Source organism: Protopterus annectens, chromosome 3.part0 (genome assembly GCF_019279795.1).
Source record: "Protopterus annectens isolate FY-2018-M chromosome 3.part0, PAN1.0, whole genome shotgun sequence".
NCBI lineage: Eukaryota > Metazoa > Chordata > Ceratodontiformes > Protopteridae > Protopterus > Protopterus annectens.
The window spans coordinates 292,299,792-292,371,880 of NC_056731.1; the positions used below are offsets into that span (position 1 = coordinate 292,299,792).

A 72,089-nucleotide genomic window follows, 5' to 3' on the forward strand; every position below is an offset into this window, starting at 1 on the left:
CTATTATGACTAGATGTTTGGGTTGATTTGAAGTTTGCTTAACAGTATCTCTGCATTGTCAAAAGTTAGTGGAGTTAGATTTAGCTGTTGTAATATAAGATTGGTTTTGAACATTATGGCTACTCTTCCACCTCTTTTTCCTTTTCTGTCTACCATAAGAAAATTGTACCCTGGCGGTGTTATCTCATTATTGTTAATATGTGGTTTAAGCCAGATTTTAGTTAAGATGGTGATGTCTGGTGAGTAAAGTGAAAAGGTGATGTGGAGTTCCTGAACCTTGTTAATAATGCTTCAGAGGTTTAAGTTAAGGAGTAGTAGGTCTAAGTCTTTATGAGATATATTCATTTTATTCTGAAACTAAGGAGAAGAATTTTTTATTGGTGAGGGGGTTGCTTTGGGACCTGGATTTGGATGAACATCTCCACTTATCATGAGTTTAGATGAGAGTTTTTAGTAGCTTAGAGATGTGCTTGTGATATCTAAGGGAGATATTAATTACACTAGGGTGAGCGGGTATAGTATGAGTGAATTGTTCAATGAATATGTGATTATAAATGGCTAGGGATATCTCAAAGTTTAGGTGTTTCTTGTCATGTGGAAAAGGGGATGTGATTTTATGACCGGGTTGAGGTGGGGATTTGTGTGAGTGATTAGTGGTTAGATTAGTAGCTAGGAAGAGCATTAGAAGAATTGAGGTATATAGTGGTAGCATTTTTTTATAGTTATTTAGAATGTACAGTAAGGAATGAAAATAAAGGGGGCTATATTTAATTGTACTTGGTGAGTAGATTGCATAAGGGATATTTTTATAATGTGCGCATGAGACAGAGGGGAAGCAATGAAGAGAAAGTTGTTAAGGAGTAAGGTTGTTTGAGTGGTAATGGATTGGGTAAAACTGGAACTAGTGACTAGGTATTATTAGGGAGTATTTGATATGAGGACAATTAGGTCTTTAAATGATTGGTAGTTGCTGATTAGTAGGAGTGGCTTGGTGAAAATAAATGTAATTGATGTAGGCGTGGGTGGGAATGGAGGTAGGGTAGGGGAGTGGAGTGAGCTTGAACATAGTGAGGGCAAACGGAGTGGGTTAAACCTGGAACTCTGCTCGCAGCCAGGAAAAAAACACCAGTAATGCGACTGTGAACTTTGGATTTTTACAAACTGAAGGTGGTAAGATTGACAGTTAAAAAGCTTTTCTGTCGGAAATTAAAAAAAGAAAATATTTCAGATGGTTACTAGGTGAGAGACTGAGATATGGGGCATTCGCTGTATTTTAGTGCACTAAGTGAGGCATCTATTTCTTGTAAAATAAGATGCTTTAGGATGTAAGTTGTAGGAAGATATGGAGAGAGAAAACACAAAAATATGGGTGGATACCAGAAGCGTTTTGGTGATGTGATGCAGTTGTATCTGGAAAGCTCAGTTTACTGTTAAAGGTGGAAGTTTTAACTCAAGACATATATTAATTTAGGTAGCTGCTGTTGTTTGAGCCGAGATACTGCAGACTACTGCAAACTCCAATCTGCAATTTCTTTCAGACAGTCGGGCGATTTATAGAAAAAAAAATGTACCAGCTTGTAACCTATGAAAAGGGAAAAATGAGGGAAGATTAATAAGAATAAGCTGGGTATACAGTAAAGCAAATGAAAGGTTTAAGAGAGGCAAGAAAAGCAATGATGGCTTAAGATATGTTGTATGAGTCAGTGAACAGCATAAAAGAGGATTGGAAGGAGAGAAACTATAGTGTTTATAGTGTGGGAAGAGATGAAGTTAGAATGCATGCAGGCAGGAGTGAGATTAAGGTACCACAGTGCTTATCAAACACAGTGTTACCAACTTGGTAAAAAGGCATTTTTAAACATATCTATGTGAACAATAAATTAGAAACACATTTTCAATCTATTTAGTGTTACAGTTGAAATCTTCAAAGACTATCATGCATAGTTACAACAGATAATACACTACCTCGATTAAAAGATTAGACTATAACAGTGGAATAGCAGTACATTCAGAAAGAAAGTACTATGAACAAAAATAAATCCTCATATGACTTGTAAGCCTATAAGCAATTAAGCGACTACTCTCTTATGCATGAAATATGCTGTGCTAACTTCCACAATCAATTATAAGCCTACATAGGTTAGATTTGTTCTGTGATAAGTTTAAATCATTCTACAAGTGAAAAACTTGCATTCCAGAAATCTAGTTTTCTTTCAGGGTAAAGTGAACTACCTGTATAAGTTTAGTTTATGGTGAAACACAGGGAGTCCAAGAGAACAAGCGTCCACACATAACTGATAGAATGCATGGGTATCTACCACAAACAAGGGCTTCAAAGATGGCGCAGAATGCTAGAGTTACCGTTTATACTTGCAAAGCATTGTGGGATATAAGGTAATGTGAGTAAGGAAAATAGGTATTACAATGGCTATCTAACAGGGCAGTAACACCTAGGACTCTGTTCACAGCCAGAAAAGAAAACAAATCAGTAATACTGTGAACTTCAGATTTTTACAAACTGAAGGAGCAAGACTGAGAGTTAAGAAGCTTTTCTGCAGGAAATTAAAAAAAGGAAATACTTCAGATGGTTACTGGGTGAGTGACTGAGATATGGGGTATTCACTGTATTTTAGAGTGCTAAGTGAGGCATTTATTGCTTGTAAAATAAGATGCTTTGGGACGTAAGTTGTAGGAAGATATGGAGAGAGAAAAAACAAATAAAAATATGAGGGGGATACCAGATGCATTTTGGTGATGTGCTGCGGTTGTATATGGGACATTCAGTTTACTGTTAAAGGTGGAAGTTTTAACTCAAGACATACATTAACTTAAGTAGCAACTGTTGTTTGAGCCAAGATACTAAAGACTGCTCCAAGCTCCAACCTGCAATTTCTTTCAGACAGTCAGAGGGATTTATAGAAAAAAATATGTACTACATTGCAACCTATGAAAAGTGAAAGAGAGGGAAAGTTAAGTATGCTTTGCATAAGCTGGGTATACAGTAAAGCAAATGAAAGGTTTTAAAGAGGCGAGAAAAGCAATGATGGCTTAAGATATGTTGTATGAGTCAGGAACAGCAGAAAAGAGCACTGGAAAGAGGGGAACTATAGAGTTTATAGTGTGGGGAAAAAAATTAAGTTAGAAGGTATGCAGGCAGGAGTGAGGTAAGATACCACAATGTTTATTGAACACTCAGTGTTACAGATTTGGGAAAAAGATCAGGTAAAAAGGCATTCTTAAACATATTTATGTGAACAATAAATTAAAAACACATTTTCAATGCATTTAGTGTTATGGTTGAAATCTTCAAAGACTATCGTGCATAGTTACACCAAATACACCGCCTCAATTAAAAGATTAGACTATAATACTGGAATAACAGTACATTCAGAGAGATAGCACTGTGAGCAAAAATAAATCTTCATATGACTTGTAAGTCTATAAACAATTAAGTGACTACTCTCTTATGCATGAAGTATGCGGTACTAACTTCCACAATCAACTATAAGCCAAAATACGTTTGCTTTGTCCTGTGATATGTTTTAATCATTCTACAAGTGAAAAACTTTCATTCCAGATATCTAGTTTTCTATCAGGGTAAAGTGTAGTACCTCTAGCAGTTTAGTTTAAGGTGAAATACAGAGGGTCCAAGAGACCAAGCTCTCGCACCTCACTGATAGAACGCACAGGTATTTACAGCAAACATGGATTTCAAAGATGGCGTGGAACACTACAGTTACCTTTTATACTCACAAAGCATCACAGGAGATAAAGTAATGAGAGTATGGAACATATGTATTACAATGGCTATCTAACAGGATAGTTACACTAGGCTGGGACTGGGTTTGCAGCTAGAAAAGAAAAAAAAACAATCAGTACTACTGACTGTCAACTTCAGAGTTTTACAAACTGAAGGTAGTAAGACTGAGAGTTACAAAGCTTTTCCGTAGGAAATTAAAAAAGGAAATACTTCAGATGGTTACTGGGTAAGATACTGAGATATGATGTATTCACCATATTTTACAGCACTGTGTGGGATCTATTGCTTGTAAAATAAGATGTTTTACGATGTAAGTTGTAGGAAGATATGGAGAGAGAGAAAAAAACAAATAAAAATATAGGTGGGGGGAGTGGGGGATACCAGAGGCATTTCAGTGATGTGCTGTGGTTGTATATGGGATGCTGTTTACTGTTATAGGTGGAAGTTTTAACTCAAGACATACATTAACTTAAGTAGCAGTTGTTGTTTGAGCTGAAATACCACAGACTACTCCAAGATCCAACTTGCAATTTCTTTCAGCCAGTCAGGGGGATTTGTACAAATATTATGCACTGGCTTGAAACATTAACTTAAGCATCAGCTGTTATTTTATCCATGATACTGCAGACCACTTCAACTCTGGCCTGCAATTTCTTTTGGATAGTCAGGGGGATTTGTAGAAAAACTGATGTACTGGCTTTCAATCTGTAGAAGTTTAGTTTAGGGTGAAACACAGAGGGTCTAAGAGATCAACGCTTGCACATTTTTCTTCTTAGTTCACCAAGGTCACAAATGGACTTCCAGAGTATTAAGCAACATATGCTGAATATTTAGCCCTGGCTCCTGGCCATACCTCTCAACTGTCCAGATTTATGCAGAATGCCCAGATTTTCACTCCGTAAAACGTGTGTTTGTCTGTCATATCAGTGAGGACTGAACTCATTAAATAATGACATACATTTGTGTTTCAGACTTCATTTCCTTCAGAAGATGCAAACTAATACAAATCCTGTTATTCTAGAAACTAAGTGTAAACTTTATAAGAACAATGTTTAAAACCTGTGCCTGCTTTTGGGCCTCTTACCCCCATTATTTTAGGCTTTTTCCAGATTTCTTGTGCTAAGAGGTTAAGAGGTATGCGCCCCCCCCCGACACTGCTTTCATGAGAGACAGATACCTGATGTTACTACAAATTTGGACAATATTACAGATTTGGACAGTGTGGGTGGCTCCCCCCCACATTGGGGAGGCAGGGAAGCCTTCCCCCCTAAAAAACACTTCTATTTCAGTCAGCCTGATCATCAAGGGGTTTAATTTTCTGTGAATCATAGTGAAAGGACTTACTACATCCTTGTTTTAAAATCAAGGATAATATACATTAAAATTGTGCAGCACTTCTTCCTGTCAAGTAGTGTAGCTGCATTGTTTGCTTTCCTTCTCTAAATGTTCTGGATCTCTTCAGTAGTTTGTCTGTGTCTGCACAGGCACTTGACTGAGTCCAAAAGGAAACATTTCCCCAAGCGATCCCTTCAATAGTATGTCCAAATATGCACACGCACTTGACTGACAACAAAATGAACATTTCCCCAGGTGACTCTTTCACTACCATGTCCAGGTCAGCACAAGCACCAATATGAAACATTTTTCCACGCGACCCTTTTAGTAGTCTGTCTGTCCAAGTATGCACAACCACTCAGATGACACCAAAATGAAAGATTTCCCCAAGACACCCCTTCAGTAGTATGTCCAACTATGCACACGTGCCAAAATGAAACAGTTCCCAAACAACCTCTTCTATAGTCTGTCCATATATGCACAAGCACTTCACTGACTCCAAAGTGAAACATTTCCCCACTGACCCCTTCAGTAGTCTGTCCAAGTATGCACAAGCAGCAACATGAAACATTTCCCCAAGTGACCCCTTCAGGATTCTGTCCAAAAATGCACAAGCATCAAAATGAAACATTTCCCCAATGACCCCTTCAGCAGTCTGTCTATGCATATACAAGCACTCAAATTACATCAAAATGAAACATGTTTTCCCCAAGTAAAGTCTCCTTCAGTAGTCTGTCCAAGTATGTATGCACAAACACCAAAATGAAACATTTCCAAGTAACAGTTCCTCCAGTAGTCTATCCATATATGCATGAACACTTCAATGACTCTAAAATTACATGTTTTACCAAAGTAATGACCCCGGCAGTAGTTTGTCCACATCTGGACAAGTACATCACTAACTACAAAATTAAACATTCCCCCAAGAATCCCTTCAGTAGTAGGTCCAAGTATGCACAAGTACCAAAATGACACATTTCCCCCGGTCCCATTCCGTAGTATGTCCAAGTCTGCACAAGCACCAAAATGAAACATTTTCCCCAACAACCCTTCACTAGTATGTCCAAAAATGTACAAGATCCCAAAAGAAACATGTACCCAATGACCTTTTCAGCAGTATGTCCAAATACACACAAACTCCAAAATTAAGCATTCCCCCAAATGACCCCTACAGCAGTATGTCTAAGTATGTACAAGCTCCAAAATGAAACATCCCACCCAGTGACCCTTCAGCAGTCTGTCCAAGTATACATAAGCACCAAAATGAAACATTCCCTCTAGTAACCCCTTCAGCAATCTATTAAAGTATGCACAACCACCAAAATTAAACATTTACCCTACTTACCTTGGAGATTCATTGTTTTTTCTCTGACCACTCACTCTGTCTCCCCACACACCAAATGAGCCCACAGTGAGTGATTTCAATACCCAAAACAAGATATCCCTCAACTCACAGTGGGAGCCAAAGATTTAACTAAAGAGACTGCCGTTATTGCATTGTGCCACAGTACCATTATTGCAGTATGGCACCACCCCCCTCTTACTGCTCAGCCAACCACAGGTATTTGGGGGGCAGTGCCCATGCAGGATGACATACGTGGAGGCATGAAGCTTGGAGGAGCATCTCGCATGTCCATTTAGGGAGTACGCTTTACTGTCCCCTTAAAAGAGAAAAAAAATTATATTTAATTAAAACTATTTTTTTTTTAGTTTTACATCTGCGAATAGCTACCCTAACAAGACAGTGCCTGGGGCGATTGCCCTTTTTGCCCTACCCTAGCTATGTTACTGCATCACATAACTTTTTGAATGTTATTTAATGGTGGATTGCAAGTTTCGTGTCAGTTTTGATAAAGTCCTGACTACTTTAAGGATGGAAACACTTAACTGTGATTTCATTAAAGGATTTTGCTTTATTTCTGAGTTGTTATACTTAACTTTAGCACAGTATTTCACTAATTAATGGTGTTTGATGCTGTGCTTTCTGCTTTGAGTTTTTGGTTCTTTGCATGTTCCTCCTACATCTATGTGGGTTTTCTAAGGCATTCCAGCTTCCTCTCACCAGACAACAACATGCTACTTAGTGCCTAATCTAAATTATCCCAGCATCAAATCTTTACTGTTATCCTTGTGGCCTAGGAAAAGGTTGTTAATGATCCTCAAACATTAATCCATTTACTATGTTGTTATTCAGATGCTTACTAATCAGTAATACATTTTTAAAATCCTTTTTCCAGTGCTTCCTTTTGGTGACATCAAATCTAGTGTACAAGTCTGGACATATTACTGAATCAAATCTAACTTAAGACACTGATTATCAGAGGTTCCCTGTACTACAGCTAAAAAATATTTGTCAAAGGAAGGAATAGCATGCAGTAACCATTTGAAATGTTGGGACCCACTAGAACAAGTCCCAAAACACAGAGGCTGAATGGCCAAAAGAGCGGGCTTACATATACTAAGTCCCAGATATAATTTCTTGGAATATTCCCTTTTTTCTGAGGTATGGTGATCTTGGAGTTGGAAGTTGCTCCCCACGTGGGAGGGTGTGGAGAGGGGGGGGGGGTTGTACCTCCCCTGCAAAAAGAAGCCTAAAGAGGGATTTTTGAAATTTGCTGTTCTGCGTTTTCTATCTTTTTTTCAGCTTGTTGACATTTCAATATGGAGCCACAGCATGCACATAAACCTCCAGTCTGTGGATGGCTGTACAAAACTTTAGACTTCAGGCTTACAGTCTATATAAAATCTCATTATACATGCTTTTCAGCCAGTATCCTCATAAGTACCAATATCTATATAGAAATGGGTACTTCAGCAACTCACTGGCTATAGAACAACCAGAGAAATGGAAGACATGAGTGATGTACAGTGGTGGGAGTGGGGGGAGGAAAAACATATGAATGCTAGTAATGCAAAGAGATTACAACAGTCTGCAAGACAGCAACCAGTATGGATTCATGGTCAGAAAGATGTGCCAGTCAAGCCTGATCCAGTTTTCTGATTAGTTTACAGGTCAGCTTGACAAGAGAGTAACAGAAGCTGCAGTCTGCCTGGGAATTTAAAAAGACCTTTAACTCAATCCAACACAGGAGGTTGACTGGAAAACTGGAGCAACTGGGAATAGAACCAAGACTAAGGAACTGCAGGGATGGATGGATGGATGGATGGATGGATGGATGGATGGATGGATGGATATATAAATAGTAGAATAGCAAGACATAGAAGGCTGTGGTGCAAAAAACAATGTCAGGAATTAGGAAACTGACTGGGTAGCACCACAACGGTCTGTCCTGGGTCTAGGACTCATCAGTGTGTGTTGGTCTCGGATATATCTCAAGAAACAGAAAATGGGTTTAACCAGTTGGTTAATGTTACAATGCTAGATGCAGCAGTGGAAGATGAGGAAGAGTATAAGGAAAGAGTTTGAAAGCTAAACAAATGGGTGAAAATGTTACAGTTGAGACTCAGTGCAAACAAACACATACAAAGTATGGCATTTAGGCCACAGCAATTTAAGTGTGAGATATCAGATGGGAAGAGCGCAACTGATGGCAACAGCATGGTAAAAGAATCTGGGGGTATTGAACAAAACTGGACTGAACCATCAGTGGGAAATGAATCTGGGGGTGTTGAACAAACTTGAACTGAACCATCAGAAGTACAGTGAGAGAGCAGTGGCTGCACCAAATAAAATGCTGATGTGTAGCCTCAGGAAGTTAGATTTAAGAACTGAAACAGTAATGGGTCCATTTTTAAGGGCCCTTGTCAGACTATATGTTCAGTACTTTGTGCAGTTTTAGAGACAACACAAGAAAAAAATCAACTTGCTAGAAGGATTCCAGAGGAAAACCACCAGAAAGGATGTCATCCAATAGCAGAGCAGCCACAGTTCTTTTCACTACAGACCAGTAGGTGGGAGAACTGCTATTGGTGCATTTCACAGACAAGTCTGTAGACCCATGAAGTTGACTACTGGAATGGCTGTTATACAGGAAAGCCACAAAAGCATTCAAATGGGATAGGACAGATGGAAAAGGGTTAAGGAAAAAGTCAGAATGGAGGGGAGGGAGATTGTTAAATGCATTTATGAGGCAGATTAGTTAGGTTTACTGTCTCCTTCTGCCATCAAGCAAATGTAATATTCTATCCACTATGACATGTATACTAAAACTACTGAATTAGAAGCATTTAATTGGATAGCTAACAACATAACAAGCATGTATCATTCTGGACATAGATGTCTTCACTACTGGCTACCTTGTAACCTCTCAATTTCAATGATATGTTTGAAGTTGGGACAGTACATGTTCTTGTGATGGGCAAAATGTTACCATGTAATTGGTCTGTATACCATGGCAAAGGATGTAAACAGGAATATACCATGTACATCATGGCCGGACAACTTTGTACAATGAGATGTGCTAGAACTTAAATAAAAAAACTGTCCATGTTTACCGATATATATTTTGTTTTATTTTGAATTTGTTAACTGGGCAAGAGCACTTATCCCAAGTCAGCGAAAACGCAATAGTTATATGACATTATATACAGAGTGAATGACAAAATGCAATATATACATATATTACATGCAAAGTGAATATCATAGCTGGCTTGAGGGAATAACAGAAATATATAAAGGACATTATAAAAAGACTGAGTGAACAAAACACAACATATACATGCATTATATAGAGAGTGGAAATCAGAGTTGGCATAGTGAAAGAATCGCAATCAAAAACAGAGTCAGAGCAAGGTATGTAGATGGAAGAATAAAATGAGGAGGTTACGTTATATGACCACGGAGATAGTAGCTGCATTTTCCTAGAGTTTTGAAATGTGCTTTTATTTGTGAATGGAAAATGGGTAAGAGACATGATCATTAACAAAGGAAGGAAGACATCTGTGCATCAAAGCCTAGTTTGGGAGTTTTGGAGAATAGGACATGAGTGATAAAGATATCTAAGGTTGTATGTTGGTGTATGTCTGAATAGTCTGGAAGTTAGTGGAGAGAAGGGGTCATTCTTGATAAGTTTAAACAGTTGAGAGGCAAGCAGAAAGTCAGCACATTGTTTCACAGGTAGCTAGTTAGCTTCTTCAGTGGTTTTGCAGTGGCGTTCATTTCTTGGGGAGAGATGAATCTGCAAAATGGCATTTGAAATGGACTGAATGGTAGCTATATTTCTTTTAGAAGCTGCTGTGATTAGCGTGAGACAGTATTCTAGGTGAGCCAGTAAGATACCTTTATCTATGGCATTTCTACAGTGTCTGGATAGAAAAGAGGATATCCTGCAGCCTAGAATAGGATAGAGTTGTTTCTTTTTGTGTGTGTAGTCCAGGTGGAGTTACAAATTTAGGAAAAGGATAAAATAATCCCTAGGTATTTGAATGAAGTGCCATTTTCAACAGCATTATTAAGATGGTCAAGGATTTTTTTAGAGCTCTGGAAACAGTACTTTGTTTTAGAAGAGTTTAGAAGTAATCGTTTATCACTGACCCATTGAATAAGGGCATGCAAATCAGCCTGAAGTTTGAGTTCTAGTGAAGAGACAGGATGGCTGGAGCTGAATAGGTCCATGTCATCAGTATAAAAGAGGAAAAGAAGATGAGGTATGTCAAGAGGAAGTTTCTTACTATAGATAGAAAAGAGGAGTTGTGCCAGAATAGATCCTTGAAAGCACCTATATTTATTTTTCCCAGAACGCCTGATTCGTTCAGTGGGATTTTTTTTTTAATCTGTTATTTCAGGAGCCTTTTTTCTGTTTTGTATTGCAAATGTATGCTGATTAGAATTATAGAATATATGCATAATATATACTCTGGGTGGAGAAGGAGGATAGACACATTATTTCCTTGAAAGCTGGTGTATCACACACTGACTTGGCATAGAGTGTGCATGCCAGCTGCATTCATGTCCATTGCCAGCTGTTTTAAGCAAATAACTCTGCTCATCTATAATCAGTTATTTACTATGTTACCCAGTTCTAGTTATTCTTGCATTTCACTCAAAGTTGCTGGACTGTTTTATTTGGTTAAATGGGTTGTGACTGAAAGGGATCCCTAGACCAGTTCACTAACCTGGTTAATAAATACCAAAATGCATAAAATAAATAAGAATATATATGTTGTCAGTAACATTATAAGCCTGTTTAGGGTTACAACATGTCCCTGTTTTCCAAGTATCCTGTTTGGGCAATAGTGTTCTGTGCGGGTAGGGTTGCCACCTTTTCGAATGTCGAAAGTGGGGCATTTTTATGGAAACAAAAGATTTTGCAGGGAAAACCATATCCACAATCAATGTAAAATGTGTCGTAATTTTTTTTTCAGAATAAAGCTCACTGTAGTAATTTTGATTTGTTTCATATAATATTACGGTGTTTCAGATATAACATTTTGAAGCTATTAGTGGAAACTGAAGAAGTACCGTTTATTATCGAAAATTGCAAGATATTTGCCTTTTTCCCGTAGGCAATAACTGCCCAAAAATGAACTGTCCTGAGTAAGGGAGACGGGTGGTGGGAAAGGAGCATGAAAAATAGCTGAAGCTCTGCTGTTTATCTGTTACTTTAAAATATTTTTTTCTAAAATTACGATATTTTGCTCTATTAAGCATGTGAGCGTCGTGCCTGAAACGAGTTAAAAAACACTACCTCGCTAAAGAACTAATAAAATGTCGATGCATTGTGCTAACACTCTCAGCTATATACATTATACGTGAAAAGTAAAGCACTCTACTGTCTTGCTGCAAAAAGTAGCCTTATGCAGTTCACGATTAGAGGTCACTTTAGGGACTGGAGTGCATTCCCACCCTTCCGCAGTTCCAGTTCAACATCCTATACCGCACCCCAAGTACCCCCTTCCCAGCAGCTCTCTTCAGTGCACAGTAATACCTTACAGGTCACACACGTTTAGCTGACACATACACGAGATTCAGCAGCACATATACTTTAATGACGTTGACAGCTAATGTCCTAAAGTTACCCATACAGCAGTAGCACTGGGGCCCGCGCGCGCCAACCCCGCGCAGCTCCTCACGAGCCTTTGTTTGTCGGCTTGGTGAGGCAGTGGTGTGTCTGCTACGTGTTAGAGCCTGCCGCTCTTCTATTGGCTGACGGTTCCTCACCAGACTCGATTGTCTTTAATGGGAAGCTTCTTGTGCTGCGGAGTTGGTATGTGTGGCAGGAAAACCAGGGTTTCCACGCTGTGGATTGGTCTTATAAATTGGCAGCCTTTGCAGTCTGCATTGGTTTCTCTGCGGGCATCTATTTAGCTACAAAGACCTGAAGAGAAGCTGATCGATACAGTATACAGTATCTTTTTACGGTATATCATAGGTATGTTTTCGTGAATAGTGTTATTTTCCTGATTTTTGTGATGCCGGTTGAAATAAGCTTAATTTGTAATTTTTTAATAACAGTACAATTTGATTTTTAGGCAGCAAGGAAGGACTGTCAATCATGTGATTGACGGTTTGTGTCCTACAATGTGAATCTTGTCTTGTACAAGACGGTAGCCAAGTAGTACCCAAATTATTTGGAATCTCGTAAATAATTTGCAGAAAAAGTAAATAATGGTCGCTACTGTAGGTAACCGTATTCATCAGTCATATCTGTCTGTATCATTCTTATTATCGGGTGGTGGAAGAAGTGCTATTGAGCTTGAATTTTGTAATGACTGAGTGTTTCTTAATTTTACATTTTAAATTACTGTAGTGTCCTTGTTGACGTCTTCGAGTCTTTATTTTAAGGCGGATTTTTTTTCGACATGTTTAGAATAACAGCTTGTCATTTAAGTTGTGTGTAAACGGGATAATGTATATACATTATTCTTATTCAAACGTGTGTGTGTATGGGGGGAATGCAGTTAAGGGCACTAGTGTTGATGTAAAAATCCCAAGTTAAAGAGTATTCGCCTTAACAGGAAAGCAAAGGTAAGTCTTGTGTATGGGTCTGTTACCCTTAAAGTTCAAGCCACTGTATATTGAATCTTCTGATTGTAAACCTAACTTTCCTTAAGGGTACTTCACATATACCTTCTAGGTAGAACCACATTATTCGCACTTGTTGTTTTCTGAATGCCTTGGATAATGCAACACAAGTTCTTATTCAGGGCTATTTTTAAGTTTGCATTGCTGCCTATGGTACTACCAGTGACTAATGGAGAATATGTTTATTTTTCAGAATCCTAACATTTATTATCAAGCAAATGCCAGAATTTGGACACTGCTGGAGCTGTTCTTGCACTTGTAGAAGACCAAAATCTACTTTAAGTGCAGTTGGGCTTGTCAGAAGAGCCGGACAAACCATGTCCTTACTAGCTTCTTTTGTAATTACTGTTTATGACTCTCTTGCCAACATTCATACCTTGAACCTGATTAGAAGAGGTTTGGTCCTCTTTTTAGTGGGTGTCTTTCTTGCTTTAGTGCTGAACCTATTGCAGATACAGAGACATGTGACTCTCTTTCCTGAAGAAGTTATGGCAACTATCTTTTCATCTGCATGGTGGGTACCACCTTGTTGTGGCACAGCAGCTGGTAAGTTTATTAACCTGTTTAGTTTATAATATTGTTCTTTAAGTATAGCAGTAGTTAAATGCTCTGTGAGGTATGTAGTTGACAGCATGTCATGGATTTTCCTGAAAAAAATAAAGTAGGTCAGAATAAGATATTTGGCTCTGAAGTAGTTGTTCGGTTTCAGATGTGGATGTCAGAATTTGTAATTGGCCCAGAACACTGCCCATGTAAGGACTAAACTATTTACCTATGAAATTAAAGTTGATGTTTTGCTGTACATGTTCTGGCATTCCTGTATCAAGTTTTTTTTTTTAACAAGATTGGTACATTACAAAAAAGCCGAAGTCTTTGTAGGATCATCTTGAAATCTGATTACTGAATGGTCTGTTTTTTCACATGTTGATACTGAAGCACATGAATTTTATGACTGGAAGCAAAACTATTCTTGTTTGGGATTGGTTCAGTAAGCAGACGTTGTTGTGGCCTTAATAACAGGGCATGTGCTGCAAAGGAGTATAAATATTTCTGAGATGTAGCAAGAGTAACCTGCTTTCCTTGGGATCAGGGTGGTCAATGTTTTGTAGTGTTTAAACCTCCTATGGCATTATATATGAGCACCAGGTAGCAATATTGATTTGGCAGGCTGGAATGGTCCTTGGCTGTCCGGTGCTAACTGTTTAGCAAGATTATTGAACATTTTTTAACAGGAGTGCTTCATGTAAGTAAGGAAGCCAGTGTGCTGAAGAGCAGACTGTGACCAAGATTAAATTTAATTATCTCTACTTTCAGGTGCCTAGACACTTGCTGCAATTCCATTGCGCGGCCTTAATTTTTCTTAAATAATTATAGAATCTAATATATACTGTATTATACTTTTGCTTGTAGTTAAGAAAAACAAAAAAGCCATTGCAGCTGAGAGAGCTGTGCATACCCCTAATGCACATCTGCTAATCTGAGACTGAAATACACATTTCAGATTAGGTGTGGTTTGACCTGATTGGCTGTGAAGTAAACTGGTGAGTTTAGGGTCAGAAGGCTTATTGGCTGTAAGCATGAACATGCCACTGACAAAGAACTGAAACCAAAACAAGGAAGTCATGTGCACTGCAAAACACCAGCACTTTAGAGTTGCTACTTTTTTGTGAAGAAAAAAAAAAAGCTGGCTGTAAATGATTTAAATGGGTTCTACAGAAAAAAAATGTACTTGGACCATCTTTTACCAAAGTAATTTTTTCTTCAGTGTGTTATCACACACTGCTTGTTTGAATAGTTGAAACAGTACTTTACATAGGAATTTAACATTTTTCTGGATGATTTAAGACAACATTTTCCAAATTGTTAGTGCTAATATGCTGTCATCACTTTTTTGAATTTGTGTGACTGTTCCTTATCAGAAAGACTGGATTCTTGTTCCCCATTCCATCTGCAGATGGTGTTCACTGAACAGAATTCTAAAACTTGTTCTAACTGCAGAGGCCAGAGGGTCAGGTAGGGCTACAGTGTCTGCATCCTAAAAACTGAAGCTTCCTTTTGTACATTTCTTGCTAAAAGCACACCATTAGAATCTTCACACTGGTACAGGTATTCATAGTCTCTTTGTAGCAACTTAAAGGAGGGGAAGGGCTGTTAAGCAAGTGGGGAAATAATGTAAGGGAATTATCTTCAACTGTGATGAAGGAAAGTAAGTGAACCTGGAAAATGAAGGAATGATGGGAAATTTGAACTGAATGGGGAATTTAATAAGGTGAAGGTTGAACACTTTAGGACATTGACAAAATATCAGATTTAGTTGGGAGGGGGGCAGATGAGCAAACTCCCTCAGGATTATTTAATGCTGGCTTTGGGGGGAGGGGGAGCAAGACGTCCGATCAGAATCTTGCAGACTAACAAGAGCTATACTCATTGATTGGAAGGAAGCACAGGAGGTGCTTATCAAATAAATTAGGGATTAAGTAAACAACAAGGCATGGGAAGTTGTGCAATGTACAGATATCGTACATGGAAGTGAGTGTCTTAAAGCCTTGCCACTGGGCATCCAATTATACCTGTATAATACATCCCTAATGTGCTTGCAAAATGGTATCTGTTTCTGTGTAAATTAACTACTTTTAAGATAATAATGTTTGATAATATAGTATTGACAGAAATACATCCTCCATCATAGGTTTTGCTTGCTTCTGTGGTATGAACAAAAACACACATTTCTTTCTGGATTTTAAAGACTGCTACTGCATTCATGAGGTTTCCTAAAAATTTTTATCTTGTATGTTTTTCATAAAAATACTAGAAATGGCTTGTGAACTATGTATTCATAAAAATAAGTGAATGTACCTGTGCAAGCTTGACATTTATTCTCTTATAACTGATAAGCTATCATGCTGCCATTGCACCATTCTAACACAAGATCATTTTGCAACTGTTTTGTGGTGATTTTAAAACTGATGTGTGAAATCCAGCTTTCATTATAGAATAATACAGAAACTGATGTAACCCTTCATAAAAGATAGGTCCCATGGATGACATATTGCACATTTGTTCAACATTCATAGGAGTAAAGCTGCAAATAAATGGTTGCAAACATTCTAGCAAGTTTTGTGTAGCACAGAAGAATACGTTCTGGGCTGTTAACAGATTCTAATTTGTAGTTATATTCGATTCTTAGACTGCTCTTGTGTATTGTGCAACTCCCAGTTAAGATTCTTAAACATAATGTGCTCCTGGACTGGCCCTGAAAAGAGGCATTTGTAATGTGTGGGTCTTATTTATAAATAAAGTAAATGCAGGTAGCTTTTGCAGTTGGCAGTTATTCTTTCCTAGACTTTCAGAAAATAGCTTTATGGATGTAAAGTCATTCTTGAAAAGATAAAAATTATCTTAAAGCAGAAAAAAATGCACTGAAAGCAGTTATCTTCTCTTTTTCAAGTCTTATTTTGTTAACTGCACTTCCACTGTTTTTACATAGCTGACAGTGCACTATGAAATGTACAAAGTTCTCATCACCCTCTTTCAGAAACTTCAGTATATTACAGTAAGGTCTGGACATCTTGGTTCCATAAGAATAGATTGAGGATATGTGCACAGTAAACAGAGTTTTTGTAGCTCGTATACCATGTTGATTAACTGTAACTAAACTGTCATAGACTTAAATCATCAAATTGTACTGAAAGCTAAACTTCTGAATATGCTATTTAAATAAAAATCAGTAGAACGATTTTGCATGGGGCTGTGTGCCCCCTACACCTCCTATTGTGGGGGCTTTTCTTCCACACTGTAATCACTGAATATGCTCATTGTTGCCTAATCTTGGCTTTAGTATTTCCATGCAAGTACAGCATTCTCCATAGGCCTGGAGACAAAAAATACTCGGTACATTCTAATTGCAAAAGAAAAACTGGATGAGTTAGAGTCTCAAAAGAGCAAGATCTGATTAACTTCCTTAGGGTACTCTTTAGGATGATTAATGTGCCACAAATGGTCGCTGGTTAAACATCTGTGTAATGATACCAGTGCCAGACGGCCAACAGTCATAACTAGGAAGACTGTGATAAAACCCAGTGGCATGCTGCATATGGCCAGTCTTTCCCCTGACTGGTAGTGCACAATAATCCAGGATTATTTTATTTCCAGCCATTTTAGAGGCCCACCCTTAGAGTTTACATTTCAGACAAACCATATGTTATGCAGACTGAACTTTTCTCCTCTGCCTTTTTCTATTGGTAACGTAATTCAGTTAATAATAAACACCCATTCAGAGATTAAAAAATGTACTTGATCTCTTCCACAGAGTAACTGTTTTTCTGCATTTCTGTAGGCTCATTATGCAGGATTACTGCACAATTTGTAAGTTTTCTCTCTCTTTTTCTGTTGAATACAACACTGAAAATCTGGAATGTTTACCTCCTGAACAGAACAAGTTGTGCTGGCAACAATTACTGTTTCAAAATTCTGTACACAGCAAGTAAAAAAGGTTCTTTGTGACTGTGTCTGATTTGTCAGGGAAAACAAAGAACCTTCCGTTTTTAAAAAGAGGGAAATGCTGGGAGGACTTTCCCATTTCAGCAGTTGTCAAAGTATAAACCAATGCATTTTTTTCTGCATTTGAGAGTTAACATGATTTAGGGCTAATCTTTCAGTAGTCCATAGTATTTCGGTAGTAGTAGTCACTGAAGCTGTTCATTTACCCATATTCTTTGCTACTGTATATAATGGGAGGAAGTATGTTCTTCACTACATGAATGTGAATAGACATCTTTGGTATCCATTAACAGAACTCATTTCATACTGTGAACTTACCCCAAATGAGACTTTAAAGGATGAGGTCATAACCAACGCTGTTTGTCAGGTTTTCATGTGTATATACACAAGGCATATATTCTGAATCAGTGGCACTGGCTGTCAATCATCCATGTAGAATGCTGTCAGACTCCCAAAAGTTAATTACAGTTTGTTTTTGTGTGCTGGCCTTGCCAAGGTAGGTGCAGCCCGTATAATTCAGTGTTCTTTCTTTTTTACATGAGAAGATGGCATTCTTCTTATCATAAAATTGAAAACATTATTAGAGCTTGCGGAAATGTTCTTTCGGCTCCCTATGGGGAAACAAAATTTTTCCCCTTGTGCTTTTTTGGCCAGCCAGTCAGAAAAATAAAGTATTATGAACTATCTCAGACTTTGGAAACTGGGACAGCATCCATGTAGATTCAGAATGGCCATTCGTATGTAACCTGAATGAAAGTGACAGACCATTTTGGGGCCCCTACATTGATGAGTTTCCACATGCTGATGGAAAAATTTTAGGCTAGTAATTCCACTAAAGCAGTTTTGCCCTTCTTTGATGTAACAAACTGGTAACTTCTTTGATGCTTAACAGAAGCAGGTTAGGACTGGTGGATAGCTTCATAGCTGGTCTCTGAAAATTCATCCCTCTCAACTGTACAGATTTTCTGCAGAATGTCCAGAATTTTGCCTTGTATTTTTGGCCCGTTTGTCATAAAATTGTGGGGTTTTTTTCTGGCAAATTACTGCTAAATCATTAAAGAGTGATGTTAGAAAAGCTAAATATGAGTTTCAGATTTCCTGCCCTTCAGAAAATTCATGGTAATACAAAACATGTTCTGTCACCTTTCTAAGTTTGCAAAAGCAATATTTAAAATGTATCCTTATGTTTGGGCCTTTGTCCCACTTTTATTTATGACTTTGTCCAGATTTCTTGCTCAAAGAGATTGAGAGATATGTTGAGACTGTATTAATATGTTTAGTTTTCCTGAGCAGCATCCTAGTTTAAGATTACAGCTCCTAAAGCTTATTGGCAGAATTGATACCCTGGCATTATGCACTTAACAGATCATGAACTCCATTTACAGGAACACAAAACTTAAAAACTGTCTGATCATAGGAGGTTACTAGGCTCAGTGCCAGGGCACTTACAAGCCTAACGAAGTTCAACCAGTGTTCCCAAGAGTGTCTAGTTCAAACATCAGCACTAGTTGCCCAAGTCCAAGAGGGACACAGGTGGAACCCCTGGGGTGAATATTTGTCCAAACTGTGCTTGAATAGGGCCAATGAGGGGCTTTGTTTAACATAGGAAACTTGTTCCAAAGGTGTGGCAGCCTCTGAGACATATCTTTCTCAAGCAAGTTATGTTGATGTCAGATACCAGTTTAAGGTCCTTTGAGTGAGTGACCCATGTGCCATTTGACTTGCAAATGTGCAGCATTTCCATTAAAGCTAGGTCTGATATTGCCCTCTGTGCAAGGCACAAGGTCGCCTCTGATCAAGCAGTCTGACACAGTAAAGTGACAATGATTTCTGTCCGTCTGCATAAGACAGATCTTTAAGACTCTGAATTTTCTTTGTAAGGAACCTTTGTGCTCTCTCCAATTGCTGCAGGTGTTTGGAAAGGAACATACCAAAGGGAGATTTGGACTCTACTATAGGCCTGATGAGGGAAGAGTACAAGTACAGGGGGGTTATAACCTTTTTTTTGTTTTTTTGTTTTGTTTTTTTCTGGAGGCAGTGCCCATAATTATGAGATGAGCAATATAAAATGCCATTCTTACACTGTGGAGACATGGTGATCAAAAGTTAAAGTTGCTGTCAACTTGTGTGCCCAGATCTCTCACCACTTGACTGTGTGCTTAAGGTATTGCTACTGATGTGTAGTTTGCAGGAACATCACCCTTGTCAAAGGGGATGATAATGCACTTTTTTGCATTAAGTTTAAGACCATGACTTTGCCACCAGTCATTAGTCTGTGTAATATCTTCTTGCAGGATGTTGACATCGCTGGGGGTTTTAATGATTGCTCCCAGTTTGCAGTCAACGGCAGACTTTCTTTGGTGAAGTAGATTGTGAACAGTAGTGGTCCCAGAACCAATCCCTCTGGAACACCACTAGTTACGGATCTGCCTAAGGAGGTGGGAGTCCCCTATTTTGACTATCAGTTAGCCAGTTTGCAACCTACCTAACAATATATGGGTTGAGACCCATCAATGTTGCCTGAGTGGGGGATTGTGTCAAAGGCTTGGCTAAGTCTAGGTAGGCTGTCTGCCCCTTGTTTAGGACTTTCGTGACCTGTCTCGAAGTCCACCAAGTTTAACAGGCATGATCTCCACTTGACAAAGCCAGACTGAGATTGAGCATTTGGAGATTTCCTATATCTTTGTTAATAAGGTCTATGATGATTTGTTCCATGGCCTTGCAGATAAAGCTGGTCAGGCTAACGGGTCTGTAGTTCCTGGGGTCTGTGGATGCACCCCCCTTTGTGCAAAGGTAGCAGTTTTCCATTCTATTGGGACGAAGCCAGTGCTTAGGTTGTGATTTTGAAGTGTGCTCAATGGTGATGTTAATTCCTGTTTTAACCCATGTTGAACACAGCCTGGGATGTTTAGTCCCATAGAGGCTGTATTTTTGGCCTTTGAGAGGGCACTTAAGACCTGCTCCTTGGTGATACTAAGCAGGCAGCAGGTGTTAGGGATGGTTTGGGGTATATGTGTCGGGGACAGGGATTGAAATATCAGCCAGCAGATTTGCTTGTTTAAGTTGAGGAGGGAGTGTTTCCAGTTTTGAGACACTTCCTACTCTTGGACAGCAATTTCTTTCTCCTATTGTATAGCTTATTAATGGCAGTTGTCCACCAGGCGGGTTTATTTTTCCTTGAAGATATTGCTTTAGTTCCATCAGGTAGGGCAGAGTCCATACAATTGTACAGGTGCTTGTATAAAGCACTGGTGTGTAACTCTGCATAGGTGTCTGCCGCATCAGTGGGGGAGGGGATGCGAAGCTATTTATGCCCTCACGTAAGAGATTGTAATTGGTCTTGGAGAAGTTTTTTAGTCTAGTTGCTGGGGGGGGGTCTTGGGTTAGGTAGTTCTATCAAGACTGATTTGCGGTCAGATCTCACCAGGGATGGCCAGCAGTGGGTTGATACAGTGGTCCCCCATGTTGGTGAGTACTAGGTCCAGGATGTTTGAGCCCCTTGTGGGTATGTCATTTACTGGTCCAGGACGCTGGAGTTAAAGAAGTCCGGGAACCTTTGGGCAAGTGAGTTAGAACATGTATAATTTACCCAGTCTATGGACGGGTAATTTAAAGTCACCAGAGTGTTTGGTCATATCTTGATTGACTCAAGTAGATCCAAGTAGGCTGAGTGGATGTCCTGATTCATGGAGGGGTCCTCTAGCTGGCAATGACCTGAAGAGGTGTCTTGCCTGCAGTTATTTGCACCTGAAGTAATTTAAGGGAATCATGCTGTTTAACCAATCTAGTGGTGTATTTATCTTTATTGAATATTGATACACCACCTCCTTTAGTTCTCAGATTGTGGTCTGAACGTGTGGAAGGAATGTAACCTGGTATCTTCCAGGGTGAGGACTGCTTCCAGTGAGTGCAGTATCTGGTTTAGATTCCTAACATTTAGCATGCGATGTCACCCCAGGCTGGCAGATACTGGATCACCTTTGACACTAGGTGTGGGTGGGACACTAGAAACTAGGCATGGGTGGGACACTAGAAACTAAGTCAATTGTTGAAGTCAGTCATTTTTTTTGTAGTGAGGTATCATCCTAGGTGAAGGTAAAATGTTGCTTATGGCTAGGAGCATACCTGCCTGAGAGATGCAATTTGAGAGCTCATTCGTGTCTCTTCATATACTCCAGGGAGGTACGTCTCAAGTTGTTCAAACCAACATGGACTAGGAGTCATAACTGTGCCAGTTTGTTGAGAGACTTGAGTATGTGATACAGCAGATCCTGGCACCTAACAGACAGCTGACCATGACCTGTTCCTTATCCAGCCTGGTGAGAGGTACATGTGTGTCTCACAATTGTGTGTGTCTCACAGTTGAGTTGCCTGTGACTAAAATGTTTGTTTTTTGTGTTATGCTTTAGGGGCTTGACTGTTAAGACACTGGTGTGTGAAGTATTGTGTACTATGATCTGCAGAAGATGTATCATGTGAAGCATGCTTATGTTTAGGACATCTCTGTTTAGGTAAGCTTCTTGTAAGGACCTCCACATATGTAGGTTTGTGTTGGTTTGCTAGGTGCAGGAGGTGAGGTGTGCATGCTGATGACCTGCTTAGTATCAGATGGATTGACTGATGAGCGAGAGAGCCTGGTCTAGATTCTTGATATAGATGCATGTCTCACATTATGAATTTGTGTGGACTTGAAGTGGGTTGTCACTGTACATGAGGCAATTACTTCATTGCCTCAGGATGCTCCTGTTGACCAAGCTGGCTGGAGAAACTGTGGGAAATTGTCCGTAATGCTACATAAGTTGATATGGTCAGAAAACTGGGAGAGTTCAGGAAGGAACAAGTAGAGTAGAGGACAGAAGTGGACAGAAATTACAAAGGGCTAGTGAGTAAGATCTGTGTTGGTACCTTTAGGAACTTCACTGAATGTTTCACCTGTGAATGAGGGACAGTCACAAAAACTCACCGATGGAGCACTAAAGGGAAAATTTGCAGGCAACAGTGTTTCCATCTATAACCACCAATGGTGCCCACCTCAGCATGGCTGTGCTCAGTGCAACCTGGTGCTATGTAGCAAACTAGCACTGACTGATCTAAACAAAGTAACCAATAAAAAAGCTCAAAACTGAGCCCTGCTCCAGCAGCCTTCAATCAGATAGGTCCTAACTGCACCCTCGTGCCACTAGTGTGCAGGGGAATCCTCTCCAACAAAAGATGGTCTGGTTTAGTGCTCAAGATATACAAACAGAGCTAGACCCCCCCCCCCCCTTTCATTCCTGACTGTGCACTGGATAGATCCTTGCCACTCATGTCTAATGATTGTATCTTTATTGGTGAGGTCTAAAACAGAATATAGATTCCTTTTTGTACAGGTTTCATTTATTCCACATGAACAGTGCTAAGATTGGGACCTTAAGGCTTTTCTGGCTCATTGGGGATTGTTGCATCTTGTGCAGTCTCTGTTTATGCCTTGCCTAGGTCAGAGAAGGTTAGAGAGAGAAAGTGGTAAAGTGGTACCGTAAAATAAGTGACTACAGGGTAAAAGGTGAGGTCCTTTTTTTTTTTTTTTCTTTACAATCTGTTGTGACTTTGTCCAAGTGCCCTTTTACATAAATATGCTCTTTCCATGCTTTGAAGGCTTCCATCATTTCCAGGCTTCCTCCCAAAATGTAGTTTTGGTGCTACATAATTCTGTCACACGGCATGTGATGAGGAATGATTTCTTCCTCCCCTCTAGTTAATGGTCTCCAGCATCAGATCCTGTTCAACTGGACTATGACTCTCTTTGAAGATGTCAGTCCACCAGCCATTTCAAGGTATACTCTGCCTATTGTTGCTGCGTACTGCTTGAGCCTCTGCTTAATTTTTATGGGTCCCCACCTAGCACCTGGCCAGCTGTCTGAATCCTTCCATAGTGCTGTTGTAACCCTGTTCCAGTAGTGCATGGCTGATTTAATAGCAGAAGCAGCATTGATTCAGGTAATTCAGCAAGTATTCATAGGTTCATAGGTTCATACTAGGCTATCTGCCCTAGGGCATTTATAAGCCTAGTGTGTTTGGCTTTCGCCACCCATTTTAAATTAATTTTGCTATGCCCTTTTTCGAGGTTAGTATACTGTGCCTCTGTCTAACAGTGACACAGAAGTGATTCCTGGGGTAAACCTACTATCTCCCATCCACTCATCAAGATTCCTCTTGAAGAGATTCCATGAGGGACTCTGCCTAACATGGACTGGGATTTTATTCCAGAGTGGAGGGAGCCTCTGGGTTATGAATCTGTCCCTCCAGCATGTCCTATTTATTTCAGTGCTGAGGTTCAAGTCATTCGAGCGTGTAGCTCGATGGGATTTGGATTTTCTGAGGTGCAGCATGTCCATTAATTCCGGGTTGGACATGGCTTTATATGTCGGGCACAGATCGCCTCTGAGCAGGCGGTATGCCACTGAGTAGAGCTGGAGTTTCTTTAACCGGGCAGCATATGGCATCTGTTTGAGCCCTTTGATCCTCTTGGTGAGGTACTTTTGGGGTCTTTCCAGTTGCTGCAGGTGTCTAGTAAGGTACATCCCAAAAGGGGCATTGTACTCAATTATGGGCCTGATGAGGGATGAGTAAAGAGACACGATGACCTCCCCTGATCTAGATGTGAATCCCTTCATGATTAGGTGGGCTATATAAAATGTTTTTCTAACCACGTTGGCCATGTGGTTGTCAAATGAGAGATTGCTATCAACTTGGGTCCCCACGTCCCTAATTACTACTTTCATACTTAATGGATTACCACCTATGTGGTAATTTGTGGGCACTTTGTTTTTGCCAAAGGGGATGACTATACACTTTTTGGCGTTTAGCTTGAGACCATGGCTCTGGCACCAGTTGTCTGTTTCTATGAGGCCCTTTTGTAGGATGCTTGTGTCAGCTGGAGAGTCTATTATGGAGCCCAGTTTGCAGTCATCTGCGAACTTGGTCAGCCACTGTCCTTCCTTGTTAGCCTGTACCTCTGAGAAATATATACCGAACAAGAGAGGTCCCAGGACTGAGCCTTGTGGGACGCCACTTGTAACTGGTTTGGAGTCTGACATGGCTCCAGCAATTCTAACCATGTGGGTTCTGTCCTTGAGCCAGTTTGCAACCCATCTAGTGACATAGGGGTTTATATTTAAGCTGGTGAGCTTATCTATAATGTCTGAGTGGGGTATTGTATCGAAGGCTTTTGCAAGGTCCAAGTAGGCTGTGTGGACCACCTTCCCCTCATCAATGGCCTTGGTTACTGTTTCAAAGAAATCGACCAGGTATAAGAGGCTGGATCTGCCCTTAAAGCCGAACTGGGTAGGATTCAGTGTCTGTAGGTCCCCAATATCTTTATTTATGAGGTCCATGATGATCCTTTCCATAGCTTTGCAGACCAAGCTAGTCAAGCTTATGGGGCAATAGTTTCCAGGATCCGTTGAGGCACCACCTTTGTGGAGAGGGACCACTGTTGCTGTATGCCACTCTTTGGGTACATATCCTGTAGTAAGGCTGAGATTGAACAGTAGTTTTATGTTTGGGTTTAGTTCTTCTTGGAGTTCATGTAGGACGCAGCCTGGGACACCGCCTGGTCCCATTGATGCTGTGTTTTTTGCTTTGGAGAGGGCGGCTCTTAACTGAGCATCTGAGATGACAGGGGGCAGCACTCTGCTGGCATAGATATTTGCCCTTTTGGTGGGGAAGGGGGGGGAGAAGTTTGCGCTGAACCTGTCAGCTAGGATGTTGGCAATGTCTGTGGGTTCGGTGTATTTTTTGTCATTTTGGACTAATTCTGAGCATATTTGGGAATTCCCACCCAGGTTTCTAACATTACTAAAGAAAACCTTGTGATTATCCTTGGTGTCCTGTGCAATTTTTCTCTCAAAGTTGGCCTTGATTTTATGAGTGCCCGTAGTTTTTTGCTAATACTGATGAGAGATGCCTTCCCTTTTTGGGATTTTGCTCTATCATGTAGTAGCTTCCTCCTTTGCTCTATCATGTAGTAGCTTCCTCCTTCTATTGTATAGTTTGTTTATGGATGGGGTCCACCAGACAGGACACCTAACTTTGGAGGATTGGGTCTTGGTTTTATTTGGGATTACATGATCCATGCATTCCTGAAGGTGTTCATAGAATGCGTTTATAAAGGATTCTGCGGTCTGGGCCGTATTTTCCACAGGCCCGGGGGCTTTGAAGGATTCCACCTCGGTTTTGAGGAGTGTGAAATTTGCTTTAAAGAAGTTTTTCACTGTGGTTTTCTGGGCAGGGGCTGGGGTCAGGATGTGAATATCTAGTGAGATTAGTTTATGGTCTGATCTTACCAGTGAGGGATACACTTCTGGTCTGGAGCACAGAGTCCCCATGTTGGTGATGATCAGGTCCAGTATGTTTTCCCCTCTTGTGGGAGTGGCAACAAGTAGTTCCATAGCATTTGAGTTTATAAATTCTAGGAACCTTCGGGCTAGGGTGTTGGAGCTAGAGTAATGCTCCCAGTCTATGTTAGGGTAGTTGAAGTCGCCCAATATAATGGTGTTTGGAGAGACCTTCATATTTTCCAGTGTTCTCAGGAAGGCCGAGTGGGGTTCCTGGGTTTGGGAGGGTGGTCTGTAGCAGGCTATAAACTGGAAGGCAGTTTTACCCACTGTTAGTTGCACATGGATAGTCTCTGATGCTTCGTGCTGTGCCACCAACCTGGAGGTGTGGGTATATTTGACGAATATTGATGCTCCCCCCCTCCTTTTGTGGTTCGGTCCAAGTTTTGGGGCCGAAAAACATGGTATGAGGTATAATCTGGTAGTGCTGTGGTGCTCTCGGGAGCCTTGAACCAGGTTTCTGTTACTGCACAGATATCTCTGTTCTCCATGCTAAGGAGAGTTTCGAGTGCGTGCATCTTGAGGTTTAGACTTCTGGCGTTGAGTAGCATTACTCTTAGTTTCTTATCCCTTGTGATACCTATGGAGGTGGGTTTGTCTTTTGAGACTTGCATAAAAAAGGCACTATGGGGGTGGCAAGAGCCTTTGCCAATATCCAAAAGCCCAGGGGTGACAGGTGCAAGCCGTCCTAGCGAAGCATCGTGGCTTGTCGAGCCCGTCATCCCAGGCAGACGCGCATTGGATCCCCTTTGAATGACACCAATACAAGCCAATTGTTGAAATTGATCATCTTGTCTTCATATTGTGGCATCATTCTTGGTGAGGGTAAGATGCTACTCAAGGTCAGGGTCATACCGGCCAGGGCTACATGCTCAGAGAGCTCCTCTATGTCTCTTCATGTAGTCCAGGGAGGTACGTCTCGGGTCATTCACACCAGCATGGACAATGACTGAGTCATATTTGTACTTGCCTTGGAGTGACCTGAGTGCTTATGTGGTGGATCCTAGCGCCTGACAGGCAGCTCACTGTGATCTTCTTGTTCATCCTGGTGAGTGGGACGTCAGTGTGCCTGACGATAGTCACCTATTACAAGTGTATCGGGTGTGTTGTTTAGCCTTAAGGGCTGTGACTGTTCGGCAAACTGGCTTTGTGAGCTATGTGTTGCACGTGTTTTGTTTTGGGGTAGCGGTTGCTTGGGTGTCTGCTTTGGAGGTCTCTGCTGCTTAGGCAGATTTTTATTTAGAGCCTCCAAGTAGGTTTTTGTGTGTTTGTTTGATTTGCTGTCATGGTAGGTATATGTGAGACTGGAATTGTAGTGAGTGTGGTTTCCTTCTCCTCCTAACTGGTACGCCAATACTGAGTTGAGAGAGCTTAGCCTCCAGTTTGGCTATATGGTTGCATCTCTCACATGTGTTGGAATTTGTTGGGAGGAGGAGAGGGTTGTATGTGTACATGAGGCAATTGTAACATTGCCTCAAGATTCCCAGATTCACTAGCTGGACCGGAGAGGAGAATGACAACTGACCTTTGAACATGCTAAAATAGTATTGGGAATTCCTTTACAATTGAAAAAAGGGCAAATGGGGAACAAAGTACTCATGGGGAGTTTGTGAGGGTGTAGTGCTTTTAATTTTTTAGTGCTGACTTATATAATTGCTTTAGTGAGCAAGTGCCAGGCTTTAGAGTGGGAATAGGGTGTTTATTATGAGAACTAGATCAGTTCTAAAGTGAAGAGTAGACTTTGTGGAGCAGAGAATGGTTTAAACCCAATTAAGCGGCGCTGCCCGATGCTGTGCTATGCGCAAAATCGCGCTAAAGCGGGTTTTATACAGGGGGGACTTGAAAGAGCTAGAAATTGGCCCAAAACGGCCAATAGACTACCAGATTCTTGTGCTGGGAACACTCCTCCAGGGATAGATAGGCTGCTCCAAGCTCCCCACTGCCACTGGTGAACAAAGAAGCCTCCCTTTATCCAAGAAAGGAAAAGGGCAACACAGGAACTTTCCAAAAGTCCAGAATACAGCAAAGCCTGTATTTGGACTACTCTAGGTCAGGAAAGACGGGAAACGAGGATAATTTTTTTTTTTTGCAACAAACAGCAGGAAAATGCAATAAATATGTAACACAGGCTAGCGCTCCCTTTTTGCAGTACCCGATGCTGGGATAGACTGTGCAAAATTACCTGACTTGCATTCGTCTGCCTGGACATCCAACATTTTACAAAAGGCAGCAGACCTGGACTTCTTAAGCTTCAGTGTATGAATCCCCTACCAATAAAGTGCTGCCCCAGTATATTTCTTTTATAACAGCTTGTGTTAAGGGTGGACTACCACAGTTTCTGCTAGGAACTGCCTTAGCCTAGTGTTTCTGTAGCCCAGGTTGACTTAAAACTCCAAGTTTCTGTTTCTGCCCTATAGTAGCAGGCCAGATAATTTTTCAGGCTCAGCCCCTTTGAAGCATCAGTTATCTGTTCTAGCTCCAAACGTCTTTTTAGATGTTGGAAAGGAGGAAGATGCTTCCTCTGCTCTTGAAGATGCCATAATTTTGGGACATCCGCAGGAGTATGAAAGAGGATGGTATGAGTGTGTGATGGTCCATGTTCTCTGCAGTGATGTCTGTAGCAGGCATATAGGGACTTATTCCAGACTAATGCAGTTGACTAGAGAGCAAATCTCTCCATTTTTAAGAGCATCCTGATAAGTTCTCTTTCAAGTTATGTGAAAATAACTATATTTTGGCCACTGAAGGAATTTTGCAGTGTGGACTGAGGATTGCTGTTCTGATTTTAGATGGTGGTAGTAGTGGGTTCTTTAGCATGTTCCTTAGCATATTCTTCAGTTTAAGACAGATCATCTGCCTGACCCGTGAGCCACGATCTCTGGACTACTTAGGAAAAGTAGATGTCTGTATCCCCTAATCTTGCTGTAAGTGTGCTGATCAACTTGACTCACATGTCTTACTTCCAGAAGGAACAAAACCACTAAACCATGCTTTGAACTGAGGAATTGCGCACATACCCATCTTCAGTATAATCTGGCTTGTAGAGCAGGATGTCTAGGATACTTCAGATAATACAGTCTAACAAATGCATTCAAATTGTTCTTTCTGCCAGATTCTGCACTCGTGGCAAAAGGTGGTAGCGTACTGGGAGTTGGACAGCCTTCCACAAAAAAGGCCAACCACCGTGTCCACAGAGTCTACGAGGTGCTCTTCCTGGTCCTTAGGAAAAGTAAAGTAGGGACACAGGATGTAGCTTGGGCCTCAGTGGCCTCAACAGGTCCTTCAATAGTATTTGGCTGATCCTTACTGTATTATTTTGTTACTGCATTAAACTAGAAATCCCTTTTTTAAGGGATCAACCTTTGGTGAATATTTATTGATATTTGGTGACCAGGAAAGTCTGACTGGGTCATGAACCCATTTTCAACAGAGGCCTATGGAGAAAAGCTCCATTAGTACAAGTATAGTCAAAGATTATACAGTTGTAGTATTGTACAAGGTGCTTTCCAGAAAGGAACACTGTCAAATACAGTAATTACTAAAAACATGCATATTAGATCTAATGTAGTTATAAGTAAACTACTGTTTGTGGTCCATTATAACATCAATTAACAGAAAAAGAGAAGCATATTGAAAGAATGAATAGAGGTAGTAGTGTAAGATATAAGGGAGAGGAATTGTTTCTAGGACGAGTAAAACTAGATAAGTGTATTAAGAGTTGACCTAGAAGGGAGGCTATTATGACGTATTAGACAGAAAAAAGGAATTCTGCCATGTATAAGGAAGGATGCATAATGAGGGTTAAGTAACAAAGGAGGAGGTGTAATGAGGCTAGGAAGAAGTTATAGTAACCTGTAGTGCAGCATATCTGTCATGTCTGCATGTTTGGACTTTCAGGGTGTTTGCCTGCACATCAGAATCAGGAGGCAGGAATGGAGTTTACTTCTAGGTAGGATCTACCCATTTTCACTTCTAAAGATTATCATGCTACCTGTCCTGTATACCCAGTATTTAAGTGCACCATGTTTGATGGCTATGTGCCTTTCCGTAGTGCATTCAGATATTCCCTTACCTGAATTATCAGTGTCTCATTGTGCAGACATCACAGTTGGATTCGAGCCAGACATCCACTATTTCCCTGTTACAGTCAGTATTGACATCATGGGCAGTTTAATTTCCCTAGAGCCTAGACTCTATTACTGGGTTAGTATCTGTAATCTGTATTTCATGTAATTTCTTTTTCCACTCCTCAAACATTCTGTCCTGCAGACGAGTGATTTTCAAAATTTTATTACAGTTCCAAGTTGTGCAGTATGTGAAACTGTTGTAGACATTGCATAATTGCAAAGTCATCAATACTGAAGCAGTCAGCCCACAGCATAAACCACTCATGGTCAGTCAGCTACAGGTGATGGTCAGAGAATGCTCTAATGTCAGCAGAGACCAGACTAAAGACCTGGAAGATGACTGGAGTGAAAGCACAGGAGTTCCGTGAATTACTCTGTGCTATCGCACCTCAAAAGGTAGAGGGAAAAGGGTCGAGTGGAAGCATGGTGGTCTCAAAACAGCATATTTTGTGGATTTTAGAGCAAATGCATATCCTAGCCAGATACGGAAATAAGGTACATAGGAAAGGCTGGTGGTGGAATGCGGAAATCCAGGAAGTTATCAAAAAGAAGGAAGGGGTACAGGAAAAAATAGGAGATAGAAAAGACAGACCTTCCTAAGAGGGAATACTGATTGGCTAACAGAGTTGCAATAGCAAAGAACAATGTTTTGGTGTCGGTCCACTGGCTTCTGGAAAGTGATTCAGCAGATGGCACAAAGAAAATATCAGGTTAAAAGGCAAAGACAGAAACCTAAAGAAGATGGTCATCAGGCAAACTTTGTAAGCAATATCTGCAACAGCTTGCTCACCAATCCACAGGACATCAAAGACAGATGGAAGGAGTATGTTCAGTGTATTCTGAATGGAGAAGACTCCAGAGATGTAGTGCTCTGACACTTTCTGCAGTGAAAGAGGAAGGAGAGCTACCCTAGAAGAAAAACGCTAAGGAAAATAAGTCAAGGAAGGCAGCAAGCTCAGATGAGGTCACTGTAAATGACCCCTTTGGGTAGTCAAAAGCAGTATGGAGAGAGATCCATATTCCTTATGACTGGGGAATAACAATTCTAGTTCCAGTGTCCAAGAACAAAGGGGACATTCACAACTGTGGACAGCACAGAGGTATAAAAACTCCTGTCACATTGCATGAACGTTCTGGAGATGATTGATGGAATATGCAGAGTAGCAACAAGTAAATAGTAAATCAAATCAGGATGCAGTACAAGTGACCCGATGTTTGCAGTTAGACAAGTAGTTGAAGAATGTAATGTTCAGAAAGCGTCCAAGAGAGCATTCCTAAACTTGGAGAAAGTATAGAACAGTCCAGAAACCTGATTTGTGCAGTCTGCCGTGGTTCAAAGTCCCAGAAACACTAGCAGAATTAGCATAGGCTATGTACAAGGAATCCCTGACACAGGTACAAACAGTGTTCATACTCAGATGAGTTCCCACTGGGGGTGAGTGTGCATCAGGGTTCAGCTCTGAGCCTACTGCTATTCATACTGGTGATGGACTACGTTAGTAAACGGGTCGAAGGGGACAGATCAACAGTTTGCGTATGTGCTATGCTTGTGAAATAGATATGAAAAAATAATTTGGACATATGAAGACTGATATATGCGCTTAACTGGGCATCTAGCATTTAGTTACTGTTTCCATCTCAATTGTTAAAAGTTGGGGAACCCAGTCCTTCTACCTTTTTGAAAGTCAAGGATACAGTCCCCACCACATTCAGGCATTTGGTTGCAAGGACCCACAATGTGAGGGAGAGATTACCTCCTTTTTATCAAAGTTTTGGTGAGTACCCTTCCACCTGTAGTTTTGAGTTAACATCGTAGCTTACCCAAGTATCTGTATACATTTTGAGTTTTATAGTTTAAATCAGGCTTGTAACACTCCTGCTTTGCTTAGAAGCCTTGCATGCTCCAGTGCTAGCATAGCAGTCACCATGAACCGTTTCTTTTGTGGATTTTTTTTTTTTTGTTAACTATTGCTTCACTGTAAATTATATATTGACCTGTCTCTCCACTTCTTTTACAGCTGTTGTTGGACTTTTGTATCCCTGCATTGATAGTCACCTTGGCGAACCACATAAATTTAAGAGGGAATGGGCAAGTGTCATGCGTTGTATCGCAGTTTTTGTTGGAATCAACCATGCCAGTGCTGTATCCTTTTATACCCAGAGTGCTGCTGGGCTTTTAGTGCCTCTTATTTCCCAAATTTCAGCATTTGTAAAGTGATTTTGTTTGGTTAGTCAGACTGCAGATTGGTAAGCTCTATTTTCATACATGTCTGTCAACTTGCTATGTACAGAATCTGTAACTTATTTGTTTAGATTGCAGCCAGAAACAAAGTGCATCACAGAGCATTATATACCAGTTCAGCTAGTTAGTAGCAGGCCTCACATTAGTTCTGCATTCATGGAGAGTTCATTTGAAGCATGGATTGATGACCAATTTAAGAATGATTGCATGGCGGTTGCTCTTTAATGTGTTTCATGAGGAAATTATAGCAAAAGGAGATGAGACATTTCTCATTTCCCTGGAGTTTTGCAGTGTGAGACAGAAAGAGAACTACAAGAAATCTTTTACAGGTATTAAACTCTCCTACCTTCGCTCAGTTTATTTCACTTTCTGTATGAGCAGAAGACCGAGGATATTAGACCATTTTTTGTGTCTGGAGTTGGAGCAGGTAGGATGGAGTAAGAGTGCTGTTTGAAAAACAATACTCGGAAGCACATTTTGATTAACAGTTGTAAGGTTTGATTTAATACCTCTAGGATATAGGTTCATAGGTGTTTACTAGGCTAATGACCACAAGGTCCCTTTTAAGCCTAGCCTTCCATCCTAAATCTGACCGGTTCTGATACCCTTAAAGTGTAAGCAGGGCCTTGAGAGATGAAACATTTACAAGCTAGCGTCTGGGAGATGAATGATTTACAGGTTGCCTGTGTCCATTAGAGATATAGGTGCTAAACCAGGGATGAATTTCCTGTTCCCCATCCAGTTGTCGAGGTTGCACTTGCATTGGGTTAGGGAGGAGCTCTGCATCACATGGATGGGGAGCCTGTTCCAGAGAAGAGATGATCTCAGGGATACATACCTGTCTGTCCACTAGGTCCTATTTATATCACAGGCCAGGTTTAAGTCTTTAGAACAGGTAATTCTGGTGTTTTGTTTTGTGGATATGCAGGAGGTCCATCAGAGTGAGTCTGACAATGCCCAGTATATCGGGCATATATCTCCCCTCAACAGCCAGTAGGAAACGGAATACAGGCATATACATGGATAGAGCATTGAGCAAGCCCTGTGCTCTTTTTTTAGTGAGGAACCTCTGTGGACATTCCAGTTTTTGGATATGCCTGGTTAGGTGCATACCATAGAGGGCATTGTACTCAATGATAGGTCTGAATTCCAAATACAGAGGAACATTGACTTCCTTGGACCTAGATGCCATACTTTTGTTTATAAGTTGTGCAGCATAGAATGATTTCCTCATTACTGTAGACACATGATGGTCAAAGGCTAGATTACTGTCTGTGTGTGTCCCGGAGTCCCTGACTCCAGGGTCAACTCAAGGTGGTGCGTTGTTAATATTATAGTCACCAGGGGTGGATGACTTCCCGAAGGATACTATTTTGCATTTCTTGGCATTTAGTTTTAGTCCATAACTCTGACACCAGTTGTTTGTGTCAGCCCCTCTTGGAAAACTTTTTGTCAGTGTAGGATTCTGTGACGGCTCCTAATTTGCAATTGTCTGCAAATTTAGTCCACTAGAAACCACTGACACCAAAAAGGAGCGCTCCGAGAACTGATCCCTGAGGGACTCCACTTGTGACTGTCCTCTTTGTAGAGGTGGACTCTCCAAACTTCCCTGGGTCTTGTCTGTCAACCAGTTTGCTATCCACCGGGTGACATACAAGTTTGAACCTAACCTCTTGAGTTTCTCAACCATGCCTGAGTCAGGTATTGTGCCATATGCCTTGGCCAGGTCAAGGTAGGAAGTGTGAACCATTTTGCCCTCATCTGTTGCTTTGGTTACCACCTCAAAGAAGTCTGCCAGGTTGAGTAGGCATAATCTGCCCTTGACTAAACAAACTGGGTTGGGTTCAGTATCTGGAAATTTTACTATATCACTGATGAATTCTTTCTGTGGTTTTACATGTAAGACTTGTGGGTCTGTAGATGGTCCACCTTTGTGCAGAGGGATGACTGTTGCTGTTCTCCATTCATAAGGCACAAAGTCTGTTTGGAGGCTATAGTTGAATAGCCATTCCAGAGATCCTGATAGGTCCTATTTCATGCTATTTAGAAGGCATCCTTGGATATTGTTTGGGCCCATTGATGGTAGTGTTCTTGGCGTTTAGAGCATTAAGGACCTGTTCTCTAGTGATAGCGGGGGAATTGTATTTGATGATATTTCCTGAGGGAAGGTTGAGGCGAAGAGAGGGGTAAAGTTGTAGCTGAATTTATCGGCCAGTAGGTTTGCTATATCTTGCTCTGTGTAGGTGGCTTAAGTTTACATTGATGTCTGCACACAGTTGTTTATTAGCTTTTTGAGGTTGCGGACATAGCTAAAGAATGCCTTATGGTTGTACTTGGCCTGAGAGGCCAAATTCACCTCAGATTTGATTTTGGTAGGCTTTATTTGTCCTCTGATATGTTTGTTTAGTTTGAGATTGCTTTTATCCTGCTGGGTGCTGCACCTCCAGTTTTTGGCATGATTTTCTTTTTTCTGTTATACAGCCTATTGATTTTGTGATTCCACCAGAGTGGCTTGTTTTTTGAGTTAGTTCTGTACTTCTTCCTGATGGGTACAGCTGCCTCTATGCAGCTATTAACGTGCTTGTACAGGGTTTCTATGAACAGTCCTGCATAGGCAGCAGTGTTCTCAGGGTTTATGGGGGCTTGAAATTTTGTCAGGTTCTCACTTTTACTTCAAATGAGACCATTTTGTGGTCTGACCTTACCAGAGCAGACATTACAGTAGGGGATGTGCAACAGTCTCCCATATTAGTGAAGACCAGATCTAGTATGGCTGCACCCCAGGTTGGTGTATTGACTGTCTGGTTCAGGGAGTTTGTTTTTACAAAATCCAGGAATCTCGATGCCTGTACGTTTTGGTGTTCCATAGGAGTCCCAGTTAATAGTGGGGTGATTAATCACCCATGAATATAGTATTGGGCTGGATGGTTAGTGTTTCTAATGAGTTTAAATGCATGGTATGGGTTTCCTGGGTCGTAGAGGGGGACCTATAGCTACAAGGAAGTGATTTTAGATTTTGCCGATGGTGATTTGAACATGGAGCAGCTCAAGTGCATTGTCCTGTTTCACCAGCCTTTATGTATTTATTTTTGATGTAAATAGAGACTCCTCCACCGTTAGTCCCTGTCTTTGTAGTAGCTGGTCTAAATGTGTGGAAGGCATTATAACCTTGCAAGGTTGGTGTGCTCTCTGCAGCTTTAAACCATGTCTCCGTGATTGCACAGGCATCAGCATTCTCTAGGGTGAAGAGAGCTTCCAGGGATTGAAATTTTTTTTATAGAGTCCTAGCATTGAGCAGTAATACCTTTACATTTTCTTGATTTTGATTTGCTTTGTCACAAGTACTTTGTTTGGCATTGCCTAAAAATGCACTATGAGGAAGAGACAATGTTTTAGCTAATATTTCAAAGCCTAGAGGGGAGAGGCAAAACAGCGTTGTCTGACCATGTCCTTCTAAGCTGACAAATATTGCATCCCCTTAGAATGATACAGAAACTCATCTTTTATTCGTATTGTGGCATCACTGGAGAGGGTAAAATGCTACTAAATGCTAGGCTCATACCAGCCTGCGACATACATTGGGCTCATATCAGCCTGAGACATTTCCGAGAGCTCCATGATGTCTGTCTTCATATAGTCTGGGAAGGTACATTTCGGGTCATTTACTCCCACATGGACTGAGTCATACTGGTACTTGTGGTCCAATAACCTGAGTGCATGCATAATGTGGCAGATCCTAGCCCCTGATGAGCAAATGACCGTGACTTTCTCCTTACTTAGCCTGGTGAGAGGGACATCAGTGTTTCTCACAAGTCTCCAATGACCAGAATGTTGGGTTGTGTGGTGGGCTTAGCCACATCTCATGGAGCCTTTACCTCTATGTGTTGATGTGAGTGTTGTTTTGAAAGATTGCATTTGGTACTGCTGAGGGTATTTCTGTACTTCGTCTAGGAGGTCTATGTGATTTAGGAAGGTTACATTTAAGTGCCCCAGCATATCTGGGTCTATATCTCTGCTTTGAATCGTGTGTGATGTGTGCAGAGTGTGTACTACTGACAGTCCTATTGACATCAGGAGTACTTTTATGTGAGAGCTTTGCCTCCAGTGACATTGTATAAATGCATCTCTCACATACCATACCACATGTGTTTTTGAGAATTAACTTGGTTGTCAGTAAACCTGAGACAATTCCTCCATTGCCACAGGATGCCCATATCTGCCAAGCTGGTAACAGATGGTTGGAAAGTTCATATACATGGTAACAGATCCTTTTTTATTAGATAGCTATGTCAGGAGTATTCAGTTTGCAACTCTGGGGACAGTGCTTGTCACTGCAGACTAGTTGTCCTGTGTGCAACTAGGTATTGCAGAAATTTCAAGTCGTGCTTTTTCAGTAAAAGTGTTACTCGATGTCTGGGTCTGTACAGTGCATGGCCAAAGACTTGAGGGGAAACTAATACGTAGACCCTGAAAATGGTAAGGATGACGTCTTTAGGTAGATATTCTAAAGTTGGAAAAAAATCAAGCAGTACTTCCTGAGAACAGATAATTAGCTTGTCCTTTTCACAGCTGGCTTCTACTGTGAATAGCCATTACTGGTTTGGCTTTTTTGGTCTTTGAGCCTAATGGTAAGCTATGCGAAATTTCTGCTGACACCTTTGCAGTTCAGTCCTGTCATAAGAACATCTGGCTTGCTGAACCTTTCATCTGTCATGCAGATTTCTAGCCATCAGAGCTACAAACTTCAGTCTAATTCAAAAGAGCAGACTTCTAGCAACCCGTTTGTCTTCAACCAAAAGGCTTAATGTCTTTCGCCGTGTTCCGGAATAGATTCCGGAAGTGTTCTTCAGTGGACACTTAAGATCAATTGGATCATTATTTATTTCTTCGCTTTTGTTTGCTGCAATAGCCTGGCTGGGCAGTGTCCCCTTTGAGAGGAAGCATAAGGAGAACTCTCCAGGACATAAAGGAATAAAACAGTCTTATTCACTGAAGTAGAGAAGTACAACTTGGAATATTTACACATTTGTAGTAAAACGTGTAAATTATTTGGCATTGAGTAATGTAACCACTTACAGTAATGTTCAAAATGTTGTATAAGTAATCCGTATCATAACAGTTGCAGGTAGGGGGTTGAAGTTTGTTCAGTTAAAGCAGTACTGACATTGAGATTCAACTTGTGGCCAAGTCAACAGCTTTGGTCTAATTTGTGCATCCTGTGTTGTAATGACTGACATAAGCAGCAGGCACAACCATGTATACTTTAATAGTGAGGAAAAGTACAATGAGAGTTCCTTTTAAGGAAGAAGAAACACATATTTACAAGTTTGGTAAATTTGAGTCTTGTAGCTAAGTGAGTCTAGACCATCCTAAATATACACATCTGGATATCCAAGAAATGCAAATAACATCTTGTGTGGATGACTAGAGTCCAATCTCTTTCTGGGTAGACCCTTCAAAGGTGGTGACTGTAACACTGCCTCTATTTTAGGGTGTGGGGACACTGGGGCAGGTTTTCCAGGAGGCACAAGTTCAACCATCAAGGTGAGTTTGCACATCAGGTTAGTCTATTCTTCTCACCCTGGAGGCATTTCAGGACTCTCTTCTAGCAAGTATGATTTGAAAGTCTGCAATGGTTTGGTATTTAAGCAAGCAGGGTGGGACCAATCCCTGTCCTCTTTGTCAGGAAGCCACGAGAGTATAGAGTTGGACCTTTCCTGCTGACTGCCATCTCTATACCTCTTTATTTCCCAGGACAAGCCAATTGTGCAGAGTAACTCTGCTGCTTTCTGCTGATGCCATGTAGATCATCTAGTCTGAGATCTAGTTAGTAGCACGGAGCCTGTTCCATTCACTGGAGGAAGGCTAGGTGTGGCCTCTACACCCTCAACTTACTACAAATTAAACAAATTTCTAGAACAAGAACACTCCTCCATCTGCCTACTTGAATAAAACACTTCTTCAACAAGGCATTTTTATTCATCTCACAGGGAGGGTATCACAAAGAGTCTTGTAGATCTGCTGTCTTTTATCTTGAATAATCCTTTGTACTCCATTTCTTGTTAGTTATGTCATCCTTTTGGACCCAGGGTGAATACCAGACCTGAGTTTTCTGGATTACAGTTTACAAATGCAGCAGCATCTGTTTGCTTATTCCTCTCTCAGGCAGATACCCAGGGGTGCATTTATCTAACACTGGTCCGCTAGTTCTCACTTGTGTCTTTCCAGTGTTTTCCATTATTCCCAAGTTCTTGGAGAAGACAAGGTTTACAAGGCTAGAGTAATCCTTGCAACCTTTTTTTAGTTCTAACTGGCGTGGTTTCCCTTTGTTTGTCCTTTATTTTTCAGACAGACCTCTCCTGCAGCCTTATCCAGATCTTTGCTTCCTCAGACTAACTACTTGGTGTAAACTCATCACAAGAACTGGAAACCAAGAGGGCTGTCTAGATTCTTACCTCAGACGAGACCTAGCACTAGATAAAGAAGCCCATTTGCTACTATGGGCCACTACCAGGGCTCTAGATCCTTTTCAGTTCCTGTACCTAGTGTCTTGTAGTATCCTTAACTCTGAGCTCAGGTTTTCTGTTAAGATACTGCTGGTAGCCACATACATTTTCACATTACCATCTTTCTGAAGAAACCTTACTGCTTCAACCTCCTTTCAGGTCTAAGGTTCCTCCTTGGGACCTGTAGTATATATTGGTAATGCATACTCCTCCCGCCTGCTTCTTCTATCAAATTGAAATACCTCTGATGGAATCTTTGTAAGCATGACTTCAACTAGGGTGATGTCTGAACCCCAAAACTAGAGTGCCAGACTCTACTTCCAAAAGATAAGCTTTCCCTGAAGGTGAATCCTGACACAGCATAGTTAGTTTCATGCTGGTCATTGACACGGCTAGAGAAGTATGAGAAGTGGTTCTGCTGTGCACTCTGAACCTTCATGCAGTGAAACAAGGTGCTGAGGTCTCACATCTGTTCCCTGAACTTGGCACTAAAAGTCTAAATGTAATCATGCTTAAACTAGAATATAGTTCTGCCTGCCATTACTGTGGCTTGGGTAAACCCACAGAGTTGTATGTTTGTGGTGTGTGTGTGTGTGTGTGTGTGTGTGTGTGTGTGTGTGTGTGTGTGTGTGTGTGTGTGTGTGTGTGTGTGTGTGCCATGGCGCGGCGCGTCGTGTGTGTGTGGTGTGTGTGTGTGTGTGTGTGTGTGTGTGCGCGTGTGTGTGTGTGTGTGTGTGTGTGTTTTTTTTTTTTTTCCCAATAGTGCTTTCCTACAACTGAGTTGAACATGTTCATCTTAGACAGCAAAAATAACAGAATACAGTTTTCCTTGACGTCTGTTAATAGAAACTGGATTTTGCCAACAATGTCCAGTTATCTCTTACCTTGGCAGCACTTTCCTTGGGTCTTTGGTGGACATTTGATCGTTCTAGAAGTGGATTTGGTCTTGGAATTACAATAGCTTTTCTGGCTACACTGATTACTCAGCTTCTGGTATATAATGGTGTTTACCAGTAAGTATATTTTTAAAGCTGCGTTTTATTTTTAAGCTTTGGTTTTTAAACATTTCAACAGCAGTGCAGTAGTTTGTGTACCAATTTCATAAATGACTTAAAGTAAAATTCTGCAGTGTGAAAAATGCATAAGCCTTGCAGTAAGAGAGGAAACACTACATTAAGAGATCAGATAGCTTCACCATGTTTTTAAGACCATGTATGTTGCTTTAAGTAGCTCAGCATTTCAACAAGAAGTGTTGTGTACAACTATAAAGAAAAAAAATGTAGCCATTAAAACTCCCACCATATGTGGAAGTCTAATTGAAAGCTACCTTCAGCTGTCCTGTATTAAATGAATGTGCCATCAACACATAATTGGTTTGTATGTAAAATAAGTAATTGGGTGTAATTGTAAGATATAAAGGATCAAAAAACTGCTAATTGATAACCTGTTAAATTAACAGTATGGCAAAAAGACTGACTTGTTTATGTATGTGAAAACACACACACGCACACTCGCTGTGTGTGCATTATGGGATGCCTGTCAAAAGATCGAACACTACATAGAGGCTAAACTAAGCCTTCCAAATATTGGTAGGAAGAATTAAGAGCAAGTAAAATGTAAAAACATTAGGCTATACTGAATGTTTCGCCCTTTGATATCTGTGTGAGTGTTTGCAGGATAGGTTAGTCATTGCTAGGGAAGGGGAAATGTGTTGTGGGTGCACTGTATGTTTGTAATGAGTGTGAATGTCTTGTTTAGTGCAACGGTTAGGGAAAAGGTGTTGTAGGGGCAGGGTTACAGTTAGCGTACACAAGTAAGTGCGGGTATGTTGACCCAAACAGGAGCGCTGCAGAATCCTGAAAGACCAAAGTCCTGAGACCAAAATCCCGAAAGTTCAAAATACTGAAAACTCAAAATACTGAAAACACAGGATACCAACACTTATTATAGTCCAGCACAAGTATAGTAAGTGTTGGTATCCTGTGTGTTTTCAGTATTTTGCTCTTTCGAGATTTTGATCTGAGGATTTTGGGCTTTCAGGATTCTGTAGCGCTCCCGCAGCAACATATATCTGTGCCACCTGCCAGAATTTTGTTCTGCACTATGGTCTGCCATTGACTTCCATTTTCTGTACTGGTTTTATCCACTTCAGGGAGGGCATCTGTCTGCACCATTGGTTGTAGGCAAATACCAGTCCCAGATGTGATGCCAGTGCATCAGAGGGCAAATAGAATCACCCACTCATCATAAACCCCCTTTTTTCCATTTTACTAAATGGGGTGAGGGTGTTGTGTTAACTGTCACCATCTCTTTCTTTAGTGACACACACCTGCCTTAATTCAACACTCAAGCCTCACCCAGTCCATTAAAGGGCATTGTGGCCTTGCCCACCTACACAGTCCATCTAAGGGTACATGGCCCTACCACCATCTAGCTACTGTCAGTTGCCAAGCCACCTGCCAGCATGTCTTTGGAATGTGGGAAGAAACCGACCATGGCAGAAACCAATAGTAAAATTAGGATTGCACACAAAGGCAGTCTGGGAAACATTACTTTTTTCTGTGTGTTTAGGAAAGCTGATTTCTGTGCCACTATTTCCCACTGGTCATTAGGAGAATAAGCGGTTTGTTTTTTTAGACACCTGTAATGCACTGTTTCTGAAGATGAAGCATTTCTTCCCCACTGCCACTGTTAGTTGCCTTCTAAAAATCTAATTGTGCTACCCTTATCAGTACTTCCATCATCTACAAAGGCACTAAAGTCCAGTAGTTACACAAAGTAACCTATTCACTGAGGATACAAGCTGATTTATATAAAGCAATGTAACCTATTTTGTTGGCCTGAAGTGAATACAGGTTACACATGTCTTATGCTATGGAAAGGAAGTTGTGCTATAGTCTGTGACTGCTCCATAATTTAGTTACCACACAAAACTGAAATTTGTATGTTTATAATCTAACTTGAATTGACATAACTTGTGTCTGTTACTGTAGGTATACATCACCAGATTTTCTATATATACGATCTTGGCTCCCTTGTATATTCTTTTCTGGAGGCGTAACAGTTGGAAATATAGGACGACAACTAGCTCTGGTAAGTACAGTGTTTGTGTATGTATGTTAGTAGAATCGGGTAATTTTCTGCAGAACTTCAGATTATTTAGCAAAGAGACTGTGTTTATAGCAAGCCTCTTGTATTGAAGACTGCTCAAAGGACCTGCGTCCTACCTTCTTAATTTTCCTGAGATATGCTGAGTAACCCTTAACAAATCTTCCACCTCAGAGCTCCAAGCTTGTACACCTTGCTGGACACTCGGCTTGCCTCTTCAGTATGGTGATGAGGTGTATAATAATTGTACTCTGGTAATTGCACCTCTTTGGTAAAGTGGTATGGCCAGGTGTGTGTACCGTGCCAGGTACCCTCCTCAATGTCTGGGTCTTCTTGAAGCATGCACAGCATATTATAACCAAAGTCCGTTTTGGTACACCCTACATAAGTACAGAGGGAATTTTCAAGCTGCAAAACTTCAGCAGTTTTGTACTGATTATGCATAAATGCATTCATCCTTTGGGGAGCTGCTAAAAATACATTAGGCCTGAAAAAAAATTATATTTACTGGCACTTCACCTAAATTTTCTTACTCCTTTTATAAAGAAAGCCTTTTGTATCAGTTTCATGCAGTAAATTATATTTGCCTTTTGTGTATACATTTGACTTGGTTTATAATGAGGAATTGTATGGTACGAGAGGTTGGTTGCATCTTAATTCAAATTCACACAAGTGCCCACACACAATACACGTGTGCGCACAATCATTTGCTCATTCTTAACAGTATATGTAATTATAGAATAACAGGCAGACATGCATGAAATGTATTTTTCTGAAACTTTTTATATGCAATTCTGAATTAAAAAAAATGATTTCTTTTCACTTTAGGGTATCCCTGATAAACCACACAGTGACTAAGCAGCTTCTGGTGAGAAGCAGTACTGTACCAAGATGAAGAATGGCTGCGAAGGCAAAACTCTTATGTGAGGTCGATGTACACAGCATTCTGAAACATCATTTTGCCAGCTTACCACCTTCTTTAACAGATAACTGTTTGTCTTCGTTGTTACCCTCAGCTGGATAGGGTAGATAGAGGACAGCACATATGCCAATATTTGTCAGTCACTACACACATGCCAGTATTTGTCAGTCTGATGATATGCCTGTAAGCACAGACGAAAGCATATTTTGGAGGGACAAAACTTTGTTTTGACTTCAGCAGTCAGCACTCTATAAAGTACCTGGGAACACCCACTGTGAGCTAGGTGAAACCTGGGAACACCCACTGTGAGCTAGGTGAATGAAACTGCTGACTTCCAGCCTCCGCTGAAGAGCATTTGTGAAAATAATGTGGTCTTGGAAGATTCAGATGGTGCTAACTTCATATCATTTTCATGTCTGCTGAAACGGGAGCAAAAGTGTGGAGGAACAATACTGGCTTAGTTGAAAGAACACGTAAGAAAGCACCAGTGCACATACGGTAGCCAAAGGGACTAGAGTATTGGCTAATAAAATGGAAACGGCCAAAAGCAGAAATGTCATTTAAAAAGCCAGGCTTCTGTAGCCGCAATTCTGTAAACAGCGCCTGTTGTTGTTTTTGTAAAGTTATATTGCCCAGAAGCCCGGTAAATATTGCACATGTTAAGATGTATATCTAGTCAGTAATCTGGGCTTCGGGATATGATAAAACAATAATAGTTAAAAGCAACATGAATAGTACTATAGTTTTTCATTTAAGGAACATGGGGAACACTGCTTTAATGGGCAAGGCAGACTGGACAACTGGATTATTCCCAAACTATTAACCAGTAGAGTACAGAGTGAGATTCATGCAAGTTTGAATAAGGTCTTTTGAGAAGGAACAGGCAGTTTCTTCGAAAGTGAAGTGGCCCTTAATTCTAATCCATCAATTTATTTTTTATCTTTGCTGTTTTAATTCTGCTAAAATTGTTAGAAGCCCCCGTTTCCAGTCTTTCAGTTTATAGAGGAGTTGCACTTTAAGCTGTTTTCCTCCAATCTGACATTGCAGATGTTGTGAGCATGATCTGCAGGAATGCATTTGTGAAGGAGTCCTGTCCTTTTCACTTACCTTGGTTCTTGGAAGTGCTCCTTGTGCCTTCACACTCTGTCTGTTGTTCTGAATTATTTATTACATTTAGAGATGTGATTTGCTTATTTTGTGGTTTAGTGATTTGTTGCTGGAGATATTCTTGTCATAAGTTGTCTCTGATTTAGGGTATGAGTTTGTACAAGACAAAATGCTGGTATTTATTACAAATGTTATGAAAAAAGATAACCTGTCAGGTGCATGCTTAGGTACTTCCAGCATTGACTGTCTCTTGGAATATGTGTTTAAGTGGCTTGCAGTGGCATCTGTACTGTGGTTCTTAATTGGCTGTGAGATCTTGAAGTTGAGTAGTGATTGCTTTTTGACTTCATTGTCATAGTCTTTGTAAACTCTGCCTACCCTTTAGTAATTACTCCATTTATGTTTTTCATTTTTCTTTATTGAGTCCAGAACCTGTTTCTATGATTTTCATTTATGTTCAGTTAGTCAAGATGATTATTTCACTTATAATCCCCTTGTTTATATTGCTCTTTTAATACCCACGTTGTTCTCATCTTTTCTCTTAGGCAGATGGTTCTTTTAATGTCTTTGTTCAATATTTTACTGCCCAGGGAGACCTTTGACTGTGTATGGGCCATAACTCATTATTGTCAGGAACTAAGTGGCTGAAATCAGGGTACAGGTGTGGGTGTCTGCTTTTGGTCTCCTTTGTTCTCCTCTAAGCAGTGTAGTCAGAAAATTTATGTGCGAGATATGCAGATTTCTTAAACTGCAGTACAACAGAGATTCGTTTATTCTTATCTGGAGACTTCTTTACTTGCATGGCTGGTTATTCTACATAAAATTAAATGCAGTACCAGAGATATGAAGGTCCAGAAGAGAATACTGTTTGGGGGTTGTATAACAATGAGTGAAAATTGAAGAAAATAGCCATCTGTATGGATGGATGGCAGTCACTTGATAAGTCCAATCAAAGGTAGTCACTTTCTTTATAAAACTGTAAAATGTCTATTAGTTAATATTCATAACTGTATGCTTAAATCTTGCCAGTTTATTCCTTCATGAAAGCAGAACATACAGTTTACCAGAATGCATTTCTTTTTCTTTTGAAGGCCGCTTCATTAAGCACTCTTTATCCCATTTCCTTAAGTAGCATTTAGGCTGTTCATAAGGAGAATGTGTGATGTTACTGAACGTATCTTCATGTCAGGCATATCCATGACTACCCAAGCTTTTCTTTACATTTTTGTTGTGTGGTTTTACTTTGTGGTAGTACGAAACCAACTATGGAAGAAAATGGGTCAGTCTAGCATATGAGTAGTGCCCGAATGGCTTGAAATTGTTCTGCATGTCAGAAGGCTGTTTTTAGCAAAACAGACCTTTCACTGCTGGTCAGTCTTGTAACTTTGATCAGGTGAAGCTGGAACAGTAGTTTTACTCCTGGCCTAAGGCCATCATTGCAGATCTTGTAATGTTTTTTAGGATTTCAGAGCAGTTTGATTTGTTGTAGTACTTTTGTCAGCCATGGGCATTAGAATTGTAGGTCATAATGACTTCCACTGAGACCAGAATAGTATACAAGTTGTGTACAGAGGTTTCATAAAAAGTACTGTTTCATGTTTCAGATTTGCTGTTGTCATACACTCCAACGGATTATATCTGTAATTTTGTCATGGGTACTGCCTGAAAGGTACTGAATTAATTGATGGAACTCCTGTCCCGTGAATTTTCATTGTGTTGCTTTTATGTTTGTTCGGTTTTTGTGCTTTTGATGAGTATACTATGTAGTAGTACTTGGCTGTTTGTTTCTAGAACTGGATTCTTGCTGTAATTTTACTTCAGGAGCAGAATGTATGTCCCTCCCTTCAGCAGACGCATGCAATGCAAGTACCTTGTCAGATTTTATTTGATACCCACGAGAGCCATGGGAAAGTAATGGGGAAATCCTGTTGTGTAGTTTCTCTCAGGGTAATGTCAGATTAGGTAATACACATTCCTTTTGGTAATTTCTAGATATAATTGAAATGATATAACCTTCAAAAACATCCAACACTGCTGACATGAATCCCAAAAGTTTGGCTAGTAATCCTATTAAACTTTTCCTGCACTTGTGAATTTACTTACAAGAATAGGGCCAATTGCCAGGTAGCGGCGTTCTTTTCAGAGCACTGGCTATTCATTGCTGTCCTCATTTACTTATTTTTCTCTGTGTCTCATTCTTTCCACTGTTTGTTTTTTTTTCCATATGTGTATGGAAAATGGCAATTTTTAGACAATATTTACGTTAAATATTTCTAAAACATCAGAATGGTGGACAAAAGAAAGTTTAGCAGTTGGGTTATATGTTTTGAAGTTCTTTTCCTTCATTTGCCGACTGTATTCTGCCTGTTCTTTGAGACTTTTCCCGTTATTTAAATTTAAGCAGTGGAGCAGTTTCCTTTGAAAATGTGAAGGCTTCTCTACCCATGCTTCTGCCTCAGGTGAGGTATTCTTGCATCATGTCAGGACACATTGGAGTCTTCTTGCAAAAACTATGCATTTTAATACATTAATGTAGCCAATTTTATATACAGGAAAATAATGGTTTGTTTTATGGAGTGCACACTTTTTTTTCAAAGAACAAAGCCAAATGTCACTTAGCGTATCAAGTGTAGATTGTTGGCTGTCCTTTTAAGCAATAGCGGTACTGAAGGAATGGCAGCTTAATTACAGTGAATATTGTAATCCGTAGGATTTCCATTTATTATTGATCCTTTTGTAGGGTCCTCTCATCCAAAAAGCTTTTGCTTGAATCTAAGTGGTTTAGTGTGGCTTGCCCATATTTGTCATTCTTAGCCATGTTAAATTAGGATGTAAGCAGTTTTTTCCCCAGCCTTGTACTACTTGCAGTCTGTGATTGCCTTTGGGAAAAAAAAGTGAATTTGTCACTGCATTTACGTTTTTGTATCTGTAAATATATAAATTGTGCAAATATGCTTGATTTGTTTCTTGTACAGTTAATGATATTAGTAGAGTCTTTGTTCCATGTGTATTGAAGTACTGCGGACAAAATGCAGAGGTAGGTTGTGAATGGCAATTACTTTCACCTTATTGTTTTATGCCAAAGAAGAAAGTTGTTTAGTCAATTGGATAATATGTGAACATGGTCATGTTATATAAATTTAGACCTGTTTTAGTAGAAATGACTTTTTTATTTTTTCATGCTGAATTTTATACCATGACACCATGCTTGAAATGTGCATTTTGGGGCTGAATTGGGATAACCCTGGAGTCTTGGTGCATTAAATGGAATACTTAAAACAGTTGCGAATGAAACCTTGGCTGGAATTCATAGACTAGTTGCCTAGTTTACGAAGTGTCATAGTAGTGACTTTCATGCTAGGTAAGCTTGTCCAGTTTGCAGAACTCTCCCCTGTTGTCTGGAAACACAGGTTTGTGCTCGTGAGCAGTGAATATTTTGATTTCATACCTAAATGTACTTGTCAGAATCGGGTCAGATCCGGGACAGAGCTAATGAGACCCCATTAGTAGCCTCATGCGCTTCCCCTATAGGGTTCTTGTGTTGTATGAAATGCAACACTCCATGCTACCAAATTACTTGAAAGAGCTATGTAAAAATACTGTAGGTATAAACTGCTAGGCAGTGGTGAGTACCTATCCATTTCAGTAGGGGGAACTCTGCACATTGAGCTGCTAGGCAGTGGTGAGGTAGCTATCCATTTCAGTAGGGGGAAGCTTTGCACATTGAACTTCTAGGCAGTGGTGAGTAGCTGTCCATTTTGGTAGGGGGAGCTCTGCACTTTGAAAAGAGCTTTGCTGTACTCTAACTGATGATCAAGGTAAATAGTGAAGTGTGTAGCTGTCTGTGTCTGTCTATACAGGGACAGCGTGCGAGTGGGTCTGAGTGTTTGTTTATGAATGCTAATTCTGTCTGTGTGGTAGATGACTGCTGATTTAACATGACTAATATCTGGTATGAATGGGGGATCATGATTGCAGGAGCAGGGTCTGCATGTGTCTGTGTTGTGGGGTGTGCTTGTAACCCTCCCTGGCTTCCGGACTGTTACCATTAGATTTTTGGAGTAACGCTTATCCCCCCGTTTGACACTTGTCAATGTACCTGTTAAATCACAACTTGTCAGATACTTTTCTAGCTGGCAAACTAGCTGTCAGACTGCAAGTAGGTATCTGCCAGCATATTGTGTGTGTGTGTGTGTGTGTGTGTGTGTGTGTGTGTGTATGTGGGGAGGGGTCTGTGCTTGTGCCCTGTGTGCAGGACAGATGCTATGTTGGCATATGAGTCACACAAAAGGTGCAGCTGCACAGCTTAACCTGTTAGTGCAGTAGAAGTTGTGTGACTGTTCCAGTGTTCTATGAATCCCGGTCTCTGTTTTGGTAAGTGAGTTAGCCATATTTGTCTCTCAACCTGACAAATTTTATGGACTGATTTCTTAAGTATTTGCATTTCTTATGTTGCATTTTACTGGTACACTTGCCCACTTTTATTATTTTTTTTTCCTTTGCTAAATCTCTGATATTGGAGTTCTCAGAATCCCGAATTTGGATTTCCATTTTTGGTATTTTATTGGGTATGCCTTTGTTGAAGGTTTGGCGTTGGGCTGGCACCTCGGCACCATAAAAATCTACTGCCAATCATTAGCGGACCAGAGTTCTGCTGTGGCGACCCCTAACTGGGAAAAGCTGAAAGAAAAACAACAACTGTACTTGGAGTATCTAAGGTACAAATGGTTCTGCAAACTGTAACCATTCCTTAAATGTTTGAGAACTTTACAGTCATGGCTGTGGAGGCAGCTTTAACTTGAGATTTACGAGGAATGTCCTTTAAACTTGCACTCTGTTACAGTTGCACTCTGATGTAGAAAATGTATAAGCTTCATCTTGATTTTTTGTAAGCTTCTTCTCAAGCTCTCCCCAAGGATGAGAAAGAAGGTGGAGGGGGAGTGACTTTGTAAGGGTGACAAGTTGTATCTTTTGGTTTTTCCCGGTTAGGGGTCACCACAGCGGAACTCCGGTCCGCTAATGATTGGCAGTAGATTTTTACGAACTGAGTTGCCAGCCCTGACGTACAACCTTCAACGAAGGTACACCCATTCACGCATGTCTCCACACAGAAGACACTTTAGCTGAGAATCGAACAGGACAACGTCTTACTGTGAGGCGACAACGCTACTGCAGCATATATGTGTAAATTGAGAGACTATGTATGTAACTGCAGCCTTTGACATGACTAACTACAGTGATTTTAATTTTGTAGCCCATTGATTAACAAAAAAAAAAAACCTTCAGAGACATTATGCTGCATTTAGGCTACGGCTATACCAAACTGCTTAAGAGAAAACAAATTAAATGTGCAATAATGGTTGGCAGCAGTGCAAAATACAAGCTGTGGGCCAGGTACTAATGTCATTTTAGGGTAGGCTTGGTTTACAAGGGTATTACAGCAAGAACATGCATGGATCCTTCATGCGTCTTTAAGATACTGAAAGCTGTATGTTAATGGGAGGTAAACTGATAAAGGAAGAATTGGGGAATGAGTCTCCTCTTCCTTCTTTTGCAGTTAGTGGGGCTGAAACTTCATTCTAACTCGTTAACATCTATGTGGTCTGGACAGTTGCACCTCTAGCAGCCTATGCACAATTTGCATTCTAGAGCATTTTCTGAAAAATAAACTTGAACTTAAAAAGCATAAGATAAAGAAATGTTTTGTGAACAGCAAAAAGGTATTAAAACTGTACAGCTTATCAAGATTATCAGTAAGAAATAGTAAAACAAATTGTCATATCATAGTGTTAGAACATATTTGCTAATTGGACACAAGTTTTCATGTGACAAAATGGCTACAGAAATATTAACCATATCCATAACTGTATTATTAATAACACTAGATATCATTCAAGATGTGCAACTTCCAATGCTAACTTCAAAGATAGACTCTGCTGCATTACATAGCTTGGATCCAAGAGGTGAGCTCCTCCTCCACCCACAATTCCCCACTCCCCACTCCACCATCACTACCTCAGATCTCATTTGCCACCATCGCAAATAGCAGCTTCCAGATGAGTGCCTCCTGGAATTGTTTAAGTTAGTGTGAGAACTATTTTGTTATTTCTCCACCTTTCTTCCATTACTGTTTTTCAGCCCGTTCTTCACTGCAGTGCAAAAAAAAAATCTTAACAGACTGGCTTTACTTTCTTCTTCCTTCTTATAGCTACTATGTCTGAAGCTGCTAAGGCTGGGTTTAAAAAATGCACATGGTGTGGGCACAAAATACCACCCTCCAAGGCCCACACCCTGTGTGCATATTGCTTGGGTGCTAGTCACCCTAGAGTCCTCCTGCTCTATCTGCACGGGCTTCAACCAACACGCATTTATAGACCGGAGGAACAAATGTATTCTGAAGTGTCTGCTTCCCTCTTCTAGATAGGCCTCTCCTGAAGGAGCCCAAACTTCCTCCAAATCTGACCGGGAGTACCAGCTAAGTCTAAAGACTCAGATAAAGCCCCCAAGGAAGACGGGCCCCATAAGAGAGCTACAGATTCCAGGGCTTCTCATTCTCCTTCCCCCAAAAGAAAGCTTTCCTCGCAGTTCTTGCTTGAACCTGCTCCCACCAGCCCTTCCCTGGTCCTAACCTTCCCTAGGCACTACTTCAGACAGGGGTCCATTGCTTCATCTGCCAGGTCCTTCTCTGACATTGAGATGGACAGGAGTTTAATGGGTTTTCTGCATGCACGGATGTAGATGGGGGTTCTGCCTGCTCCTTCTCCCTCTGGAGCCTTGAGCACCCAATCCCAACCTTTACCCTTGGCTCCTCTTCCACTCTGACTCTCGCCTTCGGAATCCCCTGGTATGAAGCTCCTGAGTGTCGAGACCTCTGTGCCGATGGGTATTCTTACCTCAATGCCAATGGTAACTGAGTGCTTTGGCTCCGACCAGTTTGGTGCCAATAGATCGCTGCTACTTCAGCATCAAGTCTAAGGGGCTTTTGGATCTTTCCCTACCTCTTGGCATTTCGGTGTTTGGCTCCGGCCTCCTCTGCGCTAGGGGCTAGTGGGGCCCGGGGATTTTTGACGCAGGTGGCTTCAGCTCAGGTGGAGTTGTCCTCTGCTGCTCACTCTCCTTTGGCGTTTTTGAGGTGGTGCAAAGAGTTCTCTTCACTCCAGTGAGGGCCCCAGCACTCCATGCTTCGGATACCTTGTTGGGTTCCTCTGTGTCTGTGCAGCAGGCATCCTTCCTGTCCTGTCAGGGACTGTCTGTTCCGCAGGCCTCAAGCCTTGCTCCACAGCTGGAACCCTAACAGCCTTCTGATGGCTCCCCAGATCTTCCCACTGAGGAGATCCACAGAAAGCAAGAGGAGGCACTTAGACTCGCCTCCAGAGTCCCTCACTGATGACACAAATTTTGAGGAAAGAGAGGGTTTACCCCAGATCCCCCACCTGACTATCTCCTTTGGAGACATCATGGAAATCCTCGGGCAGAAAGGTGGGTGGTTTACCCAAAACCCTAATCCGGAAGAATGTGTTCCTGGAGGCCTTTGGAACTGGACCTTCTATTTCCTGAGTGTCACCCCCCCCCCTGCGGATCCTGTGATGGACCTTATTTCCCTAAGGGCATGGAAGGAACTGGACAGAGCCAATACCCTGTCATCTTGACAAGGTCCTTAGTGCTCCCCCTGACTGGTCCCATTGGTTTAAGGGTATCCCTGTCAGTGCCATGGTGGTGGCAGCAGCCACCAAAAAGGAACTGCTCAAGAGAGTTCCACTGTCCATCCCCCTAACAGGGAGTCTAGGGCTTTGGACAGATTCAGGAAGTGAGTTTATTCTTAAGCAACCTTTGCTCCGAGGACACTCTACTATTTTGCCGACCTCACCAGGCTTCAGAGGGATCTAATCAAAGAGATCACTCAGCCTCCCACAGGGTCCACACCTGAAGAGGAGAAGAGATCTGTCTCCTCTAAGCTGGTCACCCTCACTGCCCTATCCAACAACTAGGTTACTTTCACTTGCTGTGGCAGGAATCTCTAGGGCAGCCGGTTCCGGCATTGCTATTAGCTGCCATGCCTGGATGCGACTTTGCAATTTTTCTGAACCCTTCAAGGTGTCATTCACCAACGCCCCTTTTGCCGGATCAGCCTTGTTTGGTCTGTCCGTTCGCAACTGTCTCTCCCCAGACTGAGAAAAATGCTTTCTGCCATAGGGATCCGTTTCACTACCCCACAAAGGTCCTTTTCCTGGAATTGGCATGGTGGTAAGATGTTGTGGTTCGAAGTCCTTGAGCTGCTCACTTCAGTCTCTGGGAGAGGTTTCCTCCAGAGGCAGGGGGGGAAACAATGGATGCCGCCCTAGGGGCAGAGGAGGTCTGAGAAACCAGGGTTCCTGAGAACCTTTCTCGCAGAAACCGTTTCCACAACCCTGAGGGGTTGCCCGACTGCTCCACTCGGGATGCAGTTGAAGGCCATCTATCACTTCACCCAACAGCCTGGGAAGTCATCACTACAGACCATTGGGTATTGACCATCCTATCCAGAGGGTACAACATCCCTTTTCTATCCAATCTCAGACCCAGAAAAGTCCTCCTTGATGTTTCTCCCGATCAGAGGGAGGTGGCAGCTGTGGAAATTTCTGGTCTGCTAAGAAAGAGTCATCCAGTCAGTCCATCAGACCAGTCCGGATCAGACATCTACTCAACATTCTTTTTGGTGCCAAAAAAGACTGGGGACTTCATCTATACTGGAACTCACCGATCTGAACAAATCGGTTGCCAAAACAAAGTTCCGGACAGTTGCTATCCAATCCATTCTCCCCATGTTACAGGAGAATGCCTGGATGTGCTCTATACACCTCCAGGATGTGTACTACCATATAAAGATGGACAGGCACTCCAGGAGGATTCTCCGCTTCCAGTTGAGAGCCAGTCATTTCCAGTTCCAAGTACTCCCCTTTGGTCTCACCACAGCCCCAAGAGTGTTCACCAAAGTCATGGCAGTAGTGGCAGCCCATCTCAGACTGCAGGGTTTCCAAGTATTCCTGTACCTGGATGACTGGCTCATATCTGCTTCCATCAGGCAGACTATTGCTAACCCGGAATTGCATCTTTCAACTAGCTCAGTACTTGAGAATTTCTGTCAACTTGAAAAAGTCGCATCTCCAACCAGGACTTTATAGGAGCATGTCTCAACACTAGAGTTGAAGGCCTTTATTCCTCCCCACAGCTTCACATCAGACAAATTCTACACATTCTGTGGCCCCTGGTGAACTTGGTTCTTCAAGTTTGGGGTCCATGGCTGCAACCATTACCATTATTCCCACAGCCCATCTTCATATGAGAGTACTTCAATGGACCCTGGCAGTGCAGTGGTCACTCTTGAATCTTCCTGTCTCTCTTCCAGTATGATCGTCAAGGATCTGCAAACTTTCAGTAATGTGGTGGCTTCACCCTCATAGTCTTCTGGACAGTCGTCCATTCTTACCTCCTGCACCCTCAGCCATGGTGACCATGGACGTTTCCCAGTTGGGGGGCCATTACCTGTGACAGACAGTCCAAGGCACATGGTCAGCCCTAGAGACCAATTTGCATATAAATGTCCTGGGGATGAGAGCAGTGCTTCTGGTGTTGCAAGCACTTCGGGGTTCTCTTCCATCTAGGACTGTTGCTATTCAGACAGACAATATGTCAGTAGTCTGGTATATAAATAATCCAAGCTCTGATCTGAACCCATGGGTTGAAGACAGATTAAAGATGACAACACCGATGGAATGTTATGGTAAGAACATAACTTTTTTTTTTTTTTTTTTTTTGAGGTACATATGGAAATGTTTATTTTCCTAATTACTAACTAAGCTGGCAGTATCTCTGGTATAGTATATTACAAAAGGACAATGAATTTTCCTGTGCCTCACCATGGCATATCACACCATATCCCTCAACTTCATGCAAGGCTCTCTGATATTAAAATATGAACATAAATGTGAATAATAAATGACAAACTGTGAGTAATTTGTCTGCTACAGGACATACTAGATTAACTGTCTTGGTATCATTTTAACTCCTCACACTTTCTAATACTGCCTATTAGTAAGTCAGTTAAAGAAGCCAGTGCTGCTCCCCCCCCAAAAAAAAAGAAAATAAGGACCTATGGGTGTGAAATGGGGGTATACAAAAAGGTGGTATAGACTTGATTCTGCAAACAATATTACAGTACAATCACTCGCTGTTTCTCCCTCTCCCACTCCCTCTTTTCTCCTGTGTGTGTGTGTGTGTATATATATATATATATATATATATATATATATATATATATATTATATATATATATATATATATATATATATATATATATATATTATATATATATATATATATATATATATATATATATATATATATATATATAATAAATAATATAGAGAGAGTGAATGGGAGAGTGAAGTGGTAGATGTACACCTTTAATAAGCATTCAAGAAACTAGTTATTGGACATTGTTGGAACTTTCTTGTAGGGTGATATGATTTTTTTTTTTTTGTTTGTTTTTAAAACCTGGGGTACAGTTCCTCAGATGCATGGAAAGAATCAGATAGGCTCTCCTATTAGAATGCACCGTTTCCAGTTTTTCCTTCCTTGATTAGTACCAGTCACTGTTTTCATAGTGTTCACTTTGCATTGCCTAGGTCTGTTGCCAGCTAGACTAACTGTGTAGAATATAGATTAATATAGATGTGCATGTATGCATATGTGTGTATAATTTTATATATATATATATATATATATATATATATATATATATATATATATATATATATATATAAATTTGTCATATGTAGGTCTCAGGACTGCCTGGCACAGAAATGTCCCAGGTAGCTAAACCACACCTACACATCCCACAATGCGCAGTAAATGGCCCCACTCTGCTTTGAGTGGGAATTTTTTATTATAATGTAAAATTTTGAATTTTAGGCTATTTTTAACTCTTCATTCTGTCGTGTCACTTAGGGCGGCCACGGTGGTGCAGTGGTTAGCATTGTCGCCTCACAGCAAGAGGTTCTCCAGTTCGATCCTTGGCTGGGGTGCCTTCTGTGCGGAGTCTGCATGTCCTCCCTGTGGTCGCGTGGGTTTCCTCCGGGTGCTCCGGTTTCCTCCCACATCCCAAAGACATGCTGCAGGTGGATTGGACACTCTAAATTGGCCCTAGGTGTGAGTGTGCCTTCTGTGGAAGGTTGGGCGCCGGGCTGGCAACTCGACACCGTAAAACTCCACTGCCATTCAATGTGCGGACAAGGCGATCCGCTGTGGCGACCCCTAACCGGGGAAAAAGCCGAAAGAAGAAGAAGATTCTGTCGTGTCACTTATTTTTCTAAACTGCCGATTTTTTTTTTTTCTCATTTCCTTAACATTTAATATTTTTGTAGTAAGTGTGCTGCATTAACTTCTGGTCTCCTGCCATTCAACAATTTGAAATGCCAGGTGTACCTGTGCAAACACATTCTCCCTGACAATGGATGCCTAAAAGAGTATTTAACTTTGGGGCATTAAAAACAACAACCAAAGCTTTTTTTTGTCTGCAGGGGTTTAATGGCACCATTGGAAAGCTGTGCAAGAAGTAATTTAACATATCTTATTCAGAGATGCTCCTGAGATTGGAATGGATCCTTGTGCTTTGTTCTCTCTGCAGCCTCCATAACTAAACAAGGCACACAATCTCACAAGAAATGTGAGAACTTCTCTCCAGAATGTGAGAATCGCTACAAGTCAACGTACTTTGCAACAAAAAAATTTTGGAAGCTCCAATAAGTCATGGAACAGAAGGCAGAATCAAAGGCAAAATCTCCTGTAGTTGTTGTAGCTGGGCCTCCCATTCAGGTTTCAGAGGATGAATGTACCCTTCCCCTGCTTCTGTTTAATTCCCTGCCTTGATCTGATATGCCTGTTTTCTCCTGGACATTTGATTATAATTAGTAGGCAGCAACTATAAAAATACAGGATAAGCAGTCAGTAAGTGGATGTCATACTCCCAGCAAGACCATTACTGGTCTAGCCTGTACATGGGCATATGTCCCACTGATGTCAGGTGCAGCTTCCATGAGTATCTTCTCTGCTGGTATCTGTGATATTTTGACAGCCTTACAAAACCACTCTGTGTCCATCTTGTTCCACTATTGAAGAGTATTCTTGCTTCAACCACAATTTGCTTTGCAGATTACCTACACTACAGCTTAGCTTCCATCTAAAAGGCTCTTGCCATCTGTATCATTCAACTCCCTCATCCTCCTTGAGATTTCAGTCCTTTAGTCATTAGTGTATTCTTTTTCTTCTCCATATATTGATGTGAGTAGGGCTGCAGACTCCCCTCTGATGTGCATCCATAAACATTTTTATATCTCCCTCTAGTAGGATATCAAAAGATATCAGTGGCTAGGAAGGAGCCTCTTGCTTTGAGATGACTAAATTTACTGAAATCTTAAAAGCTCATGCAGGGAGTAGAGTTGCCCATTGACTCATTTCATCCTCTGAGAAATCTGCAGAAAGCTTGTAAGATAATAAAACAGTCCTGGTTAGTTTTACCTTTAGTAAATGAACTATATTTGGGAACATTCTGATGTTAGAATGCCACTTGCTGGTTCCCCCCAGCGTATCCAGAAATCAGCATAATTGTCCAAATAGGCTAGAACTCCCTGTATGAACTTCTGTTTTCTGTCAGCAACACAAACATAATGCTAAGAGTTTGTAAAAATGCCATCTTGGACTATATTTTTTTTTCTTAAAAAAAAAAAAAAAAAAAAGCATTGCTTTAACATGATATGATCAAGTCTGAGACTGCCTTACAAAATAAGAGACAAGAAAAAGGCATCCCATTGTCCTCTGGCATGTCCATTAATATGACAACATTAGCATAGAAATGGGTGGAGTAGGTAGGGGAAGGGGGGAGTAAGGTAGGGTGAGGGGTGAGTGTACCCAGTGCTGTAGCTCCAGTACCTTGGAAGGCAGATAAGACCCCCTAAGGAGTATACTTTATGGGCAGAAACTCATAACCTAGGTGTGCTGACCATAAAGAAAAGCCCTTCTTATTCTCCAGCTGTCTATTCCTCACACCAGGGATCATGGGATCTAAACAGTCTGGGGAAAATGAATGCTTGCATCCTCCCATCACAACCTTGAAATGTCTAAATAACTGGATTCAAATACTGTACTTGCCATGAGGCTTTATTGATAAAGTACAGAATTCTTTTCACAAAATGCTCATGATCTTAAAGAATTAAGGCCCAGGCTTTCACAGCTTCTGCTGTTGCCAAAGGGATGGCCAAGTGACACATGATGTAGAAGAATTTTGTGCCAGGATCTGGCATAATCATTCGTAATCTCTCCTCCTTAAATCAGAGAACTGAATATGTCATTTTTGGACTTGTCCTTAAAGGCTTGTTGCTTTTTAATCTAAAAATTGATAAGTCAGTGAAGGAGAAAGGCTCCCTTAGTTCTGAAGCTGTGAAATTTCAACCCCCTTCCCCACTGTAATATTTCACATGGATGCAGAGGAGTTGATGGGGGCTGTTCTCTTTAAAACCTATGCCCCAGCAGAACATCTTTTTTTGGAGTCATCAGACCTTGACTGACTGCCAGCAATGGGCCTGGCCAAGAGATGGAAGTCCTAGACACTTTCATGTATGCCACAGGAGACAACTTAAGAGCAACCAGCAGAAACCCCCTACTTCTATTCTCCCACTCCAAAATAGAGTTGGTTAGAAAAAGGTATTTTTATTGTGCACCATCTCCATTTCAGTTCATGATTACCAAAGATGAGTTAAAAGGGGAATCAGATGCCAATGACTTATGTAAAATTCTCTTCTGCCTCCTGCATTCCTTTGTCACATTTCCTTTTGACAGATGGTGGTGGCAAGGAACAAGACAAGCCAATATGCTAATGATCCTCCAGGTTTTCTTCAGTTCTAGAGAAGATGAGACCTCAAGCCTGTACAATGACTTTGAGTAGCCTAAACATTATTTCCTGAGAATCCTTTTGTATGGCCACCCTTTATCACTTTCTTTTACTGTCTATAGGAGATTGGATATACTGTTGAGGTGTTCAATACATTTATTTGCAAAGAAAGATTAGGAAGTAATTGAAAAGATTACTTCCCTTTGGAATAGGAGCCAGCTGTTAATTCAGAAATGTGCTGTTGTATGTTCATAGGATTATAGGTAGGCCCTTACAAGCCTAGCCAAGAATTTAGCCCATGTTCCATCAGCAGCACCCTGTGCCACTGTCAAGCAGGGACTTGGGTGGAATCCCTGAGGTGTGTTTTCTGTTCCCCATCCAGTTATCCAGGTTGTGCTTAAAGCTTTAATGAGGTACTCTGCTTTGCATGGAGAGGTGGTCTATTCCACCAAAGGGGGAGTCTCTGGGACCCAAATCTGTCCTGCCAAACGTCCTATTGACCAGCTTGAGGTCATGCATGTGGGTTATTAGAGTAGAACTTGACTTGCAGATATGCAGCAGTCCCATCAGGGTGGGGTCTGAGATTGCTTTGTATGCCGGACAGAGGTAACCTCTGAGGAGTCTGAGCAGAGGGACAGGGCTTTTAGCCTATCTGTGTAGGGGTAGATGTTTGAGGCCCTTGATTCTCCGGATGAAGAACCTCTTTGGTCTCTGCTGCATGTGCTTTGTGAGGTACATGCTGAAAGGGGCATTGTACTCAATGGGTCTTATAAGGGAAGAATACAAGGATGTGATGACTACCTTGTCCCTGACAATGGAGGCAATATGGTGGTCAAAATGAGTTTGCTATTAACCTGGGTGCCCAAGTCCCTCATGACTGATTGCGTGCTTAGTGCCGTATTATCAATGTGATAATTTGTGGGGAAGCCCTTCTCCCCAAAAGAGATGATGCATTTTTTGGCATTGTAGTTTCTTCCTTGCACCTAAAAGAAACAAAAGTTTCTATGTCTGGAAAAGTGGTTTTGTGGCCTTAAGGAAGTCTTGTCTATCACAGGGATACCTGCCCTCCATGCCTGTTACCTTGTTCACATCCTCCTTTCACTCATTTCCTGACTTGCATAGTCTGGTTCCTTGATACAAAAACATTTTGTAATTTATGCAATTAGAAGAAATTCTGCTACACTGTATTCCTTTTTCTCTCTGATCTGTGGGCATCGTACATCTCAGGAATGTAGGTCTCATGGTAGCAATAGTTGTGGTACTGTGGCATGAAAATCCACACATCGGTAGTATATGGGACCCTCAAAGGTATAGTGGCCCAGTTGTTCAGATGCTTTAGGTAGGGGTTCTGCATCATGCATGACATATCTTTGTTGATGGATGATCACAGCCAACTTCTTAAGAACATTTTTGGTTCATTCTCTCAGAAATGCTTACAACTGTTGCATCCTGCTTGTGATGAGAAGTGACATTGCCAGGTCCGCATGGCACAAGGGCTAAGTTGTACTCCAAAATCAAAGCTCCACATAAACGTCTTAGGAATAGAAATATTTCTCCTGTTTTCAAGTTGTTCAGCAATAGCTCCCATCAGGTCACTTCTGCACTCATTTAGACACCGTGTCAGTAATGTGATATATCACCAAGCAGGAAAGTGGTCACACTTCTTGCATCTGCAGAGAAACCATGAAAGTTTGGGTGCAAGTTTTCAAGACAGTTTCTTTTTATTTTATCTGTACTTCATACTTGAGGGGAAAATAGCATCTTAGCTGACATTTAGCAGGTACGCTTTATTTATTATTTATTTACATTTGTTGACTGGGAGTGTCTGACTGGAAGTAGGACCATTTTCAGCGGAGGCCCAGGGAGAAAATCTCCACAGTTAAAATAAACAGACCATTACATTGGATTACATAGCGATTAACAATTTAACATGGCAATTACAACATATTTACAGATGAAGAACATAGTACATCAGTAGACAACTACAATCTTTATCTGTGAAGTACATAACAGACCTTAACAAATGTTACAATAAGAAGTTCCTGCTGTATAATAAGTACTAGGCTTATGAGCATCTGAGCTTGCTGTAATCAAGGTAGTTAGTGGAAAGAAAGGTAGTGGTTGGATGGGGTGGGTGATATTAGAGTGGGAGTTGCAAGGGCATAGCCAGCATGTTTTTAGGTGCGCTTTAGGTAAAGTTTTGAAGTGGGTGCATGATGGGACAGAGGTAATTGTGGGTGGAAAGGGAGTTCCATAATTTAGCTATGGTGCAAGAGAATAGTGCTTCACCAGCAGAGTTATTGGCTTTAGTGATCTGCAAGTGATTTTTGTTGCTGGATCTTAGTGGGCTGGTGGTGCGATAGGGTTGGAGTAGATTCTGGAGGGATGGGACATTTAGTGGATGGTTTACTAGTTTGTGGGCGAGTGAGTTGATACCACTGAAGGAGATGAGGGAGTTCAAGCCAGCCCAGTTCAACAAGTGAGAGACAGTAGTGACAATGATAGGATGCCCCTGTGGTGAATTTGGCGATTTTGTCGTAGCAGGTCTCTAGCTTGTTTAGATCGCATTGCCTTAGGTTGGTATATATTGGTGAGGCATAAAGTAGGGTGGAGATAAGGTGGGAATTTGCTATTGAAATCGTTGCTGCTTCGGTGAGAAGTTGCTTATTTCTGTATAATGCGCCTAGTTTTTTGTGGACTTTTTTATGGTCATGGATATGTGAATGCAAATTTTAGTTTGTCTATTTCCACTCCTAGCAATTTGGTGTGGTCAGTTGGGTATATAGTGGTGGTGCCTTTTGCTGTGATGTTAAAGTGAGAGTTGTTTTGAATATGCTTGGTGGGTTGGAAGATAAGTAGTTTAGTTTTGTTTGGGTTGAGTATTAATTGGGCATCAGATAACCAAGTTTCAACAGAGGACAAGGCTTCCTGTGTGACTTTTTACAGTTTGGGTAGGGTCTGGGCTGAGCAGATGATGCTTTGATGGCTTCACAATTAATTCCAGAGTCTCTTAACCAAAATAGTATTCTTGTAATTGTAGGTCAACACTGTCTGTGATTCTTTTTCTCACCCCTCCAAACACAAGTAACAAGAGATTTTTTTTCTGCAGATTCAACCACCATTTGCAAGACCAAGAATACATTGATATAGACCTAACCTCTACTTCTGCAAATGAGTTTCTTCTCAAAATCAAATAATTGGAAGCAACAGTAATACTGGCTGATCCTTACTGACTAAACTAGATTTGTTTGTTTTTTTTTCCTAGCCTCTCTGTTTTGACTGCCTTATCATAAACCCCCTGTTAATGGACTACTCAGCCAGGTCTCCATGGCCTGAAGCTGACAGTTTAGCTAATCAAGTTTCGCTAGTCTCTAGGTTTCACAAAATTGTAATTTGATTGGTCTTCCCACTGGCCTTCTACTCGGGAAGTTTTATTTACATTTGTTAACCAGGGTAATGCACTGAACAAAAGAACCAGGTCTAGACATACCCAGGATGCAAAATAAATATTAACCAAACCAAAACAAAATTAAAACAATAAAATACATTAATATAAACTTTAAAAAAGTAGGCAATTGTATCTGAAGTCCAAAAGTATATTTGAAGCAATAAAATTGAAGTTAACTGAGTAGGAAGACTTATTTTCTTCCCTGCCTTGGTGAGTAGCAAGATGGTTTATTTTTACTCTCTCATACAGCTTGTTCCTCCACATGGGAAAAGACCAGCAGCATAGAGCCATCTGAGGCCAGAGAATGTTGTAATTCGAAAGCCCTAACTCCTCAGCACATGCCCAAAGCAGTGTCAGGGTTTGACAATGCTACAGGTGCCAGAGGGTGGGACATTTGCTTTTTGGGGTGGTCTAAACCCTCAAGACTGCCATGTCCCTTTGAAGTCAGCACTCCCATTGGTTATCCAGTCGATACCCTGCCTTTCCACCAAAGAATAACCCAGAAAAACAAAATCACTCCTGGTCTTCCCACCACACCAGCTCTAGCAGGCACACAAGAGACTAATCAAAGTTGTGTTGCATAGCTCATATTTAGGGTTGTATCCTTCTATACTGTCAGAATTGGTTAGAAAAGGACTGTAGTTTGTAGGAGAATTTCAAAATGAATAGAGTGAAAAAAGCATGAGGACATGAAAATCTGATAACTGCAAGATGATTGAAAAAGCAAAACTTGGACTTTTCTATAGGTGTTAATGAATTTAAAATACTTCTAGAGAAAAGCTCAAGGAGGATGGAATAAATCTGCCTTCGCTTAGGACCAAGAACCAAAAAACGGTGGTAACTGATGTGTTCTTTTTGTAGATAATTCAGCATAGTGGCATCCTTTATCTGTGATGTATTTTATTTGTACATTCAATGGCCCATTTTCAGAGAAGGCCCAGGGAGAAAAGCTCCACAACCGATTCAATATTTTGCAGTAAGTTAGAGAGGGAGGCTCCACAAACCTCCCATAAAAGCATTGTAGAGTAGCTGATTGAAATCCATTTAGAGAATATTGCTAGGATAAATTGTTTTCAAGAATACAATATGTACTGTGAGTAAGAAGACGCTTTTACAGAAGTGGACAGTTTGGGTCAAGTAAATTAATATATAGTTATTCAAAATACTGACTATATTTCTAGTAATATATGCAGGTGAGAAAAAACTTCTATGGCCAAAATAGACGGAGTAAAAAAATGAGATGAGGAGGTCTAAGGTACAGGTGAGAAAATTAAGGACATGGAGAGAGAGTGGATTAGTATTAGCAAGAGGAGATGTGGAAGGACAGTAGAGACTAAATAGTGTCAGCCGAAGAGTGGTTTAAAGGTGTACAATTAGTAGTAAGGTATCGTTAAAGTTTGAGCTACGTTTGATATTAGGCCATTACTACCTGCTCAAATATGGAAGTGTTAGTGATTCAGAGTGTGAAAGGCAAAGTTATAGTAAGTAGGTGATCATGCATCAGTTATGAGGGGTATGCAAGGGCAGGTCCAGATGTCAGATTTTTTTTTTTATTTTGGTCTTGAAATTAGAAAGGTTGCTGTTATGTTTAAAGGATAAGGGTTCAGGAGTGGGCTACATCACTGAAATAGAGAGGTTACTGTTGACAGGTGTGGTTTGTAGGTAGTGAGGTATGTATGCATTAGGTCTGGTAGTGCTTTACTTTGTTCTGGTTTGTATATTAATTTGTGGACTAGGAGTAGTTGGGTGTAAGGGAGTTACTTAGGGAATTCAAGCCAATCAAACTGTTTAAGCAGTGATGGGGTTCTGTTTGATGAGATGGTGGCAAATGTTGCTGTTTTATTGTAGAACTGGTTTAGTTAATTTTGGATGGAAGCTTGAAGGTTAAGCAGTACCGAGGTGCAATGGGAGTAGGAGTGTAGAGGCTTAGTTTCCTGGATGAATTAAAGTATTTTTGTCATATACAGTGTCCCTAATTTTTGTGATTTTTTATTTTTTTTTTTTTTAGCCTGTTGCCCATACAAGTCAAAATTGAAGTTATCATCAATTGCCATGCCTAGTAGCCCAGTATGGTGGATGACTTGTATAGGGGTGTTATCAGTGGTTGTTATTGAGAAATTTTGTTTGAGGTGTGTAAGGGATTTAAGGAGAAATAATAGTAGCTTTGTCTTTATTGCTGGGAGCTATTGAGCCAGCTTTTAATTGATGAAAATGACTGTAGGGTGATGTGTTGTAAAGTAATTGTGTTCATAGGTTCATAGATTAACAGTAGGCTAACTGCCCTTTTCGGGCATTTTAAGCCTAGCGAATTACCCCATGTAAAAAGCAAGCCCTGCACCTTGTGTCTGTAAGGTAAATACCTTACCCATTAAACCAACCTCCCAACTGGCAGAACAGATCGATGTGTAATTGTCTGCCTATTATATGAGGGATGCTTGACATTTGGCATTTTATACGTTTTTTGGTAAATATGTCGAAAATGAGTAGCCTCTGTATAGAGCCTTGAGGAAAATGTAGGAGTTAATCCATTTAACAGAATAGATTCTACTGCAAGGGTAACTGGAGAACCATGTGGTGGAGGTGTTTGATAAAACAAATGAACAGACTTGTTATAGAAGGAAGCAATGGGAAATGGTATCGAAGGTCTTGGGCAGATCCAGAAACATGTCAAAAAACAGTTGGCCTCTATTTCTAAATAGGTTAATAATTGAAGTTTAAGAGAGGTGTGCTAGTGCTATGCCCTGGTTTGAAACCATTTTGTGTGGGGGTAAGGAGGTTAAGTTTGTAAATGAGTCATCAATTGATTATGAATGCATTTTTCAAGGAAGTTTGACAGAGGGGAGAGAATGGCAATGGGTCTGAAGTTGGATGTATCTGTGGAGTTGCCTCCCTTGTGAAGTAGAATGATGTAAGATTTTTTTTTGCTGGGGCATGTGTTTCCTGACTAGATCTATTTATGAGAATGCATACTGGAAAGGAAATTAGGCTGGCTGCTATTTTAGGAAATCACCAGGAATTTCATCTGGAACTAGAGTACTTGGTTCAATTTGTTTGAAGTATTTATTGACTGTTGTGGTGGATACTGGTTGAAAGGAAAGTAAGTAGTAATGGACTTAGGAGGTGAAACTGAGTGGAATGTGAATATTTTATTAGAAGAAGTCAATTTGTTTTGAGTTTGGTTGTGAAGTGATTTAGCAGTGCTAGAGATAAAGTGATCATTGAACACATTAGCTGTTTCTTCCAGTGAGCATTTGAGGTTAGGGTTTGGTTGTCTGAGCCAGGGTGTACTATTTCAGATATGGTGACCCATAATTGTGTAGAATTTTGTAACATTTGTTTCTTGTCAAGTTTGATCTGGCTTTATTTCAAATGTATTTATATTGTTAAAGATTTTCTGTTTTATTATTAAGCCATGACTTCCAGGTAATATTGTAGTTAGGCAAGAAAAAAAAATCTGAGAGAATTGCCTTACTGCAGGAAATTTTTCATTTAGTTTAACTTTTATTAGTGGCATTTGTATTACTCTAAAATATATAGGATAACTTTAATGATGTTAGAGGAAGTTTTTTTCTATGAAGAAAGGAAAAATATGTTAACGGCTGCATAACTATGCAGGCTAGTGAGATGGTGTGTGGGGGCCTCAGGGGGCTGATGCACTATTAATGGGAGAGTAATTAACAGGCAGATGATATTTAAAAAAGCACTATTAAACTGGGCCCAAAATTAAGGGGTTAGAGCTGACTCCATCCCAGGTCACGTGTCCACACATTTAGTGATCAGTACAGCAGTAAGTCAAATCCCAATAACATTATTTGAGAGGATTTATGATTACATGTGCAATTATTTAAAAACAAAAATATATAGGGTTGTTAATGCAGGCTGAATATCTTAATTAATCTTAGTTTAGGTACCCTTTGATCTTTTAGCTTGCATAGTGACTTGTCCTCTCAGTTGGAGACGATGCACACTATGAGGGAAAGGTTTGGTTGCTTGATAGCTGAGGGTGGACATAGACCTTTATCTAGGACAACAGCTGAAAAGGCAGAAAAAAATAATGCTTGAGAATGAAGTTACATTAACAGAGAAAGGCAGATTGTGTTATAAAGCCTCCTTCTCTACATGCCCACTGAAACAGCTTTGGCTAAGGATAATGAGATACCAGCAAGCTGAAAAGTTCAGAAGGATGTAGAACATACAGGGCTCAAAGATAAAAAAAAAAAAAAAAAAATTCAGAGTTGAGTTAATCTAGAAAAGGAAAGCCAGCCTTCTCTACATGTCAGTTGAAACAACTTTGGCCAAGGATAGTGACACATCAGCAAGTTGAAAAACTTTGCATAAAATCATTGAAGATTACTAGGCTAACAGTCCCAGGGCCCTTACAAACCTAGCCAAGTTCAACCCATGTTCCCAAGGGTGTTTGGTTCAAGCAGATGCTAAAATCAGTTACCTATTGCCCCCGTCCAAAGGGACACAGGTGGAACCCCTGGGGTGAATTTCCAGTTACCCATCCAATCATCCAAGTTATGCTTAAATAGGGACAAAGAGGGGTTTTGTTTAATATGACTAGGAAGCTTGTTCCAAAGGTGGGACAACCTCTGAGACAAATCTGTCTCTCCAGAAAGTTCTATTGATGTCACATACCAGGTTAAAGTCCTTTGGGGGAGTGACCTGTGTGCTATTTGACTTGCAAATAAAGCTGGGTCAGAGATTGCCCTATAGGCAAAGCACAGGTCATCTCTGAGCAGTCTGTATGACATCGAGTAAAGTGACAATGATTTCAGTCTGTTCACTTAAGAAATCTTGAAGGCCCTGAAATTTCTTTGTAAGGAACCTTTATAGTTTCTCCAGGTGTTGGAAAGGAACATACCAAAGGGAGCATTGTGCTCTATTATTGGCCTAATGAGGGAAGAGTACAGGGGGTTATAATTTCTTCTTTTTCTGGAGGCGATGCCCTTACTTATGAGATGAGCAATATTAAATGCCCTTCTTACCACTGTGGAGACATGATGATCAAAGTTAAGGCTGGTGTCAACCTGTGTGTCCAGATCTGTCACCACTGACTGTGTGCTTAGGGTATTGCTATTGATGTGGCAGTTTGCAAGAACTTCACCCCTTGCTAAATGTGATGATGCATTTTTTTTTTTGCATTACATTTAAGACCATGTCTTCAGCACCAGTCATTAGTCTGCATAAGACCTTCTTGCAGGATGTTGACATCACTGTGGGGTTTCAATGATAACTCCCAGTTTGCAGTTATCAGCAAATTTAGTCAGCCACAGTCCTTTAGTTTTAGCCTGTTCTTCAGAGAAGTAGATTAGTAACAGTACACATTTCAGAACTGATACCTGTGAAACCCCACTGATTACGGGTCTTGTTTTTATTTAGAAAAAATATAAAGCATTTAGGAGTAAAGTGTACTGGAAGCATGGTAATGTTCGTAGTGGCACTTGTATTTTATCAAATGCAGTACTACACTTAATTATGCTTTACAGCTAACTGCTGGATTATATTCTGATTTTGCTTCATAAATTACAGTAAATATTAATGCAGGGTAACCTTTAGTAACCAGCTTGCATGATCCTGATGTTTTCATCAAACTTTATTTGTAGAGATTTCTGTTGCAGATATTTCTCTTGAGTATTTCTCAACCTGGTCTGTGACATCAGCAAGACTTGTTGGCGGGACATGTCTGTTTCCCCCAGAGACTTCCCCATCTATGGAATAGACACCATCTCCACATCAGAGTACCTCTTTACCCCTTTTTAAGTGCAACCTGGATAACTGGATGGGAAACAGAAAATATACCCTTGGGATTCTATCTGAGTCCCTGCTGGACAGGGGTATCAGGCGCTGATTTTTCTAAACATGGACTAAACTCTTGGCTTAGGTTATAAGGGCCAATAGCCTAGTAACCTCCTATTTGCAGTCCCATTTTCTTAAAACATGGAGCATTTGTTATTTTATTTTGCAACATTGAAAACCTTGAACCTTGTATTCCAGTACAGCCCTGCTGCAGTGTATATAATCAACATTGAACTGTATTTAGGTTTCTTTTTATTTATCTGGGATTCAGTTTGAAAAGAATAAAATGGTCTTGGATACAACATTTATGATGCATGGTTGCAAGATGAGCAATAAGCATTTATTTCTTTGGGTGTTTAAAATATATGTATGCTGAGTAGCATTTAGCTAGTTTATTGCACCCAACAGAAAACTATAAAATTTTCACAAAAGTATGTGATTTTACTTAGTGTTATTGAGCCACAAACTTTGTATAGTATAATTGTTGATAATTTTACAACAGATACAGTTTCAAGTATAGAAACACTTGTGCAGACAAATGTCACTTGTTTTCTACTGACTGTAGAACATGTAAATTGTAGTATGAAAATAATGGAAATTACAACTCCGCTGAGCCTATCAAGGATATGTTTGGCAAAGCAAATATAATGAAGGGTTGCAGTCTTCAATATTAATTTATCTGTTTGTGAGGAAACTGAACTACTCAGAGCGAACCCCATTCAGACATGGTGAGAACCACAGAGGAGGTGTGGGAGAAGTTTGCAACAAATGAATGTAAAAGATTGCTGAGGTTCTCAGAAATAAAAAGGAGCTCTTCTTTTACAAAATGAATGCTGCTTATTAAATAAAGAGGTAAAATGCTGTTAGCTATCCTTAAAAATAGCTGGTTTTAGAATGGCCATAACTCAGTGTGGCATGCCAGTTCGCTGCTGTGTCAGTGCGTCTTTCACTGTCCAGCTTTAGCCAGTTGACATATTGAATAAGATGAAGGTGGGCATTGACTAGATTTCCAAGGCTTAATTATGTATGTGTGTGGGCGGGGGGATGAACACAAAAAATATATTACAAATTTAAAACAAGAAGCACATTTCATGAAAACTCCATCTCCTGTAACTTGTGTTAAACCCTCAATAAGAACAGTGAGCCTGGCTGGGATTCCTAAAGAATTGCTGCACTCCTGATCATCACAACAGACAGCTACTTGTAGATGAACTGTTTGCCCTGGAGTAGTGGAGTGATGACCACATTATTCAGGGGGGTTATTATATACAAGGCAAAAAAACAGAAGTCCTTGCAGTGAGTTGCTTCAATTCACTGCAAGGACTTCTCCATTTGTTTTGTCTTTCCAGTTTTTCTGTGATTTTTTTTTTTACCCAATTTGGGTTATTATATATAGCTAGCTGGTAAGGCATATCCTGGACAGTTCTATTTTTTTTGTAGAAGAGGGCATTAAGAATCACTAACTGGCTTGCCAGCTGTATTTCTGGGCTGCCCTACCTACAGACATTTGCTCAGGGATGTCAGGATTATCAACACTGCCACATATGCCATAGCATGTCCCATACTTGCCATGGTGTTGGGGGGGGGTCAATATTAACCCATTTGGTTGTATGTAGAAAATACTGAATTTGATAAGTTTTGTCAGTCATACTGTTTTTCATTGTGTGGGAGAGGCACAGTTTTGGAGGGTGGATTAAAAGCTGCCCTCAGAGTAGGTGTACAAATACATATGTGCACAATTATAACCTTTCTGTATAGGGGTACCATTCCACCACCCATGGGGAAGACTGAAGCTGCAAATATTTATCAATTTGAAGAGCCACGTGCTTCTGCAGGCCGTTAGACTATATGCCACATGTTTAATGTGAAAGGGCAGTTCAGACCAGGCGGTCAGAGATGAGATCTAGCAGGACCTGCAGTGTGACATCAGCACTGTGGATGGTCACATCAGATTCTGACATGGGTCTGTCACAAGGCAACTGATGTGATTCACTATGTCAAGACACATGGAAGATCCCAGCCCAGGACAACCATAGGGGTAACCTACCCTTTTCCAAGCATTTAACAGAGGATGAGGAGTTCCTTGTCTGTCTTGTGGATGATGAACACCACTCATTCCTGGTGGAGAACTGGACATTTATGTGGTCTTGACCCACTCCAAATTTGTACCTGTGAGTAAAACAGTAGGTAAATATTACCTAGCTGAGATTGTCATATACTTTTGTTACACACGTACTAAGTGTAGGTCACAAAACACATTTCTCATCACCTCCAGTCTGTGATGGGAACTTGCTGCCCATCAAGGTATGTGTGAGTAAAACATGTGATGTATGTCCAGACTTTATATGCCATACAAGTACTGTATTGCTATATGTTATTCAGTTCATTCTGGTTTTGTATCTTTTACACATTCACCCCTACCAGCACTGATGGCCACATGGACACATTCACTCCTGCCAGTGCTGATGGCCAAATGGTTGGCAAAACACATTGGTCTGATGTCAGTATTGTAACTGGATCTGGCAGTGATGCCAACTGTGTGTATCACTGATGAACGGAGGGGTGTGCTAACAGCTGCAATTCTGAGACCCTTGCAGCTGTACAGGCTGAGTACACAGCAGCCAGAAAGGGTCACTAACCTCGCCATCAATGTGAGCCCTAAATGTGCTTCTTCTGTGTCTACTTCAGCGTTAGTCTTGACTAAGCATACTGCCTGTGATGTCAGCATACCCGACATAGGCCAGTCTGATGGGGGGTCAGCATCATCAAACCTTCCATATTGCCCTAGACATGCAAATGACACTTAGGAGCAATTATCAGTTATCTCTGTCTGGACCTGGAACAGAGTAAAATAAGTAGTTTGGTGATAGGTAAGGTGGCATATAACCTACTTCCATTAGCTCCTCCCTGAGGAGGATTGCCAGGCTCATCTTATCTGCATCCTTTGGCACTTTGGTTTATGCACAAGGTAGGATCTGGACACATGATTAATGCAGTTTGGGTATATGTTATCAAGGAACTATGCACAGTACATGAAAAACAGTAGTGTCACAGGATGTCATAGTCCTAGCATCTGTCACCATAGACAGTGATGACTGGACTCCATCCCTAGTTCTCCTCAACAGCAACCTGCAGCATGATTCCATAGTAGCACACTTTCCCTGCTACAGAAGGTCTGAAACTCTGTTATCCCTAGGCAGCATAGTGACCCATGAGTCAAGATCTCATAGTGGCACCCTAACACTGACACAGGAGGAAGTGATCTCTGGCACTCTCATAACCATCCTGACTTCAAGGCTATTGCCCTCACCACTTGTGGTCTAATTTTACTGTGTTTGCCCCTGTTACTTGTGGAGATAATGATGACTGTTATCTGCAATGTCTTCTAGCCTGTGCTGTAATTATATGTTGCCTGATATGCAGCATGGACAGACCACTCATTATATAATGTAGCTTGTTAGTAGTACTGCATGCATCATGTGTATTCTCGGTTAACACTTTATGACACTCATGGCATGTAGCAGACCAGACCTTTCGTCATTGCCGGTGCTGTTGTGTATTGTGCACAATACCACTTAGTTGGGAGTCCTGCTGTATGTCTGCCCTCCTTTTCTTCATACTCACCCATCCTGCATCTGCTTTTCTTCATACTCACCCATCCTGCATCTGGTGCCTGATCACGTAGCAGTTGAACAGCATCCATATTTTGTGACTGTCTCTGTTTTCACATAACCATATTGTGCAGCATGGCAAATACCAAAACAAGCTTGCTGTCTCTGGTATGCTGCAATTCCCCTCTAGATGTATCAAGGCAGCAAAATGTCCAATCAGGAGACCAAACACATGAATCCATGCATGATGACATTGAATGTCTCTGTGTGGGTTTTGTGTTATGCTATTTCAGTAGTGGTGTCAGGATGGTAGGTAAGGTAGGATCATGTGACAGGGATCTAGGGGTAGCTAGCATCACTTGCAACACATAACAGAATTTTTTATTTTTTGAGGAGGAGGAGGAGGGAGGAGATTAGTGGCTACATCTCTGTGATTGTGGACTAGGTGTGGTCTCTTTCACTGCATGTGTGCTGTGCAATCTATAGCACCCAGTATCTCAGAAAAGTGAGCAATGCTGCAGAAGCTATGCATAGTAGTAGTGATCTCTGCAGTCCTATAGAACTAAATATACTTATTCAGATGCTGAAACATGACATTGATGACTTTGTATTCTGGGGTCTGCCTGTCTACCTTTCCCCACTAGTTTCAACAAGAAAGCAAACAAGGATACTATTCTTGACTGGTCTTAATTATAACTCTTAATACCCATGCACTACCCCAGCACCATTTCTTACCAGGAGCACCAGAACTCCTATGAGACAAACAAATAAGGCATGGAAAACCTGGCATTAAATTGCAAACCAATCCAAATATCAAACACAGAAGCAGTTGCAAAATCTGACCAAGAGACAAATAGATAATGATGATATGAACTGTTTCATTCAGCATCAACATAACCATCTCAATAATCCCAAAACTTATTGGGCAACTATTAATAAACTTTTAAAACTGTGAAAACTAACTTGGCCAAATCCACTTCCAGATGATACTGACATCAGTGCTGCAAACTCATTTAACTCCCATTTCGTTAATGTGTTATCGTCACTTCTAATAAATATACTTAACAACCACATCAGTACTCTACAACTCACATCCCATTGCTTCCAAATATTTTCATTTAAGCCAGGTCTGATCAAAATAATGGAATAACTTATATCCAGGCTACAACCTTCAACCCATGGACCTGTCTGACTTCCAGAAGAATGGTTAAAAATTGCTGCTAATGCCATAGCCTATTTTCTAGCTATTGTAATCAGTAAGTCCATATCAGAGGCCTATATTCCCAAACTCTGGAATAAAAAAGCATCAATCCTTCCCCAACACAAAGGGTCAAATTA

The 72,089-nt window shown here is 40.8% G+C and overlaps 1 protein-coding gene across 1 annotated transcript; it reads left to right on the forward strand.

Moving 5' to 3' along the window:
- The first annotated feature begins 12,124 nt into the window (after positions 1 to 12,124).
- On the forward strand, positions 12,125 to 46,920 carry INSIG1 (insulin induced gene 1). Its single transcript, XM_044064778.1, has 6 exons — positions 12,125 to 12,426; positions 13,273 to 13,625; positions 32,100 to 32,224; positions 39,676 to 39,842; positions 41,823 to 41,922; positions 42,766 to 46,920. The coding sequence occupies exons 2-6, from the start codon at positions 13,298 to 13,300 to the stop codon at positions 42,793 to 42,795; spliced, it is 750 nt and encodes a 249-aa protein (XP_043920713.1). The 5' UTR covers positions 12,125 to 12,426; positions 13,273 to 13,297; the 3' UTR covers positions 42,796 to 46,920.
- The last annotated feature ends 25,169 nt before the right edge of the window (positions 46,921 to 72,089 follow it).

What these genes read in the sequence shown, in the direction of transcription:
- INSIG1 (XM_044064778.1), top strand. Translation starts at nt 13,298, where the DNA reads ATGCCAGAATTTGGACACTGCTGGAGCTGTTCTTGCACTTGTAGAAGA. An exon ending in TTGTTGTGGCACAGCAGCTG is followed by an intron (nt 13,626 to 32,099) that starts GTAAGTTTATTA and finishes CTTCTTTTACAG; the next exon opens with CTGTTGTTGGACTTTTGTAT. An exon ending in TAGGACGACAACTAGCTCTG is followed by an intron (nt 41,923 to 42,765) that starts GTAAGTACAGTG and finishes TTTTCACTTTAG; the next exon opens with GGTATCCCTGATAAACCACA.